Genomic DNA, 60,948 nt, shown 5'->3' on the forward strand with positions numbered 1-60,948 from the left:
CACAAGCCGCATTCACATGTCTGTGTGTGGTGATGGTGGGTGTCTGTGAGTGTGTGTGTGTGTGTGTCTGACACACACAAAAAACCACACGTGCATGCACAAGCGCACACTCCAATCTCATGCACATACGCACATGCTTGTATGTACACACCCAGAAACACAGACACCTATTATGGAGTTAAAAAGCCATTAAAACATTGCCTCTTTTTTAAAGTTCATGACGAGATAATTAGAATTCAGTGTATGGAGCCAGTGGTGAGATTACAGCTTTGCGAAATTGTGCTTCATTTTGAACTTCACTGCATCACGCCTCAACCCAATTATCTGCAGTTAAAATGGCTTAGTGAGGCTCCAAACTGTGACTGACAAAAAATACAGATGAACCAAAAAACTTTTCTTTAGAGATAAAAGTGATTATTTTCCCTAAATTTTCGAAAATGCTGGATATCAATTTGATGTATCATTCAGACTAAATATCATAACATTTGAATGATCCTGAAATACCTTAAAAGTGTATTTATATACTGGAAACTTGAATATTTTAAATATTCACCTATTGAAAAAACTCATAATTCTTAAAAAAGAAAAAAATCATGAATTTATACTTCTATGATAAATTCTATAATAAACGTAACAGAATGCTTTCATTTTTCATCAGGCTGGTGTAATTAGTGCTAACTAAAATAAGAAGTTGGGCAGACAGGGAAAGGGAAGGAGGGGAAGGGGGTGTTGGGTAATGAGGAGAAAATGTTTTTTTCCCGTCTTCCTCTGTCACACTGTTATTGGGTTATCCTTGATTGACGCGGCGTTAACGGTCTGGCCAAATCGAGGCAGATCCAGCAACCTAGGCCGAACGGCAGCATGTGCAGCCACCTCGGTCATGCAAATTGCACCCGGGCAACCCGTTGACTATGATTAATGAGCCTGGGCTGCAGCCTTTGTTTCCGCGTGCAGCCGTTTAGAGTGAAATACAATCCCAAAATATTATCAATCCCCTATTAATCCAGTAAATTTGTTCACATTGCACATGTTGTTTTGAGCAATTTACAGCCAAATGTGTTGCCTGTGTGTTTGCATGTGCACGTGTGTGTACGTTATGGGGGTGAGCACAGTTGCATTTAATTACATGTCGTCTAATTAAATTCATTAAAGGATAATAAAATAAATGGAAGAAACAGCTTTGAAAGCTAGGGTGAAACACATGTGTCTTGTCTCCCATGATGTAAAATATGGATGTGGGATTTTCAGGGGCAGTCATGCTGTTCAGAGGGGAATGCATGAATCCGATACCTTGCTAATACTACAGGCATTTCCTGGTTATGGCTTCCCTCATGTTTAAACTGTGATTTTTAGAGCTGAGATCCCAGACTCCCTAAAGATTGGAGAGCAATTCTGTGGTGCAGAGGAGTGAAGTCACTGACTTCACAAGTGGGAAAAAAAAAGAAACATTATGACAGTAGTTCTGACGATCTAGTGTAACAAAATGCTCTCTATGTATGGTGAGTAATATCACTGGACGTGGTAAGGAGGGACTAATGTGCAAGACATGGGAGGGCTTGCAATTTCCTTAAACTGTGCGATGAGTAAAGGAAATTACACAACCTCTCAAATCTTAGATTCATTGACTGAAGATGCTGTCGATAAAAAACTATTTCTCACGCACGCACACATTTTCTCCCCTCCACAGCCACATGCTTCCCCTCTGCTGCAAGCAAAATGTAAATGTTTTCCAGGCATTAAGGTATATAAGTGCCATTAGTGGCACGGTGCTTAGCACTACAATGGTGTGCCGAGAGCAGTGGAGCAGAGATCAGTGCAGCGTCTCCTGGATATCAGAGGGAGACATCCTTTGTAAATTCATCTCCCACTGTGAGCAGTCTTCACAGCTGGTTAACAGCACGGTGTGTACCACTGCCCTGTTTACACGAAGCCTCCAAAGCACTCGTATTTTCCCCCTGCATCCTTTCCCTGTATCCCCTCCATCGCCTCGCTCTCTCCTTCAGCTCTCATCGCAGCCCACTGTGGCTCGCCTAGCCATCAAAGATGCACACAGACACAAACTGATTCAATGCAAGGGTGTCTGCGCACACTGAGTACATACACACACACACACACACACACACACACACACACACACACACACACACACACACACACACACACACACACACACACACACACACACACACACACACACAAGGAGACACCTACACACAACAAAATCTCTGATCCCCCAGCTTTTGGAGCCATTACAGTACACTGCCTTCCAACCCCTTCTCTGATTTTTATCTTTTTATACCATCACATTACACTGATCCTTTTATACCTATTACACACGCGGCTCCCCACCAAAAACCCCTGATCCTCTGATACCTAGATGAGTAAACTGCTCCTCCTGCCCCTGACCTCAGCCCTTTGTAGCAATCAGGCCAGACTTCCTCAGAGGCCCAGATCTTATCTGGCCATACCAATCCCACTACACAGCTCCCTTTTGTAGCCACCACAGAGTGCTGAGCCCTTTCAGACCCAGGGACTGTGCCGGTGAACACATAGCCCGAGACCTCAGCTCATCTCAGACATCATACTACACTGCCCAACAACAATGAGCTCTATTTTCTGATGCACCACAGGTCAGATAGTCTTTCTGCTCACCGATGCATTGTTCACTTACAATGGAGGAAACCAGCGATGCTGTTGTCAAAAGAATGTTAGACTCGACCATAGAATTACTTGATATCGTCATACGGGCTCACAGACAGCACCAATCTAAGTTGAGATATTTGTGCATTTTAAGAATAATTATTTGTGGGGATGATTTTTTTTTTTTGCAAAATTATGGAACAATTTCTGGTATGCTTTTCATGACAGTAAAAGAAAACAAACAAAAAAAACATTAAAAAAATTATTTTGAAACTCACCATAAAATGAGACCTGAGACTTCACTGCATCTGTATGTAAAGACAGAAGGTTAAAGATGAAATCTATTAGACTGAGGTTTAGCACTGTTCAGAGAGTAATTACAAAACAATGTCATTGTTAAATTATATTGAGCTCAAGGGATGTATTTGACAAATTAGGTCTTAAAGATTTTAGTCTTATCTCAGGGTTATCTAAAATCAACACTCTAGAGAGAATCATGCAGTTCAGAGGGAAAGAAAGAAACAAAATTAATCATTAATCATCTATTGACCATTTTCCCTCAAATATCAGTTTGCATTAGAAACTATTAAACAGATATTTCAATTGATTTTAAAAGCATTTTGGAGTTACAAGCGTAGCAGGCAGAGCAAACATTTATCCTTTTAATTCAAAATTATTCTTCTATGATTTATAAAGCTTCTGAGTCTTTTCTACCACACTACTCTACAGTTTATCATTGTCCTTGGTCTCATTTGCATATTTCTGCTGGGGGCATTTAAAGCTCTACCTTCACTGGTGAGGTGAAAGGTGTTGATCATTTAGGGGCCCACAGCTGAGGATGGCCCACAAAAATTCCTGCAGGTTGTAAGAAATAATTAAGGAAAGCCCAGACCAATATTCTCTCAGGTGGGGGTGGGGGGGGGGGGGGGGGGGGGGGGGGGGGTTCCTATCCACGCCTCTGATTGAGCCACTGCAAAGATGAAAAAAATCCAATATATACACATCAGTGATACTTACTGCAGTGCAACTTGGTAAATTTCTACAGGCTATGTCATGTATGGCTAAATTCACAATCACTGCACTTCATATGGATATAGTAGTTAAAGATGCTGTAATTTGGAGGTGGATTGTAAAGACACTTTGTTTTAACTGGTGCTCTCTGGTAAGATTTTTCAATTTCTTATAGGCTATATTTAAAATGAAAAAAGCAGCAGTATAAACATAAAAGCCAGGCCACTGAAGTTATGTCTCAACCTCCAGTACTGCCTCTAATATAAATCAGATTTTTAATTATTAAATATTCACCCTGTTTTAAATTTCTGTTTAAATCATATGCTTTTTGTTACATCAGACTATAGGATACAGTACCACATCCAGGTACAAACAATTTGGTCAAAGCTAAAGAGCAGTCGTGTAGGGATTCAAGCATCAGAAGCACCAGCTAGACCATAATCTTACAGCATTTGCACTGCTTTGTCTCTGCTGTTTTCCTAAATTAATGCAAAAAAGGCAGTGTGTCGTTAAAACGTGTTAAATCAGTGACACAGCTATCCGTGGAGTGGCAGTACTCATTATACTGTACCACATACACACACGGAAAAGCGCTCCTTCTCTCCGTGCCTCTTTTTCTCCGTCACTCTCTCCTCCACCAAATATTTTCCCCAGACCGCACGGTTCATGTATTTCAGAGAGTTTTTTGTCCTGTTGAACTGGAAAATACTTGTTTGACAGGAGAGCGTGTATCTGTTCATTTCTGGTACCTGTTTTCTGTACGTATCGCTTGCAGCTGATGAGAACGCGATGCGGTGAGCAGCATGTCATAGCTGGACACCGCCCCCTGGATGCTAAATAACCAATCATCCGCTGGTATACTCAGCTTCATGGATCAATCGACCAATCAACGCGCTGCTCACACAAAAGTCACCTCTTCAACTTCCTAGCGGGAAGCAGCTACCGGGGAACTGTCCACAGACAGCAGGAATCACTGGTAAACTATCCTTTTACATATTTTTAATTATTCTGGGGTCATATTTGATGATGTACTGCATTAAATAGCCACACAGCAATCCTTCGAAGATCAGACATCGTGTTTTATGTCAATATATGCTTTTAGATTTTCGCGTTAGCCATAACATAAAGCTAAGTTTACTTAGCAATGCAGGTGCAGCTGTTTATGACAGCTGTCAGCCACCTGACATGTTGTTTACCTCTCAAACTCTCTCCCTTTTCGCACAGGTAGATGCAGCAGCTAATCAAAGGAAGATGAGACTATCCCGAGCTGAATATAAAGAGATAGTGAGGTGGACTGAACAACTGAGACCCACACGACAATGTATGAAGATGCTCAAGGAAAGATTTCCAAAGTAAGTGGTTACACACTGAATTTATTTTGTGAGCTTTCTTTACATGTGAGGATTTATTGTGTGTAGCGTCTGTAGTTGTGTGTTTATGTGTGACTGAGTGAAAAGACGGAACATCTCTGCATGAGAATCTTTAAACCATACTTTGTACATTATCAATCAAAACATTATGTGTTTGGGTTTAAGTAAAATAATTTATACACATGAGAGCAAGTTAAGGTAAATTCAGTGATAAATTTATCATCTGTCTATCGATCAACTCCCCATAGCAACTTCATTTATTGCTGTGTCTCTTTTTATCTTTTGATATTAAATATTTATAATCCCATTTAATTCAATTGTTATGATCACTAATTAATTCCATAAAGGTTCCTGCAGAAGCCTTCACCACAGCATTAGCCAGTGTTTTGCCATGCAGCGCCTGCACACCCAGAAATCGAAGAGAGAGGTTAATGGTTGTGTTTGCCTTTCTCCTTGACACTGAGGGCCCTCACTTTATTGAACGTAACATGTGTAATCCCCCAAGGCCACCAGGACACCATGGCTGATCCCGTAGAGGTCACTTACAAAGTCGCATGTATTTGGAGCTTCCTACTTCCATTGTGCCCTAATCACCAATCTAGAAGAAGGTATAAGGTCCCCAAAGGGGACTCAGCGGAGCTTCAGCTAACCTTTGTTCTCACTGTCAGCATTTTACAGAATATGTCATGCGTATAAAGTGCATCCAATATCCTGTATGTTTAGGCACCAACACTAGGAGGCCATTCTCATGTTTATTTTGATTTTTCCTTCTCCTTTTGGTTTCCTAATCCAAACTGTCTTTAGCAAACAGTCCGAATGCCAATTTTTCAAAAAGTGGTACTGGTGGGCGTAATAATTAAAGGAAAACACCGGACCGCTTTCATTCCAATAATTCTGCACGATCTCTCTCTCCAGGAGGTGCTGGCTCTTTTGTTTAGTCTTGCTGGTTATTGTTATTATTTCGTTCACCATAACCAATCTTGGGGAGGCCCTTGCTCTTTAAAATCCCTGAGTCTCGTCACTGCGCCTGACAGACAGGCATGGCAGCAGTGTTTTCACAGCCTGCAAAATTATTCTGGTTGTCCAATCAGCTGAGCTGGGCTCTGGAGGGTTAGTGATTGGACTGGCAGGAAATCAGGCTCTTAAGACATAACATATCGACTAGGCCATCCATCATCTCTTAGCATGCGCTCAGGCACGGCAGTCAGCCACCCCCGCCCCACACCCCTCCTGTCCCCTCGGACTGTGTGGGAGCCCTGCCACTGCGTAAATATTGGCCAGGCTGGGGCTGGCAGGGGGGGGGGGGGGGGGGGGCTGGAGAGGGGCTAGGGGTTTGTTGTGGACAGCCCTGCACTGGAGGGGTGGGCAAAAGATTGGTTGGGTTATAATAGTGAGAGATATAGAAAAGACAGGTATCTGGATATTAAATAATTTCGCATCGCACTAGGTGATTTCCAAATGATGTGAGCAATGTTAAGTGAACTGTAGATTCATGTGTTGTCTACCAGTGTCATGGTGGAGTGTATGATAGTTTTTTCGGGGGCATGTGCCATATTTTTGTGACAGAGGACAACTATTATTTTCCTAAGTGATGATTTTAATATATACAGTTTTCTTATATTTTTGAAGTTTCCTTTTTAATACTAACATCTGTCCAGTCAATATAAATTCATAATCATCTATAATTGACTGTATGTGAAATAATATCGCAATGATAAGATGGTACCATGTGATCATTTTACAGAATTCTGCAGAATCAATGAACGTTTTTGCAAATTGTAATTAAATAGCAATAATAAAAATCATATGTGCAAAAACATGGTCTGGTTTTAATATATTTAGACATTACATCATTATATAGAACATGAGTTTGATTTTTTTCGCGGGATCATCGATATTGTGATATATATTGATCACATAAAAATATTTTTATTACTGTCCTGACATAGATTTTAACTATATTTCCCAGAATGTATTTATTTATATGGAATTAAACTATTTGAGTTTCAGTGATGTAGATCAGTAGGAATATCCATTACCCTCTAGGCTCTCAATGCTGTATTGAGTACTAAACCATTTCATAATCATTGCTTTTGATTGGGGAGTAAAAGGGAGGAAAATTTTAACTTTGGACAATTTGATTGTTATAGACCATTTCAAGGTAATTTCCACGGAACGTCTGTCAGTCTTTCTGTTGTCCTATGAGCATGGGTGGTGGGAGGAGAGAGGGAGGGTCCTATAGACAGATAGAAAGAGAGAGATTGTGATGTGGAGTCCCTCATCTGTAACGGCTGCATAACACAGATGTTGGGAGTCATCTGTCAGCCTGGCCTCTCTTGCCGGGCCCGAGCTGCTCTGGGGGGAAAAGAATTGGACACGGTGCTGTCACTTTTTACCCCCACTCACAATAGAGGGACATGCAAATATCAACCCCCATTCTTGCCCTTTCTTCCTTGCCCTCCTCTTAGCCAGCCGTGGTGTCCTGTCTAGTATCTGGACCGTGGCTAGGCATGGAAGGGGTGTGGGAGGACTCATCGCAGGCCGGTGTGGGGAAAAATGTGACATCAGTCCCATCAGGTCCTTCTCTTGCCACATATTAGAATTGGAAATGATGGGCTGCTCTCTGAGGCCTTGCCTAGCTTCCCCCTGGGTCTAGAGGGGACCCCAGTCCTTCCACCCTTTGTCCCTAGAGAGAGTCTGTGTGAGGAGGGCGAGAAAAAGTGGGAGGGAATGTGAGAGTCCTCCGTGTCCTTCTGTGCCATATTATGAATGAATTTGGATGTAATGATTACCCCTCCTCCTTAAAATGCCATTCAGCTCACACCTCATATGGCGTTCACAGTCATGAAAGTTGGAGGGTGTGCAGAAAGGGGCAGATGCCTCTGTTTTGGAAAATGCTTTAAAAAATAAAGTGTGAAGCATCCCTCCCCTCCAAACACAACCACTGCTTTTCTCTCTCTCTTTTACTCTCTCACACACACACACACACACACACACACACACACATACAGCTCCCTGGTGAGGAGTCCCTGAACGTTTTTCGAATCGGGCCCTAATGTGCCGTTTTCATCAGCACTGAGGCGGGCTGCAATATGGTGCTGGGGCTCGCTCTGGGAATATGAATGTTGATTAAGCATGCGTTCAGCCTTTTGAAATTCTGAAGAAGTGTCAGAATAATGGATGTTGAGCAAATGTCAAGCATTTGTTAATTTCTCTGTTATTTGGGGTTTATCTAGCATGATCTTTGGAAGGAAAGCGCGGGGCAGGGTTGTTGTGGCATGTGCCATTGATATGGTGATTTCTTGGCTACAGACACTTTGTTTTTGATGGTAATATCTCGGCTCAGGACGAAGCTTGGGGAGTTGCTCATTGATTATTTATTGTGGCTGTAGTGTTTATCTTTCTTTTTTAACACGCTGGTTAAACCTAAGGATGTGGTAACAGGCAGGATGCATTAAACTAGCAGGCTCTGTACATTTAGTTTAAGTTTATATCTCATAACTCAACAAAAGATTATGATTGTATTTTTTGTTCTTTATTTTAAAAATCTTATATTCATTTATGTCAGCCTATCTTTTACAGCGTACAGTGTAGTTTAAGATTTTCGAAATCCATGTATAGTTTTTATTTGTTGAACATGTTTAGGGTTTTACCTTTTTAGGACGTAGCCTATTATAGTTGTTTATGACAAAGGTGTCCTAAGCACTTGTCAGTATAGACAGATTGGGAATCTCGGTATAGTTTTAATTGGAGATCAAATAAAGTTTTTGCAAATCAGAAAATGTATCGGACTCCATCAAGTTGTCTAACCACTGTAATTCCTGAAACCTGAAAATTCACACGTTTAATTTCACTTCAAAAACATTTTTTAAGGCTCGCCTGGATCAAGGTTTCAAAAAGGTAAACACCCGCCTTTTCATAATATGATTTTTGGTTTAACTCTGATTTCAACTGTTGTCACTGCGGAATCAACTGAGTTGCACTGTTGTAGATCTTATGAAGGTAGAATTCCACAGCTATTTTATAGCCTGGAAGTGGCAATGACATTACCCAGACTGATCTAGTGCAGAGCCTGTGGGGGCAGCCCTGACGGCCTCCAGTGCACGGCCTCACACTTCTGGCTGCCCATATTGAACAAAACACAAACTGGCAGTTGGGGGCTTAGGGGTGCAACCCTTGAAGGCTGAGAGACTGGCAAACTAATTCCACAGCTTTATGTGGTTAGATGAGCATTGGAAGGGTGAAGGGATGAATGAAGTGTAAGCAGAGAGGAGAGATGTAGAAAAAGGAGAAGCTGTGCTGAGTTTACAACTTCATGTCAGGCTAAGGAGTTCATGAATAATAGATGCAATCAATTACTTGATTAGGAAGCACAGGAATGACTACTTCCTCCTCATATCGTAGGGACGTTGTCCAAGCACACTCTATAGATTGTAAAGCCTTCTCGCCTCATTGGGCTAAAAACACTGAGGTAAGCAGCCCGTTGCTCAAGTAAGGTGTGGCTTATAGTGATTCTAAGGGCCATTATCTCGAAGGTTAAAAACTGCGGTTATTGGATCGCTTGACAGGATAAGATGTTTGAATTAGTAGAAGGAAATTATTGACACAGGAATATGAGCTATTGTGTGTAACACCAAAGTATTGTTTGCTTTACTTGGTGTAGAATCACTGTTGTCCCTCAACCCCCCAGAGCCATACACATACAAGGGAAGCCTACAGTATAGCACAGTGTAGCTGGGCAGCGATGGTAGTGTCTCTCGCCCCAGGTTCTCTTTGCATACTGGGATCAATTGCAAAAGAAGAATGAAACAAATTGTCCAGAATGGTACAAGTTCCCCAGCCACGCTTGGGGGAGTAGGCAATTGGTCAGCGTAATGTGTTTCTTTGCCAGACCAGTGGACGCTCACCACTTGACGGATAACATGGACCTCATTTTCAATTTTCCATGAGAGTCTGCAGAAACAGGAATGACAATAATTACACCATAACAATGGAAACACACCATAATAGTTATACCAAGTTTCGTCACAGACTGGGTCTTGAAGATCCCAAGCCTTCAGGAGGAATCACAATTAGTGTGGTGATTGTAGGATATTTCTTGCTCTTTTTGCCACCCTTATATAATAGTTCTGACATCTCAGGGCACCTCAGCAGACAGAAATTTTAAAGATTGTAATAAAGTGAAGGGGGCAGCGTAGGGGTGATATTTTTCATCTATTAGGACAATAGTAGGCAGTGAGATGCCCTGTTGTGCTTCTGCTAAAGCCATTTCTGTGCACAGTCCCCCGCAGGCTTTTTAGGTTTTCTATGGCCTTCTGCAGAGAGACGGTTGGGGGGTTGGGGGGTTGGGGGGGGGGGGGGGTCACTATCAGTAAATGTAGTGGAATGCTCTCCGAGTTTGACTTTTGGTGAATCTTCCTTCAGTTATGTTAAAACTAATATAACGAAACCGCCCATTTGTCAGACTTTACATGCACAAAGTAAAAACCATAATAAAAATGAAAATAACAAAACAATTTCTACAACCACATTAAATGCCATACATGATTGCTGCTGCACTGATGGTAGTAGAAGGCTGTTTTTACTGTTGTTTTGCAGGGGGAAAAAAAGTAAAACTAATTTGAACTGTAAACACGTGTGCTCATTGTGCAACTATTTGTTTGAAGCTGCGTGACACACTGAGATTTGTGTTTGTTTCTATCTCTTGTCAAAATACATCACATTTATACATTAACGCATAAAGATATTTTTTCTACGCATTTGTTTTGCTGCTGATGATGGTAGGCATAGCTGAGAAACAGATGTTAGCATTTTGCCTATCAGCATGTGTAATTAGCAGCATTTGCATATCCAGAGTGTTTAACCCACATTCAGCTGTTTTTCACTTTATAAAATATTGATCTATAGGAAAGTAAATGCTTAACATATTATTGTCAGCAGTCTTGCTTGAATGAAGCAAGATGAGACATAAATACAAACTATGCTAGGAAGGCATTAGCTAATAATTATAGCAATAGAGGTATAGATAACAATAGAACGAGGTGTTAAAACTAAGCATTATTTCTATACGGTTTTTAAGTGAATCATTTCATCCGTGTCATTCCCTTCTCTAAATAGCTTCATTGCCATTAGTAAAAATATGTGCTATGCCTCAATTAGCCAGCTCCATGCCCTGAAGAGTCGCACCATGCAACACTCTCTGCATGCAGATCCACCAAATGCTAAGCACTGTCGCAGCATATGATACCAATGCCATTAGCCAGGTGGCTTTCATTACCTAAATTACAGCTATTGTTTATAATTAATTATTTGTAAATAGGAAGATTCTGAATATAATTGATAGCTTGAATTTCTCCCATCTCCTATTAATTAGGTTGATGTGAATTTCTAGGCTTTTCCATGTGTTTTTTTTTTCTTCTTCCTGTATGCTTAAGACACTGATACACTCTGAATGCACAAGAAGATTAGGCAATTCGACACTCAAACTTGAATTTGTCAGATTCATAACCAGTGGATAGCCTAGCTTAATAGAGCCTACAGCACTGACCAGACAGGCATACCAGCTCAGTGACAAAGTGAAAGTCCCTAATTGTTTTTAATTTAATCTGCTGCTTTACTATTTTGGGTGCCAGTGCATATTAATGCTCTGTCTTATGTTGTAAGGAAGGGTAATTAGGTTGAGAGTGAATGATTCCCTAACCACTCTTCTGTCTCCCAGCCTTCTGTTTCCCCATGTTCTAAATTATATCCAAGAGGGAGGGATTTTTATAATTTTTTTTCTTCTCACATAAAGGTCAGTGTAAGGATGAGTTGCCGTGTCACAGATTCTTTTTTTGAAATGAATTTTCAAAGGTGTTCTTTGTTTGCTGTAATCATTTTCAATGGCTGAACACTGGACTGAAACCAAACTGGTACGCATCACTGATTCATAAAATACAACCAAGTAGTTTAAGTAAGTAGGACAGGGATTGATGAACTCAGTTGTTTACCATGACATCTTACCAATGCAATAAAAAAAAAAAATTAATTAGGCTAATTGTTTATGTACAGATATAGTTGAGACTCATTTCCTATCCTCGGTCATAGCTGCAAAATTGTTTTAGGATTTACTTCCAGAAGAAATTTGTGTCGTCTAACAGTTATTTAAAACAAATGACAGTAATATGACCTTCTCTTTTAGGTCCTTATTTGGTCTTTTGGTTCATTTTTCAGTTGTAACTTCATCACAAACAGACAGCTATAGTAATATGATTTTTTTTTTTTTTTTTAAAGGTTGAAAATCTGACCATATTGTCTTTTACTGTCAACTTTTTGTCATATCACATAACATTATAAACTATTTTACACAGAAACTAAACCTGCTGCTGCTCTAATCATGTGCACATGTCCGAATAAAATACTAATCATCAGCTTTGTTGAAGGCTCAAAAAGACCGATAAAGAACCAGGTTTTGGAATAGTGTTTTTGTATCACTTTATTTTTATAACCGCTGAGCTAGGGTTGAATTCCTCAAATGCTGGTATTATGAGTTAAGGAGGTGGATATATTACAGTGAAAATGTAATGCTACTGTTCAGCAGGCAGATCAGATCCCCATTGTAACACTGCACTTGGCTCCATATTTTAGCATGAAGTGAGCATACTGTGCCCAGGAGAGCACAGGTTGGATATACATTAATGTAAAGTCAGCAATAACTTACTATTAATGTCTGTCAAATGGAAAAAGGAGCATTATACAATATGAGCCCAGTGTAAAACTTGACAGACTCTATAAAATGCAGACAACTCTTGGTTTGGATCCAGGTATCTGCTCTTATCTCTTTACATTGCCCTCATTTTTTTATTTTCTTAAAATCTTGTCTCGGTACGTCACTTATTTTCAGCGTATCTCCAAGGTGCAGTTTTTTATGTCGGCAAATACTGATTGAAGTAAGAAAGAAAAACAAAAGTCCCCAAAGTTTTTAGTGTTTTTGAAACAGATATGTTTTCTCAGATATTAAGAGCAGTTTATGTCCCTTTAAAGTTAACAGGGTATAGATTTAGCAATTAGGCAGTAATCATGCTCATTATAGAGAGTAATCCATTTAAAGCCTAACAGATGTCTGTTCCAACGGGGGGATCATGATGGTCCCATGCCAACAATAAGGCTGTAATGTTGTTGAAATGCTCAGGTGCAAGGTTGAAGTGTGGAAGAAATTTTTTTCCTCTCTTAAGTGTCCACATGTTGACAGTTGACCATTTAATGGCCCACTTAATTGCAGTGGCCCCATCGTCCCCAAGCATCATTGTAAATTAATGCTGAGGTGGCAGTGTTTTTTTTCTGAGAGCCCCCCCCCCCCCCCCCCCCTTCCCCTTTATTTCAAACATTTGGTCCTTCTCCGTTGTGACTGTAACTTTGTAGTTGACGAGACTCATCTGTGTGATGGGTTGAGAGCCCTGGAGAGTTTGAATATTTGAGAATTAGCTGTTCTCCAGCCAGAGCAGTAAAACTGTTTTAAATCTGGCGTCTGGATAACCCAAGATGACGTCTTTGGTGGGGTAAGTCATTATAAAGTGCTGAACTATTCCAGTGGTTGAATGCTTTTATTAAGATATGGTCACAGTCTGAGACTCCAGACACAAATCAGTGTTTGAGATTCCTTTGGCTTTGTTTACATGTCACATGGTTATTTCATGGTTTATAGTGATTGATGTTGAAGGCCTATGTGGACTCAATATTTCAATGCAGATTGGAAGCATCGGCTTCTTGTCAGTATTTACATACCATTCTCAGGTGACTTGTAACGAAAAGTCCATTAAATTTAACAATCAAGTGTACTGAGAGCAGTACATGGAGACACAGCACCACTGGAGACCATCACAGAGCAGTTTGTATGTGTGTGCATGCTTCAACTGCATTCATATGTTTTTTTGTTTTTTTTTTCATATCCAAGGTGGAGGTGTGTACCATCTAATTAGAGTAATATCTGTCACCACTTTAAATATCTTCAACTCAAAGGATACTGTGGGGGTTGGGGAGGGACATCGAGGGGGCTGTGAGTCCCCGTCTGGAGCTGCCTGTTTTCCAGGTTTGCCTCTCTGCCAGGTGTTTGACATTGACTGGAGCTGGAGATGAATGTAGCTTATGGCAACCCATGGAATTGACCGACTCCTGGGAGTCCCAGCTTCCTGCAGTGAAAGTTTCCATTTTCAAAGCCCATCAGTTGCAGTGGGAGGGCTCCCGAATGGCCCATATGCCAGCCCAGCACTGGAAGTGAAGCAGGAAAACTTTCTCCTATCTGTGTATTGCTACAACACTCACACAAACAAATCCAGACACTCACAGCGGTCATCTCCCTGCCGATCCAGAGAGTGTAATTGTCAGTGAATGCAGTGTTTCCCTCAGCAAATGGACATGAACCCTATCAGTTATTTACATGAACGTCATTAATTTCTCTCCAATTTTTCCATGTTTAGTTTGGCCATGAGTTCTTTCCTTTTGTATAGTTTCACAACAGCAGAAACAGCACTTCAATTAAGAACAATTTAGCTCCCAGCATTCTTCCAGGCAAAAAAGGGAGAGAGAAGAAATAGTGCGTATGAATGAGTGAAAGAAAAAAAAAAAACACAGGCTATATTTTTCTCATCTCTCATACCACACGCAACCTCCCCCTTTCTCACACCCCCACGCCATCGTGGCAGGAATCCTTTGTCAGAGGTGTTCATCTGGAACAACTTTGCCACACTTGTTTTCATGTTCTTTTAGATTACAGGGCAGCTGGCCCCAGCTTTGAAGCTCCCCCTCTCCCTTTGTCTCTGTGCAATGCACTCTGGTAATTAACTTTGTCCTTCTTTTATTTGTTCCAGTCACTCGCAGTCCACTCTTCTGAGCATCTTCTCCCTGGAGTACCAGGTTAGAAGTTTTCTTCCTTTGTGAGCCCTGACAGGTGCCTAATTGAATGATGAATGTCCCTTTATTTCTTTGTAATTGAACTGCCAGCTCTCTGATTGGTTTGGAGGATGCCCCCCCACCATACCCCCGTTTATTTCACCCCCCCCTCCCCAACTCCTCTCTCCCACCACCACCTCCACCCCCCTCCTCCTCCTCCCCACGTTCACGTTGAGAGCCCTTGCCTGCCTGAGCCTCAGTGGATGTCTGCCAAGCCTTCCCATCCATCTGTCTAATAACATCTAGCCCCTGCTTATTTGGTGGACCTGTAATAAATTATGCTAAACCATTATTATTCTGACAATAATAATTTCCCCGTGTAGTGCGGCTGCGTGTGCTAAATGTTTGCTGACTCGCACTGTCACTGCTGCTTTCCACGGCTGACAGCGGATGATGATAAATGGCCGCTGCCGCCAGTGGCAGAAGGCAGCACAGGCAGAAAATGGAGTCATTTATCATCCCCCTGACAGGTGTCAGTCACACTGCCTGTCTCTGCGGAATTACATTTTTTTTCTGTGTGTAGTAGTTTTTAAATAAGTTGTTTTTTAACCAATGCTCTTCCTCTTTTATCCCCATGTCCTCCTCCCTCTCAGCAAAGATGGCAATTGAATTGCATGGAAATGTCAGGGTGTGGAATGTGGAATAGGGTCATTGTTTGATGGAAAAAAGGGGAAATGAATACAAGGTTTGAGTGAGGGGGGTGGAGGTGGATATGGGGTTGGGGTTCTGAACAAGGTTGCCTCGGCACACTTTGACCCCCAGCAAACTTATTGAAATTAAATTACTGTGACCTAAGATCTCTTACACTTGTTCATATACAATAGGGCATGAAAGAGGAGCCAAGGCTGAACAGGCTGAACATTTTGGGCTGAAAAAATGCTTTTGCCTCCTCACAGTTTTGTATGGAAATCATCCATGTTTGTTATGATTATTATTATTATTGTGATTATCATTATTATTATTATTACATCTGTGATCTCTTTGTGACAGAAACGAACCAAAAGAACGATCTCAAGACACCATGCACCAGATGTTATTGAAAGCCACTACCAAAGGTACTGCATTACTTTGTATTGTATTGCTTTATTGCTCTTCTCTCTTCTGTCTAGTACTCTATGTTTATCTTCCTCTCATCTCTATCACTGTTTTTTTTTATCTGTCTCCCACTCTTGTGTGTTCTCTTTGTCTGACTGTGGAAGGGACTTGCCAAAGTCACATGAGAGTAGGTGGGCCACCATGACAGATATAATCTCCTCCAAACAAATCACCACCCTCAGGATTCATTCCAGACCTCCACTTGCACCTGCTAAACTAAAGCTCTGTTCTCCATGTCAAATTGAAAGAAAAATAAATAAATAACCAGCCATTGGGCATTTGCCTTACACAGGCTTATGATGGGATGATTATCTGTAATTCAATGAATATGGATAAATTAAAAAAAAAAAAGAAAAGAAAGAAAAACAGACTGTAGGGGGGAAAGCCTCTTTGCATATTGCAATTAGCCTTTATCTAGCTTATTAGGCCATTGTTCAGGGGGAAGCAAGGCTGGATAATGCACTTCTAATCCACTTACAACAACAAACCTCAGAGATGATCTGGGTAAGATCTGAGGGGAGCTGCAGTTTTAGCTGGCGAGGGAAAAAAGGCTTTTTGGGCGGCAGGGGTTAACTAACTATCATATGCTTGTCTGGCTTCAAGGAAATTTGAAGCCCTTCAAGCAGTGCTGTTTTAACCGCACCGAGCCTGCCATATGCCACCTAGGGCAAAGTCATCAGGGACATTAGCATGTCTTGGCTAGCCTGGTCTAGTCCCCTCTACCCTTCTGTCTGCCTTTGTGGGCCATGTTTTCTCCTTTTTTTTTCACTGCTGTTGTTCTTTGTTATAATGAAGGTATCTAAGTGAAGTCAAGGCACATCCCACTGCTCCCGTCCTGCTGGAGTTGGCCAATGAGGTAATGGCATAACCTTTACTTATTTTTCCTTTTTTTTTCTTTTTTAACCTTTGAAAAAAAATCCCTTCAACTGATGCTTGCTTTTTTCTATGGATAGATGGAAGTTGGCTGCAGTTTTTGACTTTTTTTTTCTCGCTCCTCGTCTGTTAGTCATTATCAAAATTGGTAAAATAGTCTGCTTCATTATCAATTATTTGATGTAATTAACTCTCACCTCCATTAAGCAGATGTGAAAATACTTTTTGTGTTTTATTATGCAATTTCCCAAATTGCAGAGTTGCTGCAAACTGCGGACAGGTGAGGACAGGGTCATTGGTTAATTCCTCTCTTCATCACTTCATCAGTTTGTTTACTTTAGGAGGTCACTGTTGGATTTGTGCTCCGGTTGATGTAGTAGCAATTGTAAAAATACATATAATTATATGTGAATTTAAATCCAATATATTAAGTAGTACGGAATTCAAATAGTAAATGGTGGGTGTTTGTGTGCTTGTTATAAAATAGCCTGATGCTTCAAGCACTTAAATTATTCACTTGACCAAGTTTCTGCATTTCACATTAGTGAAAAGTAATCTACTCAGAGGCCCCTAGTGTTTCTTACATTCTGTACCTAGTCAGTAAGTTATCGTTTCCATTAGGATAATACCAAAGAATCAATCTAGTTCCTAGTCAGTGAGGTTGAATTAGCGGAATTACTATAGAATTGATGCAGTACATTTTAGATTGTCACTGGATTTTACATGATACTGAAATTCTTGCATTTTTAATTTATGTATGATTTGAATACATTGTTACTCTAGCAGTTTCCTCTTATTTTGATTGTTAGAATGGGCTCTGTAACCTTTTTAAAAACATTTAAATGCACATTTAAATTTTTATTGGTGCTCACACCAGGCAGTGAGATTTGAGGGTTTCTTCTTCTAAAATAAGAGTAGTTCACATGCATCAGTGGCACTTCAAAGCTCACTGCCATTATTCATTCTCCCATTTAATTGACACATGATTTTTTTTCTCCAAAGGATTAAATTCAGCTCAGAGATAACTGTCTATGAACCATTTAACTGTCATTTTAATATGCTACTTAACATTTAAACCAAGCACTCATGGTCTCCCAGATCACTAATTGATGTAGTTTCATCCCTTTATGAGACAATATATCTCCAACAGAGGGAAATGATTAACAATGATGAAAACTATTCAGGGATTTTCTTTTTTGCCCCCCAGAAAAAATCCATGAATGAAGGTTCGAAACTCACCATTTTCTGTTTTTTGCATGGTTTATATGGATCTTTATGTAAAGGTTACTTACACATACAATCTTAAGAGTAGGTGCAGTTATGCTGTGTTGTATGTGACACCCCTTAGCTTTGGGGGCTAATAAAACCAGAATTCTACTGAACAATAATTATTTTCAGCTTGAATTCAAGGCTCTGTGAATCTTAGTCACATGTTAAAACTCATGAAGTGCTGCAGTCTGACTTGAGAATGGAGATGGACTCATGATTAATATGAAAATTAGGGAGACGCAAGTACCTGAACTAATCAGGTGGTCCTTATTCAGCCTGGGCCAGCGTTGGTAATGTTGCCATTTTTCATGTGTCGGCCCTGATGCAGGTTACCAGGAATCTGATGCTCTCTCGTTTTCCAAAGGTGTGAATGGAGAGCAGGCCAGTAAGCACAAAGAGGAAGGAACTGAGAGGGGAGAAGACGGGGAGAGAAAATGAGGAGGGTTAGGGAGAGGAGAGAGAACTAGCTGCAGGCTACAAATGCTAAGTTTGAATTGCTATCAGAGGTCTTAATGAAGATATAAACTCTGTGCTCACCCCTTAATTATTATAGACACGTTTGGCCTTTTTTTTTTTTTTTTTTTTTTTTTTTTACAAGCTGCCTTCTTAGTGCAATATTATGGAGATGTTAACAAATACTACTGCGGGTAAAAAGACATTGTTTAGACAGAAGCCTCTCTGCTTCCAGCGTTACCAGGAAGCATCAGAGAAAAGATGAAACACACCATTCTCACTACAGGCTGAGGGCAAATTCACTTTTGGTCCCCAATTATGCTAACAAGAGAAAAAAATGATCTTTGGCTGCAAGTACGTTGTGTTTCATAACAAGCTGGCTAGGAATGGCAAAGTCTTCAAGCCATGTTTTAATTCCCTCCTTACTGAGGAGGCTGTGAAATTTAGTAGTGAATGACTTAATGTGTCTTCTTATTTGCAGCATATATATTGTTTAAACAAAGGTCAAATGCAATACTTATTACTAATAATTTTGTTCCATACGCCTAGTTTACCTTTTAAAGCTTGTACATGCATCCATACATTTTACGATTACTGTTCATTTGAATAAATGATTGTCACAGGCCTAGTGTAGGCCTTGAAAATTGCCATTATGATATTACCACTTGAATAATATTACTTTTTTTTTTGAGTGGGAAGGCATTGTGATAGGAATGTGGTCAGGTAGACAACTTCAGTCATTAGTACTCCCTTACCTGTCAGGGCTTCTCCCTGCTCTCAAACCAAAAACATTGCACACCTCTCAAGGTGTCTTTGTGTTCAAAGAGTGCTGCAGCCATAGGTTCTATCCTTCCTATTAAGGACTGCATTCCCACAGTCCCTCCGGTATGTCCTGTTGGTTCCTGCAGTTTTGCCTTGGTGATCATTCTATGATTAAAGCTCTCCATTGTCTCTAGTCTGGGCATAGTGTGTGCTGCTTTTTTCATACAAGATGAGAGAGCACAGTTGTCCGTTTGACAGAGGCAAAGGCAATTCAGCTTGGCTGCGTAATAGGCGATCTCTTGTTCCTGTGGGAAAGGTTTTTGCAAAGGAAGGCTTTCAAAGACCAATTTGCACAGGGATTGTCGAAAGTTGGGTCAAGGTTTGAAAACGTAATAATATCATTACAATCATTATTATCTATGTGACATCAGCCAAAGTTAGACTGGCTGAGTAATTTTAGTGCCATATTCTTAGGTTCTTTGAAATATGTCCGCACTTCCAGCTAGGTGCGTGAGATTTAGTCTAATGGTTTGTAAATGGAGCAGTTCTCCAGAGAGGAATAACAATTCCACTATACCTGTGTTTTGAAGCTGCATTAAGTCCCCACTGACGCCATACCCTGTTTTTTATTAAAGCTAATTCTCTTTTTTTTGGTTTTCAATCTATGTAAAGGTGGATCTGTCTCCTGCACTGATGGCTCGTATCATCCTGGACAGGTTTCTTCAGGACCTGGAGGGTGGAATGCGTGAGTAACACTTTCCCATTTCCCCACTCTGTGCTTTCTATCATCCCCCCATCAGTCTTAATTGTAGCACTTTGTCTTTTGAATCTCTTTCTGTTTGAGCCCCAATTCCAGCTCTAGCTGCTGTATTTTCAGCCTGTCCAAGCCTAATGAGAGACAGACCACATTTAGTAGTAGCTGCATCCCAGGGCACATGACTGGCAATTAAGCACTGGGAGGACCACCCACCTCTCAACTGCAGTGTGGATCAATGCTAGCTCACCTCATCAGTGTTATTTATAACGCCCCTGATTTCTCCCCTCACCCTCCTTCATCCCCCAATGCATCCATCTACTTCCTACCTTCTCTTCTTCCCTCATCCCCTTCTCCTTCTCTGTCCCTACTGGGGTCGGCTGATGAAATTGACTTGAGGAAAAGTGTGGCAGAAAAAGCAAACCATTCCTCAGTAGCGCTGATGGACACGATGTGGGAGAACAAAATTCCAGACGCAAATATTTTTTTAAACATGTCAAAGACACTGTCCAGAAATTGTGTCCATTCTGATTAGTATCTTTTTCTGTGATATTGGCATAATTTGAAGTTACACCTTTTTGCATGTAATATTTGTTTATTCCTTTTCTTTTTCTTTGTTCTTTCTATTTTCTCACTCTGGGATTCCCAATATTATATGCACACATGGTTCACTGTCATTTCAAAAGGCATATCCCGAGTATTGGGTGTGAGTGTGTAGTCAGTAGTCAGTGCTTTGAGAGTGAATCGCATGATGTCAAAAAGACGTGCTTCCAATTTAATCAAGAAAGAGATTAAAGTGGATGTGTGTTATTTTCAACTTCGCCACAGCACAGCCATTTGTCAAAGTCAAAGATGTGATTGCTTTGGACCCACCGTTATCCACTGCCTGTCAAAATACTAGTCTGAGCAGCTTGTAGAACAGGGCATCCATCCAGGAGAAGCACTCCGTTTCAGATAATAGCACGCTGTGCTCCAACCCCCCCCCCCCCCATCTCCATACAGTGAAAACATGCTTTATTATTGCTCCGAATAGATTTGTAGCAGATGAAACTTCCTGGATGATTGTTGTTTAATTTCAAAACAGTGTTGTAGCCATGCAGCATCCCAGTGTTTGCAGGCTGGTGAGTAATGTCATGGTCGTGGTTCTTGTCGTAGAAAGTGATTTCACAGAGTCTAGATGGCTTTTACAGGATAATCAGAGATTCATAACAGCCTAACTAAGGACACATGCTGTGACAAAAATGCTTTGATTTAGATCAGATTTAAAATTCACTTAAATTCTTATCTGGTAAAATAGTTTGACTGCTACCTGCTATATGAGTTTGAAATGTTTTCAAATGAAGATGTCATTATGCTGTACCTTTGCACTGTTGCCAGTTGTAAAGTCAAGGACTGTGAGGGTGACTTCTGTTTTGAAAGAGCTTCCCTGCAATCTCCTCATGACCTGCTTGGCCTTTACAAATGAATTGCTGCACACATGGGCTGCACGGTCAGATCGTCCAATCTCCCTGTGTGTATATTAGACTCCATTAATGTGTTTCCATTATGAAACAATGCAAGGATAATTGTCTTTGCTGGCAATTAGCTAACAGGTTGGTTCAGTGCTATTGGCAGGCGTATCTGTCATGCCCCCCCTACCAGCCCCAGAGTGCGCTCCAGTGTGCATGTGTGCGTATTTGTGTATTTTTTGTCAGACTCCAGAGGGAGGGCAGGCAGGCGCACTGCAAAGATCAATAGACTTCTATATAAGGGACATTACCCCCAACTGGGTGAGTGGCTTGCCTTTGCCTAGCACCATCGTTTTTTTATTCCCTTTCTCTCTCCCTTTGCATTTAAGAGACACAGGAATGGGGCCTTTGGGACTGTGGAATATATGTACAATCACTAGTGTTGGATCGATACAGAGTTTTAAATTGTTTTCTGTCCCTTCCTTGTTTTGTTTTGCTCGCTTGTTGTTGTGTGCCCCCCCACCCCCCGCTCTCCTCCCTCCCTCCCTCCCCCCCACTAGCTACACACACCACTACCACACCTCAACATGACGACACCAACAACGAGCTGCCTCCCCCTCTCCTTGCAGCAAAAGTATTGGCGAGAGCATCAGTCAAGCCGAATGAAAGACTATCTGGTGGCGCTTGTAAATAAATCAATACATTCAAAGCAGTTTTATCACGTATTGAATATGATATCAACATCCATAATGCTCCTTGTCTCATGAAAACGGACTGGGCATTAGGGGAGGAAAGGTCACATGTGCATTTTTCACTGTTTATATCCACTATTTTCTGCACTATGTATAATTTTGGGAAATATACTGCAATTTGCACCACTTGAGACAGTGTATAGCTCAGAATTCCTTTCAGGCTTGTTTGATTTTATGGACTAATGCCCATAAAAATAGGGGTTGTGAATGTGACAATTTAATTTACAAGCACATGTAAGGCAAGTTCTCATTATAGATTTATCTTTTTATCTTCTTTTCCTTTATTTTTCAATTTTCTTGGTCAAAAAAGTGTCCATTATAAGTTACTGGTCCGGGGCCATCATTAAACTGACTATTTGTATGTACTCAAATTGCTTTAAAGATTTCTGCACGTTATATATTTGAATTAATAATTAATTTAATTCAATAATTTATGTAATATATGTATATGTATATGTATGTAATATAATTTATCAATTATATTTAATGATGAAGTTAGTTTTTTTTCTTACAGTTGTAAGTAATTTCGATTTAAAATGATACAAAACGAAAATAGTAAAAAACACATTCAAAAAGGCTGGAACAAGCAAGTGTTTTACTTATTATCACAACAAATTACTTGAAAGTGATTGTTGAAAAAGTTGAATTAAGCTGATATCACTGAAATGCAATTAAGTCGGGGATCAAAATAATGACGTAATTGATGTATTAGCTGTACTGAAAAAAAGTATATTTTAAAATTGTCAAAATGTTTACACAAATAATGTTAGATATGAACAGACATCATAGAATGGATTAAACCTACATCATGTGTACACACTGCATGTCTCAGCCTCCTGGTAAGTTCTGTAAATGGTCAAATTACATCGTAAATAGCCATATTGTCATTCCAACTCTACCTCTCAGAAGTCACTAACAGAAACATTGGGGGAGCTCCTGCTCTTTCTTTTCCCCTTCCTGCTATCTCTTCATCTTTCTCTCTATTCCTCCTTTGACAGGAGTTGATGTGCCTCTAGATTTAGACATACTTTTTTTGAGGAGGCAATTTTGCTAGCTATTTGACCTTTTCCATTTTCCCAAGGCCCAGCTCCAGATTAGATTGCTGCTCCATGTTTTGTAACTATGTGATTCGACCGCCTTTAAGATTTATTGTCACATTCCTTTACAGAAGCCTTGTACGCAAGGTTATAAATGTCCTGTGTTTGATGTTAACACTGTGAGAATGTTAGCGTCTCCTATGATCCTGTGGTTCCTTGACAGAATTCATAATGGCTTCAGTGTTTTGCAGATCAGACGTGTTGATAACTGATATTGTATTATGTTCTATCCAGTAAAATCTCAACTTAGTATCCACTATGATTGTTATGGTTCCTCCTCTCTTGTCTTCAAGTGCTCCTCTCCTCTCTCCCTCACCTCTCTACTGTGGTGGAGCCGATGTGTATATGCAGCCTTTTTCTCAAATAATGAGAGCAAGGGCACTTCATTAGCAAGAAGGGAGGGAGTGAGGAGGCGAAGGAAGCATGAGTGTTTCTGTGCGGTTCTGTATGCATGCAAGGGTTGGGTGCAAGGGAGGTAAGCAGCAGCGTGGCACTTCACTTGACAAGTATACTAATTACTCCTTTTCAGCAGAGAAGCTCCAGTCAGCCTCTGCCACAGTCTAATGGCCTGACCTAGGAAGCCTCTCTTCATAGCAGCACCTCCCCAGATCTACTATTACTACTGCTACACACACACACACACACACACACCACACACACACACACACACACACACACACACACACACACACACACACACACACACAGAAATGTAGAGTCTCATCTCACCGCTATCAGGGAGAATCAGGTGGAAGCAGATCAGTTCTGCCCCAGTAACCTCTTCGGGGACTGGGCTCCTCCTGCACAGGAGATACCACCTCATATCATCAACTAGCACGTACACACCACCACAGATATCTTAAAAAGAAAAAAAAAAAAAAAAAAAACCCACACATTTTTTTCCCCCCTTTCTCTCATCTCCCACTCTCTCTCTCTCTCTCTGTTTCCCATCTTCTGTTTTTTTCAATACGGGAGGATAAATTTAAAAGGAGTAAATTGGAAAATCAAATGAGGGCTTTAGGCAGCCGCAGAGATTTGCAGAGCTGTCGGCCAGCGTCGGAGAGCCTCATCCATCATGTCCCACAAGTAGTCAATTCCTCTAGTATCTGTAAATGTTTTCAGATATTAGCCAATTTATATGCTCCGAGATTCATCATGGAAAATCAGCTTTAGCGGCGCACATTATCAGGACCTGTCTCTCCCTTGCTCCATGAAGTTTGATGAACGAGTGCCCCTCCACAGCTCAATGGCTTGTGCATGGGGAGTGTGGGTGGAAGGGGGACATATAGAGGAAATGGGTAGCACCCCCCCCCCCCCACCCGTGGACAAAAGTGGGTTTTTTAATTAATAAACAAACTTGCAGAGGAGCTCATCAGTGTCAGGGGCAATAACAATCGTCATCCGTTACTGTTTATTACGGTCCTCCCTCAACAAATGTTGCTATCTAATGAGGTTTCTCGACATTTTTTTGTGTTTGAGATAATGACTTTTTCACCCTAGTGGAGCAAGGAAGAGTAGTTACAAATGACACAAGTAAGCAATGAAAAATCAAGCCAAGGTGATGTTGCTGTTACCTTGCTTTATATAGTTTATCTTGTTTCAGAATTGCATATGAAAACAGGCTTGTGATTTGTTTACACTGGTTGTTTTCTTTAGCAAATCCCAATGGAGGCGTAGCGTTTCACATCTATTATTCTCCTCTTCTCTGTTCTTTCTTTTCAGATGTTGACGATGTGATACGGTACCTTAGTCAGAATTTATACCAACATGGGACAATTACAGTAAATTTGGCGAATGTTTACAAGGTGCAAAGTCGTGCTGCAGGGCTTTGTTCTCTGTGTCTGGTGTTCTTCAGATTATGCTTTTTATTTTCCTGCATGTGTTTTATGTGTGTGTCTGTGTGTGCCTTTGGAGTGTGTATTTAAAGAGCAGGGAGTGTGTGTGTGTGTGTGTGTGTGGCAGAGAGGAGCTCAGGGTGTCATAGAGGAGTCTTGCCGTGCAAGGCGGGGGCGTCTTTAATAAATGTATGCTGATGTTGGAGGCTGCAACGATGCGAGGGATGCTAGGGCCCTGTTGTTATTTACTGCTGTGTTTGTGCACAGCAGCGAATCCTGGGCCTGCAAATGGCATTACAGCCAGTGATGAATGAGCATTAGGGTAAACTCATTTTAAAAGCATCCTGATTTATTAGCGGACTGGCCCTCCATTTTCATCAGGTCAATGCTTGGCTGAAATTCCACAATGTCAGCGCCAAGGTCACCTTTTTATGGCTATTTTTAACCCCATTGCTCAAAAAGAGCAGGAGAAAGGGATCCTGTCACTTATTATGGCCATCTACCAAAAATATCAAAGGGCTTGAGAGGCATGGAGAGAGAGAGAAGTCTAGTCCTGGAAGTCTGTGTTTGTGTGTGTTATGTGAGAGACCAAAATGTGTTGGTGGTCAACCTCCAATTATGAGCACTAGTAAGACAAGAGCTTTAATGGCTGCCGTTTGCCTTCGGGGAGGTTTATTACACACTACTGTTTTGCAGAAGCAGCGTCAAATCTATAAAACGACCATTAGGAAGAGGGAAAAAATCAATCAAAATGCCATTAAAGTGGAATAAGTTGCCAATATTGCTGATGTGGTTGCGGGTCCTTTGATTTTCCTTCAGATTATTAGGCACAGTCGAGTAGTGACTTTGTTAAGGGAAACCAGTGTTGGTGGGGAGTAATATGTCTCCTGGCTTCATAAAGTTTGCTGCCTCATATTTCCCGCTTTATTGATTATCCATTATCATTTGTCATGAGGTGTCCTAACTCAAGGGGAAAATATAACCCTCTTTCTTCACCGCCGCCTGCACCGCACAGGAGCATGGTATGGATCTGCGTGTGAAGGTACCAATCTCTGAGAAAAATGAGCAAAGAAATAAAGCACAGCCCTGTGCCTTGCAGCTCTAAGAGGGAGTGCTGGGTTATGGGGTGGGCTGGGGGAGTACCGTAGCTGGGAGAGGCTGGAACAGAAAGGAGGTAGCAAAAAAAAAAAAAAAGAGGTGGCAGAGAAAGATGGAGACAAAGAAGAAGAAATAGAAAGAAAGGAGGGAGCGCTGAATGTGCTTTGTTCTTCTTCCACCCTCATCATAAGGTCGATGAGGGATCGCAGCACTATTTGTCCTCTCTGTGATAAGGAGTAATGCCTATGAAAGAGATGCAAAGGGCAAGGCAGAACAGAACAGAACTTCAGGGTTTTTAAATGTTCTTCTAAACGCCACCGTATTAATGAAATTAATTTAATAGACGCCTAATGATCCAGTTAGCGTCTGTAAGTGTACACCCAAGTCTTTTTAAATTGATCCTTTTTCATTTGCGGTTTTTAACTCACATTTTTATAAATCTCCAAATAAAGCTGTCTTGTGTTTAATAGCTATATACTGTGCACAGCTTTCTAGATGAGTTTGGGAATCTCGGTGCAGTGTTGGTACAGGCACCATCCATGCCTGAGGTGTGAATAGAAACATTCCTTGTATTGTCTGTATTGCCTGCAAGTCTGTCAGGACCATGTGTATATATATCACTAAAATGGCGTGCCTCAACCATTTCGTCACACAATGATACAATCCATTTAATCCCGATCTTTTTAAGAAATGATTTAAGGAATTTTTTTGCTGTTGCAGTAGCAGCGAATCAATCCAGCAGGCTTTCCTTTTCTGATTTATAATGTTAGTAGAGCAAGAATGGGGATGAGAGATGCAGAATAGTCAGCGTTCATAACATAGATAAACTACATGGGGCTCCTGTGCTCTGGACTGAAACATTTATCTATAGAAAATCTGTGTAGACACCAAGCAGCCATCTAATGGACTAGTGTGAAAATACTGCACTAACAGTGGCGTGGTGAATTACAGCCTGTCATACCTGTCTTGTGTCTCTATATTTTAATTGTTTGCTTTTGCAGCAATTAGATTTTTGCCTTTTACATTTGTAGGATATTAGACAAACTCTCATGTGTGGTTTTTGCCTAATAGTATTTGTTTCTCTCCTTTTCTTTTCTTTCTTGTCAGCCTCTAAAACAGTCGTCAACAGCATGCTTAAGGAGCCATCGCTGATTCCAGACCAGATTTTGGCCAATAACATCTACCAAGTAAGTGTTTTAAATTTTAAACAGTATAGGAAATCACTTAAATTGTTTGCCGTCATGGAATGACATGTACGTTTTAATTTGAAATTTAGGTAATTTTATAAAGTTTGAAGCCCTACCCTTTTCCATGTAACAAATCTGCTGCTTATGTACAGTGAGTTTTTAAATGTAGCACCTGGCTGACAGACAGCATCAGCCGCTCATGTTTGCTGATGAGGTCACGTGAGAGCCGGCGGTCATGCCTGCCAATCTGCCAGCATCTCCTGTGTTTTCTCCTTTCCCAGCACTGCATGGGCTTCCTTCCCTTCCCCTCGCACCCCCCCCAACCCACCCACCCTTTTCGCACACCATAATATTTCTTCCCCCTCTTTTTCAGTGCACAATAAATGACTGCTGTTATGGACCGCTGGTAGACTGCATCAAACAGTATCCTATCCCATAAAATTTTAAGCCTGAAATTGACGAGGAGCTATTGAAGGGGATGAGATGTGTCTGGCTTCACCTGACATAAAAGTTCTGCTTCACAGAGGAAGTGTTTCATTCTGCCTGCCATCCCACTATCACCGATACAGGGGCTGGAAGGTGATGGAGGAAAGAGGAGGAGGAGAGGATAGACTGATCTAAATGCATCTCCATGTGCATGCAGTGGATCAGACCCAATGTTCTATGATACAAAAAAAATTAGCATTCATAAGCCTCATGGTGGTTGATGTGATCTTCTTTTGTTTGGTGTTTTATTTAGCCCAGATGATTTGAAATTTTATTATCATTACTGTATTTTGTTCTGATAATTCTCCTGCTGTTCAGCACCACGGAGAGTTCATCAGTCCAACTTTAATTATTCATTTTGATTGCACATTGGTTTTATTTTATTTATTCATTATGCAATTGTACTGCTTTAATTCCCGGTGTTTCCTCCTCCCTTTCTTTTCCCAGCTTCAAATACCCTCTCTATAGCCTTGACTATAGGGGCAGAATTGGAGTCCAGGCTATTTAGGGGCAAGCAGCTGTGTAGCAGACCAACTATTTCCTGGGGGAGGAGACTTATTTGAATGAGTCTACACGTGTATGTCTGTATGGTACTGTGTCTGTCCAGAATTTGGTGTGTGGTGGGGCTTGGTTGTTCTCTTCATAGCCAGTGAACCCTGTCCCATCCTGCCCTCCCTCCACCTCCCCCTTTTACCTTTCTTTGACCGTCCTCGTCATTGTCAACTTAGAGTCAGTCACTCCGCTACACAGAGTTCATGGGAACTGCCCCACTACTATCTGCTTTCAAAGAGCTCCATCCACACATAAGAGGGGTAGCTCTTAATGCATGTGTATCAGTCAGGAGATGCATTTATTAGAAGCCATTTTGAGTGATTAGTGTTTGTTGGGAAGTACAATACCCTTAGAACTTTTCTCTTGATCTCTTTGAGTAGGCAAGTTATGCATATATGATACCCACCCTTTCTGTGGCATCAAGCATCATGCATCCTGATGCAAAATGGCATCTATTCTATAAAAGCATTTTTCTTCAAAGATCTTAGAGGAATGAGTGGAGTAGCTAGTCCGGGCACTCTATGCATTTTGCCAAATTGGCATTTGTTTCGTCTTCCTCATTTACGTAATGCACTTTGGAGATTTCTTGTGAAAGCAGATTAAGGTCGACCTGAAAAGTCTGACTGGGCTCTCGCTATACATCGACATGAAGAGAAGTGGCTTTCACTTTGCATAGTAAGCCAATAGAGGAGAAAGGCAGATTCTTAACTTGATCTGATATTGGCATACACAAGCACAGTTGAGCTTGCATCACCTCATATTTGTGCATTTATGTTGTCACCTTATACATTTACCTGAAAGCTATAGGTACTAGTTATTTTGCAGATTGTGATCCACACAAGTCATAACTGCTTCTGAGACCGTAATCATTTGTTCAGAAAAAAAAAAAAAATCCATTATTTTCTTTAAAAAAAATGAAAAACATCTGCCAGTGCAGTGGGAATGTTTCAGCCTATTATGAATGTCTATCAACTTGTTTGAAGAACTTCATAAAATCAACTTTTGGAAACATAAGATAAGACACATAAGAATTATTCTTATGTGTCTTATCTTATGTTTCAGATACAGACGCACTTTATTTTCTTGAACAGTTTTAAACAAATTGTTGTATAACTACTCACCACTAGAAAATACTGCTGTTTCTCTACTGTGCGTGTGGAATCCTTGACTCTATTCTCAGCGCTATTGGCCAAGAGCATGAGGTGCTACTCTGTGACAAACTGAAGGAGAGGAACCTGTCCTTTCTGGGTAAGCCAATTCTTGACCTTCTCATCGCATGTTTCAAGTCACTTTGGCCGTGGCAGTGTTGCCTTTTGTGTAAGCTCAGTAAAGGAAGACCTGGACTTGACTGATGCAATGGATGTTATCTCTTATTGATTTGTCATCAAATATCCTTGGATGTTTATGCACCAGCCTACAATGAATATTTAAAGAATAAAAGCTTCAAAGGTAGCCCTTAATGTTTCATTAGTCAGAATGCTTAGTCATCTCAGGTTACTGCTGAGTAATTTATTTATTTTCAAAAATGGATGAAATAGGCTTGTTTCTGTTAACATAAACATACATAATATGATAATGCCATTAAGGGGATTCCTAATTTGCAATAGGTTTTGCCGATATTACATGTTGAGAAACTCATAACAGGGTTGTGATTTCTAATATTTGAATCAGTTTTATTTTTGTAATCTTTTGTGGTATATTTTCCAAACAACATTGGCTTGTTCCAACAAGACCCCATTTATCCCATCATCACCATCCCATCACCATCCCCTAGGTCAGATGACTGATGAAGGATAAAAGTCATTCCCTCTGTCATTAAGACCATATCATTTATTTGGACCCCGAGTGCTGACCTTTCTTCAGGGCTGTACAGAGGACTGTTCTAAAACTGTCAGAGTTCGGGGGGCACGAGGGCCACTGAGGCAGCTTCCCCCCATCTGATAAATGGATTGGAAATAAGCTACCCAACAGCAGGGATGGCCCATTAATTTTAATCAAAGGTGATGTAAAAAGGCGATCAGAGCCACATGACAATGTCAACAGCCCAGTAGGAGAGAATAGAGGTCCCCGTCCTAACACACACACATGTACACCAACATTACCCCACCCAGGATACCCCTCTGCAGGCCCCTGGCAGCCTCACTGACCTCACTCGGCTCTCTTTCTCCATCCTTGGCTGATGCTACCTCCTCACCATCACTGACACCGCCACCCTCCATCTCTCCTCAATTCCCTTCCATGCCCCATTAGTTGAGCTTGGCTGGAGACAAAGAGGCAGGCCTTTGGAACTGAATGACCTGGTCAGCCTGAGATTTAATGGAGAAATCAGGTGTTGTAGGGATAATGGCCGAAGCACGCCAGGAGTCAAGGACAATGGCTGCAGCGTTTGCAGGCAGAGGTCAGGCTTACAGAGGCTATAATGCCAACCTTGTCCTCTTGCTGTATATTTTATAAAGCGCTGCCAAACTGCAAACCGGGGAGCAGCTCTGTAACTGGGCTTTACGATTTTTTTGTGCAACGAAAGCGAATATGTGGCAGATGTAGTTAATGGTTTTACTGTGCTTGCTGTCCTCTACTGTTATTTCATCTGCTTTGCTACCATTGAAGGGGGATTTTGTTACCAGCACCTTGGTGAATGTGGTTAGGTCAGTAGCCTGTGATTGATGATCATACACCCGGCTGATTGCCGAATAGAACTTGTTCAGCGAAGAGTAAAACTTATTTCAAACAGTCAAATGTTAAAAATTCTGCCCTTTATCTCCTGTAGATGAAAACCAACTGAGAGCAATGGGCTATGACAAAACACCTGATATCATCCTGGAGGTTCCAATTGGTTAGTATTTGTATCATAAATGTCATTATTTTATCTGAAATAACTGCTTCCTAAACCTAGGTGCCTTTTTCTCATAAAGCATCTTGCAATTGTGAAAACATTGTCATTTTAATTCCAGATCTTTAATTTTTTGTTATTGACAGGAGAGAGAAAAAAAAAAAAAAAAAGCAAAAATGTCATTGGCTCCTCTGGATCGTGCTTGTGTGGCTTTTGTGTCACCAGTTTTCTCAGTGTCGCTGTGTGTTTCTGTTTATGAAAAGCTGTGGAGGGACACATTGTACACTGGATTGAGAGCAAAGCCTCATTCGGAGACGACCACAGTCATCGCACCTATCTCAATGAGCAGTTCTGGAGCTACTGGAACAGGTGAGTCTACTTTTTTTTTTTTTTTCGTCCTTTCACCTCTTTTGTATTGTTTGCATTCGGTTTCATTTGCTTTATCTGAATTGATGATCTAATGTTGCAACTACGATTTTCCCAGCCCGCGTATTGTTTATAACTTCTCCCTTTTGACCACAAACCACAATCAGCTTTTCTCAGTAATATGAATGCAACTCATATCTGTCTTACAACGCTAACCACTTCCTCCCTGGCATAGGCAACACTAACCCCAGACTTCCATATGGTACATGTGCACATCAGACTACTTCCACATCCACCCCTGTCACTGGAGCCCTTTAGAGCCTGAATGGCCTGCCTGTGAGCTTGATTGTTTTCCAGAGTACACATATTGTTTTCGAAGGAAAGCTGGGAAATGGGTGATTAATCCATTGCATCTGTTGTCATGAGAACCTCTGGACAGGAACAGGCCCTCGTGGTCTGACCCTGGGGGAACAGAATTGTGTGTATGCGCCTGCATATGGATGTGTGCGTCTCAGTGCTAGAAATGAATCAGATGCACAACATACATACTTATTTCATGATCTCTTGAGAGAACACAGAGAACCGACTTATTTTGTTTCTCATCCCACTGCCAAAACATAAGGCTTACATGCGGGTTATAAGTTTGTCCCCCATTTTATTTAGTAATTAATGTGCTAGTATATAGTTTAAAAGCTAAAAATGTCATATAGTGTCCCAGCCAATCAATATATTGGATAGGACAGACTTTCACTATTTAATGTCAGCAAAAACTGTGATACGAAGTGTCACCAGCCATTATCCAAGCTCAGTACTCAGTGTTATAAAGGCTTCATTTCACACTGAATCAGGTAGAGCAACTTTTGTGTTGGGGCACAAACTGAGAAGAGTAAGGGTCGGTCACACATGGTCTTCACGTTCACTGCCTCCCACGACGCAAGGTTCCAGTCACCAAGTCGAAAAGTCGCCCCCCACCGCCTCCGTTTGCCTCGCTGTGGCCCCGGCCCCCCGTCAGCCATGACGGCCAGCTGACATGTTGTGACACGGTGCTGGAGGTTCCAGACCTCAGGCACAGCCGGACACTCTCTTTCTCTGTCTCTCTTGTTTTTGTTTTGCTGGAGCATTTACAGCACCAGATCAGGATCAGATTTCTGGATCTAGTGAGACCATGACACAGAAAGAGAAGCTGTTTACTAAGAAATCATTTTCATGTGTGGTTTTGCATGCGTAGTTCCCCAACCTAAAATAATCCTTCTATTGTCTGCCTATCACTGATAAGATAGCAAATGATTTATTTACACCAGATTTTTCCCGATATAGATCACCTGTTTCCATTTAAAATAGGTTGTTCTATTTATTCTCTTGTAATTATAGCCTGCAGTCGTCACAAACTGGCCCAGAGTAAGAAACATAAATAAAGTAGTTAACTAAAATAAAATAAAAATGTTAATCAGGTGTGGATGGGTGTAGTGTGATATACGCCAAAAAAAATGAAACGAAAAAACATAACACACCTACACCTATAATGGTTCAGTGTTCAGGAGATGTTATCGTTGCCTATAGAGGACTGACCTACTGATTTCACCCAGAAGCTGCAGGCAGAACAATTGTTTGATTTTTCAGGGAGAATGATTCATCCAATATCAGAGAGTAGTTAAAATGCTTGTGATGAGGTCAAGGTCATAATCAATGGTGTGTTTTATTTTCTCAGAGTAACGTAGCTTTATTTGGAAATGGTCTGCTTCCAGAAGGAAAATCACTGTCTTTTTTTTTTTTTTTTTTTTTTAGCCATTAATGACGTCAGGAACTAAAAGTCGCTGAGGTGTGAATTTAAAAAGGGCCAGTCTGATGGTTACCATTTTTTAGGCCTCATTAAATTCCTCTAAGAAAGTTGGTGAATGAAAAAAAAGGCTTTGTTTAAGCTCCAGAATACTCCTAGACCATGGCTAATGAAATAGTACTTAAAGATCAGATGTCTCCTTGAATATTTCACTGTATAAGTCAATGTGCTTTTTTGATTTAGACTGAAGAAAATGGCATGAATCTGTCTTTGGTCCTCTTTGTTACTCCTGGCATTAGTTTACAGTAGGTCAAAATACCAGAATACTAACGGCTTGATTGGACGGTTAGGGTTACTCCGAGCCTTACATATCTGCTCTTGGGTGTCTTTCATTGATATTCACCGGGCGGCCTTGTCTGAGTGTATTAAGGAGCTGACAAAGTAGATCCCATCATGTCAGCCAGCAGCCCGGTCAGATAAACATTGTCATGTCAAAAAAGAAAAAATGTCAGTCCCTTCAGACCCTACCTTTTCCAGCACCCTTGTAATTTTTAATTGACATTTACTGCTGACATTTCCAAATGTGCTTCGTCTTTCTCTTATTGTTAGACCTAATGCGTTATCGTCTGATGTACAAAGGGTGTGCGCACATGTGCATATTTGTGTGTGTTTGCAAAGTGAAGGCGGTGAATTCGGGGTCAGCACTTTGTGGTCACAAAAACATAAACTCATAGAGAAATGGGGGACAGGAGAGTGATGGGGTGACATCATCCTGCTTTCACTTCTCATTAGTTGGTTTCAGTTTATGAGACAGGCCCTGAAGGGCTGATGTTTAGGGTGTTTGTCCATTCCTCAAACTCAGATTACAGTGCTTCACTCTAAACCTTTCAGTTTTCTTTTTGACTGCCCTTGGAATTGCGCGGCTGTGTTTGTAATTACTTCATTGCCCCTGATTGACATTTCCAGTGATTTGCTTATTTTTCATGAATTCCCTCTTTGCTTTAACTGAACTGCTTCACCCATTGCTTGTGTTAATTGTTCTTGCTTTGCCCTCAAGCATTGCAGAGTGAGCTATGGGGACATGTTTTTGTAGAATGGAGGAAAAAAAAAAAACATAACTAATTTTCTCTCCAAAGCTCTCACCAACAGCATTCATCATCCAAACAATAGTCTTGCCAACACACTAACCCCATAATGAACCCCTCTTCAGTGGAGTGAGGGGTAATGACGCTTCACCTTCAATGCTCCCAAGAAAAAAGAGAAAAGGGACAAAAAAAAAAAAGGAGAGAAAAACGGTCTTCTGCAGAATCAAACGCAGTGTTCAGGCCCAGTGCCTGGATGAGATGGCGAAGCAGCAGCTATTGGTGTCTTCCAGCCATCAATCTTAGCTGGTGGCGTTCCAGAGCCAGCGAGCCCTCTGCTCTGACGGATGTTCAGATAATTGAGTTATCCATCTCGCCCAACTATCAGAGTTGCATAAAAATTATTCACCTGCTGGTGAATATTAAACACATAATGAGCCTCTTGTGTGTTTTAGGAGAAGTGGGTAAGGTTAAACACAGCATGTAATGAAATATGGACCTTGGTGTGGTACCACCTTAACTGCCCCTTTCTTGATTATGGTGTACTTAAATCAATTATGGTTGGCAAAGTTCCTCCCATAACTCTCCAGCAGCTGCAGCAGCTAAAGTTCTGCCTTTTATTTGTCTGATTAGTTTAGCTTATCACACACATGCAGGAATCTGTCCAGATAATGACAAATAGATGCTGACTCCCTCAATATTTGTGCACTTGAGTTATTGTGATGGATTCGCAGAAATTCTGTAGAAATTGAGATTTGGGTTTTTGTCAATGTTTATTGCACAGCTGGGCCATGTTACTGTAGTGAACCCTGTCAGGTTTAGTTACTGCATGTGTTGCTGTGGAGTCCCTTGTAAAGGCTGCGTGTCTGAAATGGAGGGCAAAGGACACCAAAGAAGTTTTAATACTTGATGGATGGATAAATAGATGGATCTGTGGATCAAATATTGGTCCTGTGTGTGACTGTGTGTGGTAGCTCGCAGACAGAATCCTGTAAAAAATCAGTCAAAACATTAACACTACAGGCTTTCACAGCAAAGCACAGTCACAAAGCAAAACTTAGACGAAAATAGATAAAAGGTTTCCTGCTGAAGATGCTTGTCTTTTGCATCCTCCTCTCTAAGAAAGTCCACTCATTATTATTTTGTCAGGTTATGAGGGATCTGTGTGGCCCTTAATGGCCCTTCATGCAGCAGTTGTGTATCATAAAAGAATCAATAGAGTGAATCAGAATATGCTGTTTACCACAAAATAGCTTTTAAGCCTCAAAGCTACTCAGCGCTGTATAGCAAATTAAAAGGGTAAATGTATAGTCAAATACGTGGATTCGGAGTCCGTTCTCTTCACTGTTCCCCATTTTCCCTCCCCCATTCCACCCCCAACCCCAACACAATGGACAGCCTCTGTGGAAGTGAGCATGAATGCCAGCGTGCCCCCCACCCAAAGTAAATCAGCTGTGAGATTCGTAAACTGTACATGTCAGAGTTGAAAATGTTAGCACTCTTAATGGAGGCTTGAAAAGGTTAGATCTGATAAAAAGCTGTCAGCCGTCCGCAAAAAATGATTTATAGCAATATAATGGGACAGTATGCCTCATTTCTCCCTCATTTGAAATGGGGGTTAAGACTTTTGGGTTTGCCATTATACATCATCTGGCTTGACCACTTGGAAATTTGTTGAGACTTGAATGCACGCACAGGCATTGTGTTTCATCTGGCTCTTTTGTTTTAGTGATTTTGTAAAATGTGGTTCATTTATGTCCTCCCATAATTACCAGCAGAAGATTCTCATGCTCCAAGGGAACATATTGATCTCCATTCAGCTCTGTTTTGCGCGAATGAGATCAGTGCTTGTCCTTTCTTGTAACACTTTTTTGCTGCACATATTCGAAGCAAAACTACAATTAATGAGGAAGTCGTAATTCTCAAGACTCGCCAGACTGTTCCTACAACATCACTAATCTGCTCGCTGACACATTGGCTAATGAATAGACAGAAATCTGATTTATGTGGTGTTTTATGTTAGTTGACACAGCTGCAATTAGACATCTTGAGTTCTTTGTGAACTTTTTCCAATTACATGTGGGACCGGATGCTGTAGATTTTGCAGCTGAAATTGCATGGTAATTCTGTTATAGCCTCAGAACCGTCAATCCACTTGAGACATCAAATTAATTTTTTGATTCAAGATATTGTACGTGGTCATCCTTTTTTAATGGACATGTCCATCATTTTTGTAGAACTTTCCGAAGAAGTGGCAACAGGAATGCTTAATTAGTAAAGTGTAATGACACGATGTGTAGACAACCCTTATTGAATTCATCTGAAAAAAGTTTTTTTTCCTCTCTAGATCCTTACATAGGCAGATTAGGCATTTGCTCATATGTAGAAATACTTGCATGTGCATATAGAGTGTACCTATATGTGTTTAACGCAGTTGTACCATAAGAGTAATATACAGTAAGCCCCAGCAGCAGCAGCAGGGCCATCATAGAGGCAGAGGAGATAGGGGATGTCACCTGAGAGAGGGCGCCCAGAGGCCGTGGCAGCTGCTGATCCAATGAGGCCGGACATTACAGGGCCGTCCCCGAGGACAGGTACTGGCGCTTCTGGGGTGACGATGTGACACCTCCGAGACCTGTGCCCTGCCATACTTTACCTCAGCTCCCTCTCAGAGATGTGCACAACAAAGAAAATTCCATCACCATAGTGGCCTTTAAAAAATAACTGTTTGTACTATAGTCATAATAATGCAATGTATGATGCGACAAATATGTGAATGGCTGCTCCTCTGCAGATAGCAGTTCCAGTTCCTTACTGCATATAGGCTTTTCTATTATGGTGTTGATGAGGTGGCTTTTCAGGGTAACGAGGTTTAAAGGTCGTGGAGTTTTTATGTACTTAAAATGAATGGAAAATTCTAGTTTTTTGAATGCACAAATATCAGTTTTCCTTGTAAAGCCTAAGCACCTCTGACATTGCCTTCCTCCTATTTATAGTTATGGATACCCCATGCAGTGCAGGAACGTGGCCTCTTTTATTGTTTCCTTTGTTATGACATCCTCTCTTAGAATATTCCTTAGCTAGAAAAATAGCTATCCACAATGGTGGTTCCTTTAGGGCTTTGCAAGTGTTTGTTTTAGGGCACATCAGCACACACAAGTGCAATTCTGGCCCCCAAAGCACAAGCAACTTGGAATATTAATGGCAAATGACAAGCCGGCTCTGATGCTTCAAGGATTTCATGCTTTTAAGGATGCACATTTGGGTGCATTGTTTAAGGCGTCTGGGGAGTAATCCGCACTCTCAGGTCTCCAGCAGCCTCAGGATTTAGCTCTGGTTAAGCCTCCATGTCTCCTATTTATTTTAGTCGGGTTGTATGTGTGCATTATCCAAATTTGTCATTTACCATTGAGTGTGAGAACAGCTTTGACACGGCCGCTGTGTGTATAAACGAGGAGCGGGACAGAAAGCGGCACCCCTGCGATACATATCCCTCCTCCTGTCTTTCTGCTTGCCTGTGACATTGTGAGATGGAGAAGAAAGCCTCAAGTAAAATGGGCTGCAAGCATGTCTACTCTATGAATTCCTCTTTTGCTATGGAACTTTTTTCAAGATGAACGTACATTTTTTTGTCAGCTTTCACGATGTATGTCATCAGACTTACAGAGACACCCTTTTTTTTTTTTCCTCACTCATTTTCTCAGTCTCGCTGCCCCCCCCCCTTTTCTTTTTTCCCCTCCACAGTGACCTTGTGGGTTTCATTCCAGGAGGAAGTCAAGAGCATTTGTCAAACACACAGAGAGTAGTGGGCAAGGATTAGAAAGGCTTTTTGTAAAACTCAATCTAACAGGAGAATTTCGATAGCTGCCTGACCCCCAAAAGACATTCAGGTCTACATTACACTCAGTGTGTAAACTTGGAGCATTATTTTTTTGACACGGAGAAAGCCTATACAAATAGATTGTGCTCACAGTACATGATGCTCGCTATGTCTCAAAGTCCTGTGTGTGCCTGCACATCTGTAGAAAGTTACTGAGCAATACCGAGGAAACAGGAAGAGGATTTTAGGGATGTTTGTTGTCATACAAAGTTTGTGCTCTTGTATTTCTCTGAATATTTTTGCTAAATCTATCATAAAGGCTAAAGGTAATTTAAGAGGATTTTTACATACAACATATTCTCCCCACGTACACGAGCACGTTTAGGATCGGCAGACATAAAGCTACAAAACAAATATTTATTGCTTTTTAGGACCTTTGGTTCATGAAGCCTTTTAAGTGTTTAATTTCATGCACCTCCACAGCTGCTTCCAAACCATCTTAATGCTGCCCAAACTAAAGGGCTTAAATGCGTCTTAACCTTTCTGTAGAAGGGGATGAAGGAGGCCAGGAGTCATCAGACGCATCCTCTAGTGTCCTCCCAAGGCCTAAGGAGAGCACTGGACCATGAGTCCTGTGGCCTGTCACAGGAAATGAATGAGACCAAAAAAAGCTTTGAAGAAAATGACTCATTCTTAACTTAAAAAAAAAAAGAATAATTTGCTCTTTTGTTTTTCTATAATTCAATATGGTCTGACATTGTGTTTTAAGGAATGACATTAGGTGTAGAGAAAGAGGGCTTTTATTTCTCCATGTGCCACATGGATAGAAGAGGAATGCATATTTTAGTTCTGGATGTGCAACTTCATGACATGGCAAGTGTTTAACAGCTTTTAATGGAGGATTAAGATTTCTTTGATGTTTTTCCCTCTTTTTTTTCTATTGATTTTGTTAGGTTGACCTGTCTCAGTGCAAGAATTGCTCCATGTATAGTATAGACTACTGGTGCTCATTTTTAATTGTATAGTAAAGGATTTAATTGAACCTTTTAAGTGCTACTTTGTTTTAAATAATTGGTCTTTTACATGCTACAAATTAATGGTTTACCGTAGCCAATTTATCTTAGCTTTAATTTATATGTTGGTCTGCAATGCCTTGTGTATTTCTGGGCACAAGAATGGTAAACACTTTTTTTTTTCTCTCAGACCAAAAATAAATAGAATATTTTTACCAAATGACAGCCAAGAAAACAATGCTTCATATTTCTGCCTTTGTGTTTAAAGAGCAGCTCTGTGTGTACCAGATAATGTGCTGGTACTCATGGTCTGTGGAGGCCCATCAGTCACTGTGTGGAGCTGGTCGCTTGTGATAAGTGGTTCCTTATAGATAACCTAGACAGTAGGCTTCTTTTTATAGGCTCACTGTCCCTCACATAACCTTGTTTTTTTGTTTTTTTGTTTTTTTTTTTTCTTTGTAATACCACCCATGCTTATTTTCCTCCTTTACAATGGTTCCAACCCTCTTTCAACTTTCAGACTTCTTTCTGTTCATGTACATCTTTTCTCAGTCTTCTCAGTCAAGTAATCTGGAAAAACACAACCTATCGGAAATGCAATCTCAAACCAAAGATAGACACACACATGTGCATACACTTGAGTTTGTGGTACTTGTAGTTTTCAGCGTGGAGTGCTATCCTTGCTCTGTTTGACCTCTGTGTGTATTGACTGCAGAAAAGATCCTGATAAAAAGCTTCTGGTGATTTATACCTGCAACAAAGCTTTAGAAATGTGGGAAATAGTTTCCCCTTTTTTTCTTGTGACTTCCTCAGCTTCTTCTCGACAGCGCATTAAATAAAAGATGCGATTTTACAGAATATAATACGCTTCACCAAAACACCAATCAGTCTCTGCGTCTGTTCCTCAATAAATGACGTCGGTACGCTGTGTTGAATTTGTGCCTATCAATTTTAGTTACAACGTTATTTTTACATTTATCATTCGCCATGTGACCTCATCCACCTCCCAAAATAATGTTGATATATGGTTTGAAGTGTTTGTTTCGGTATGTAAGACCTATATCTGATTGTACCTCATGGCAGTCATTTTGATTGATGTCCCATAAGTAACTGAATTTAAAGACCAGATGAAAAGGTATTTGTTTTTGTGAACTTTGCTTTATATTTCAGTATTAATTCACTTCAGTGCATTGTTGCCAGAAACACTGAAAGAGATACAAGCACATCTGAGTCTTTCCTCACCGGCCTGGCATTTGTTAAAGAGCTTCATCAGGACCCTCTTCCCCCCATCTTTGTTCCCAGGCAGCCCTCTCCCTCTCCCGTCTCTGGTTTGAGTTTCACGTCTCTCGGCGGTCTGATTGCCTGATAGCTTAAACATCTCTGCCTGCCTATCCCTTGGTGGGAGTGTGTAATCAAAGACACATGAGGAGCCTGTGTCCAAGTACTGACCTTCTGATTTTGCTCATCAATTCTAGGAGTTAATGTACAAGATCTATCAGGTCAACAGATTTGTCTCCACAAGCTCTGTCAGGTCTATAAATGATCAGAAAGAAATGCTTTTGGCCACTGCACCCTATTAAAACTTCTTAGAATAAATGTGCGCTCAATATGACTGCTAATATATTCTTTCCCCTCTCATGTGTTAATATTGCTAATATGTTTTTTTTTTTTACTCTGTTATGTGGTTTAAATGAGCACCATAAACCAAACCTTTGTGACAAGGGCTAAAGGAGTTAACAGGGTAATGATACGATCCAAATTCCAACTCTGTCTGCTGTCAATGTAACATTTCATCATAGGCGGGAAGTTGAAACGGACGATACCCAATCCTTTTCCTTTGGACTGATGCAAGATAACAGAGGCATACATTTCTGAACAAGTGAAATATAAACTCTGCGCAGAGTTTTTGGGCTTTGAGCCGTCCCTCTTTGAACGGCCGCCACGGAGATGTCGCAGAAATGTATTCCTCATTTTGAGTGATATCTCCATCAGCTGGCACGTTCGCACCATGAATCTCCCCCCATGTTAAAACCCGGAATCTGTCTCTTCAATGACGGCCGTGTGTTTTAAATGACCACTCTTATTTTTTGCGATGGGTGTCTTTGTGTCATGGGGGTTACAAGTGAAAGGGCAGAATAGAGCTGTCTGGCGAAAGGCCTCTGATAGAAAGTGCCACTTCAATTTGAGCACAGCTGCAGCTAAGCCTGGGCCGGCTCACTGTCCGGCCCGACACTTCACATTCTCTTCTCCTGCGACTGGAATGGATGTGAAAACTATTAACTTTGCACAGAGTTTTGGCCCGACCATTTCTGATCCCTTCCCCTTACTCATTGCTTATCTTCAGCTTGTTTTGTCAGGACTCTGCACACTGACAAAGACTGTCTCAGACACCATTTACATTTTGTTTATTTAAGTTTGCTGATTCTTTGTAGCCCTTTCTATAAAACTTAGACTCAATAATGGTTACAAAACAATGTTGTGACTGCAATATATTGCAATATATTGAAAAAATATTTTTATATACTGTATATCTATACTGTCATGCACCGTTAAATTGCATCTTATTTACTTTTTAGATTGTTTTTCCTTTGGACAGACCATTGCATTACAGACTACACCTCGCCTAATTTGGTGATGAGGGGGTTTAACAGTTTGAGGAATTCTATCCCCAGAGCTGCTGACAGTCCTCAGCCCCTCTGAGTCCCCGCTAAGGATGGAGTTTGCGGTTAGAGAAAAGACTACTGGCTCTGTTTTAAGTATTCATTGTGGTTTGAATTAGAAAGGGGATAAATTCTCTGAATAATGATCGCAAAACATTTAGCTTCGGCTGCCCGGGTGAAACAAAACACTCGCGAGTGAAACTTTGAACTGCTCCTCCTTTTTTTTTTTTCTCCCCCGGCCGTTTTGTTTTCAAATTGTAGCGCTGAGTTCATGGGAAACTCTCTCCGAGGTTACCTGCGCCCCAGCAAAGTGATGGAAAAAAAAAAAGGATTACGGCCACAAGAATGTTTTTGCAGTTAGTTGAAATATTACTAACCTTGTCAAGTGTCATTTTGAATGAGAAAGCAAACATATTTTAATCAGGGTTTTAAAGGCAGGGCTTTTCAAACTGTGACTCTAGGAGAAAGGGGTCAGCTAATTGCAACGTTTGATGTCATGTTTGGTCTCCCTCTTCATTTTGATGCGACTGCCTGGAAGCATGCTCGCTCTCTCGCCGTGCTCTCTGTGTCTCTCTCTATGTCACACACACACACTTTGTCACGTGCACAGTCAAATGAAAAACTACTGAGAGGTCTCGGAGTTCTCAATGCTGTAATGATCATAAAGCCTGTGCTTCTACTTCCTGTCAGCCCCCCTCTCAACTTCGACCTCCGACCTCTCCCTGTGTGCATCACTGAAGGTTTGGCCGCTCCACACAGACCTGACAGTGCTGAAATTTAAGAATCGTATTCATAATTTATTTTGAATGGATGTGTGTGCTTTACAGTCTATCAAGAGTACGGTATGTCAGTCCTCAGTCTTTCAGTCTCCTTGTTAAATATGAACTTGGACTAAAGATATGTGCAACGCGTTCCCACCAATCCACAGCAGGTTAATCTTCCAAACACACAATCAAAAATCTCCCTGGTTCTCATAATTACTATTTTAACAGCAACATGGGGGGAGGGTAGCGGGATATACATTGTAAATTATGTTTGACAAGGTGGGGTTAGTGGTTTTGTCGTGGCTTGTCTTTGGTTATTACTCATGCTTCCTCCTGCCATAGATAAGGTCTGCTGGTGAACATACCAAGGTGAGCGCTGGCGCAGGGCCCTTATCGCCAGCATTGATTTAGGGCAAGAACCCAGTGACAGAGGTCATTGTTAAGTAAAGCTATCCATCATTCAGGTTTGATTTCTGCTCAGACCTGTCTCCAAGTTGTCTACACACAGGTAGGCGGCTCACATGGAGTAGAGGCCACCGGAGGGTTGGACTGGTGGGAGGTGTGATGTGGACGGCGTATTGAGGCGCTCTGGGTAATGCTAACCGTGTGTTAAGAGATGACAAGAATGTGATTACAGGTGTTAGAGGTTGACTAGTATTTGAGAATGATGTTTAGATGTTATTTCAAATTAAGGTAACGCTGTAAACTTCAATTGATCCTAATTATGGTATGGAATCCACAATTTAACTTTTTAATTACATTAAAAAGTTTGACGTGCTTATAAATAAAATGTAGCCTTGAATTTTTTTTTTCCACCAGTAGCTGATTGCCTCCCTTTTTCCACAGTTTATTTTGCCACTTACTTAATTCTCCATGTGTCCTAGACGTTTTCTGAGTATGTGTTTGAGACGCTTTCCCCGATTTAAAATTCAAGGTAGTGCTGAGCCTGTGGTAAATAAATTTACAATCATAAACACTTTTTCCCCCTTTGCAGGGGTATTTTTTCAGATGTCTGAAGATGGGTATTTATTGCTGTTAATGTTGTTCATGGCCTTCGTGGCTAGACTTGTAAGTTTTGGCTTAAATGTTCTATTTATCCTGGCATCAAATTGGGGAGCTCATACTTTCAAATATGCTATGAGTCATATTATTGATTTGTCATGAAGATTATTTATTGCACTTTTTTTTTCCACCAACTTCTGCAAAAGTTGGAAGCTGTCAGATATTCTCCTGGAGTAGTTGCATGTAAACTGTCCGTGCTGAATCCTGAGGGATATGGTACTCCTGCAGAATCCAAGGGTCTCTTTAGTTATGCTGAAATAGGTAGCAAGGCTTGTGATGCTGCTCACTAAAACCTTCCAGGGGATAACTTAAGTAGCTAATTACACTTCAGTCTGTAATCAAACCCATGTCAGGTTGTCTGAGAACCTGGATTTGTGTGGTGGATTTCAGTTAAATACAGGGGCAGCTTAAACATTTTATGGTTCTCTCCTCAAATTAAAGTTTTTTCCCGCAATCCCCTCTAAAATGTGTCATATCCCATTACACAAATTTGGATATGGTAAATTAACAGGGAGAGTCCTCGCATTATGAATATGTTGCCTTTTTTTTGTGCTATGTGCAGAGGGTTAGCTTGCTGGGGGTTGGGGGTGTCTTTAACTCCAAAAAGTTGTCTTGAATTTTCTCCCCTCGGAAGATGATGTGTTTTTGCAATTCAAATATTTGCTCATTCTCTTCTCCATTGCAAAGCTCCCTTTGAAGCGGAAGAGTTCTATCAGGACCAATGACAGTGTGAGTGTGCAGCGTGACAGCGCAAGAGGCAGTGCTGGACTATTTCTAACTGCATATTTAAATAGCAAGGAAATCCAAAATCAAAAATATATGCAAATGACGCATGTTTTGCATGCTGATATTTTTATGATTTGGGGCTTGCATATTCAGGTGGTGTTCAGTACGTGCCTAGCTTTAGCAGCATTAATCAGAATTACTTTATGGCTTCACCACATCCTTGATCTCCTTCTAAACAAACATTTTCTGGGGGTGGAAGGCCTGCAATTTGGCAAATTTACTTTTAATTAAAGCTTTGGTTAATGTTTTATTGACTGTTTTTAAGTGGAAAGACATGCTTAAGGCCTTAGGCTTCATAGGAAAGTATGTAACTCAGAAACTCTCAATACTCACATCTGAAGATGATTTTTCACATTATGGAAGACCTTACTGCCTGATCTTTACATTCATCACAGCTATATATACTCTTCTTCTATTCCTCTTTGCGTTAAGGGCGAAAGCTGCTTTTTACGTAAATGAAGATTTTAGATGTATTCATTATATTTAGCATACGTACTATGACATTGTGTGTGGGTGCTTTGGGAAATGTACGTGTAGATGTTTATGCAATGAGCAAGCTATCAAGACAAAGCCCTGGAAATGGGCCTGAGTCCTGTCTTCACTCCTTAAGGTATAGAAAATACAGTATAAAATAATTAATTGAATTGTCATCTGTATGAACAGCCCTTGCTCTCTGCACCCTATAATTCCAACCTCTTTCTACCCCTTCCCCTCGCCACATTTTTTCCCTTCTTTTTTTTTCTAAACAGCAATTAATCTCATTTTTAGTCCAATTTCCATCCCTCTGCTGGAGTCAGAGCGAGTCCCCTGTTTTGTTCCTATTTGGCTTGGTTCCTCTGCATAGTCATTAAGGGCCCAATTAATGTCACCCTTTAGCTGAAGAGTGCTCATTTTTATTGGGGAGCTGACAGTCACCGCCATGAGTGCCGCAGTGTAATATGCATTAATTGCCCCGTAACACTGGTAATTACCAGTTCTTCAAGCCTCTCAGTAAACTGTCATGCCCAGACACGACTGCTTTGAAATAGATTACTCATTAGGGGGACCTGCCCTGTTTTCCAATGGGGGCTCGCTGGGTTGGCATAAAGACGAAAAAAATCTGGTGCTTGAACAAATAGTTGCCAAGAGCAATTTCCTATTACAACTTCCCAGTGACGGCTTTTCTCTTTCTTTCTTTCCTTCTTTTTTTTTTTTTTTTTTTTTTTTTTTTTCCTCAGATGGCATTCCAGCCGTCACTTGAGGTAAAGATCAGAAGTAGAGTTAGAGGTCCATCACAGATCTTGCTGATAGCAGTTGGTTTGTCTTCTCGTCCCAGTTTGACTCCTTGAATGAGAAAGTGCCTTGGGATTTCACCATTCAGCATATTGCCTCGGTTTTAACCGAATTCCTCTGTGTTGATGTATTTTGTTCTTTTTTTTTTGCCTTTGTACAACATTGCCCAGAATGCCCAGAGACTTAGTGTATAAGCACTGCATTGAAAGTGTCAGCATTGTTGCTTGATGTGGGGCATTTCAGGGACTCTGCACATAAGATCAAGGCAGTGTTGATGTGAAGTTCTTGTTCAAATATTGATGCTAACTTTGCTCGGCTCTTGTGTTTGCAAACTGTGGAATCTCTGTTTTAAACATTACCTTGTGCTTCACAGTTCCTGAAACGTGTCCTGTGTCCCTGGAGAGAAAGAAATTGATAGTGAATGCAAATAGATGAATTTAAAGAAACGGCTAGAGGACAAAAGCTGGTGATGTAGTGTGGGTGTCACCATTGCTCTGCGATAAGATATTATAAAGGAGAGACCAAATCAAACAATGTTAGCTATCGCACATCCTCAGCACAGAAAGGTGTTGGCCTATTTAGTCACGCTAGAAACAATATTTAGATTTCACCACAGCTTTGTAAACGCTCCGAGTGTGCGCTGGGCCGACTCCTCTCTGGTCCCTGTTCTTTATTTCTTTTTTTTCAGAAGCACTTTTGTGTCATTACCCATTTACCATAGCAAGGAAAAGAACAGAATGTGAAGACCAGGAAAAACCCTTCACACATACACACACACACGCAGATAGAAAACACACACACACAAACACACACACACACACACACACACACACACACACACACACAGAGCTTCACAAAGGTGCTGCTTTTGTTTTATCTCCCTTATAGCACCTGCTTCAGGCAATCTGCTCCCACTCGTCTCAAATGAATTTTGTCACGGCCTTTCAGATTCTCAGGCAGCGATGCACTAATGAAAGGAGATGGTACAATTTGAACTGACCAGGTAGCAGCCAGCAGTGCACAGCTGAGAGCAAGGGATGGGGGACACACCCCTCCTTGAAACAAAAGACAAGTCAACCGTCCGCTGATATACCCATTACACTTCTCATTAATACCCCGCAGACCTTGTTGTGCGAGTGTGTGTGCCGGTGTGCGCTTGTGCGTGCGTTTATCTGTTTGTGTTGGTCGAGCACTTTTCGAATTGTTTATGACAGGCCTAATTGGGCTAATTGAAGACATTAAGATTACCTGTCAGCTGTGTGTATCCAGACTCCCTATCTGTCTGACAACTCCTGACAAGTGAGGGACCCCGTAGCATCCGTCATGATGGAGCGTTCCCAGGCCGTAATAGGGACAATAGGGGCCACTCTAATTTGATGTGGACAGCCTTGGCTGCGCGTATCAGCCTCCCTCTGAGTGTGTGTGTGTGTGTGTGTGTTTGATTGTGTGTGTGTGTGTGTGTGTGTGTGTGTGCGTGTGTGCGTGTGTGCGTGTGTGCGTGTGTGCGTGTGTGCGTGTGCGTGTGTGTGTGTGTGTGTGTGTGTGTGTGTGAGTTGGGGGCTCTGTGCATGGCCAGGCTAATGGAGTCCCCTTTGGCAATGTGACAAAGCGATGAGGCAGTCTGAGGGGAAAAGTGAGAGGGGTCTTCAAGTGTTTAAGGACATGAGAAGGAAGGTGCTCGGGGTGACGGCCCTCAAAGTTTGAGTGACAAGAGAGGAGCGCTGACATCTGTGTGTCTGTGTCTCTGTGTGGTTGTGGGCAGTGATCCATACTGCTTTATCAGACACACACAAACTTTTCGAGTTGGAGATGGACCAAAACGTAACTGACCCTCTTTTGTATATATGTGCATTCTGTCATCTACTACAGTTACAGAATATCATCAATAAGAGAAATATCATGCACAGACTGTATGAATGTATCAATATTTAGCCTGTATATACATTCTTAAATCTAACAGCTTCAATGGAAATGTATTCTAATCATTGAATTTTTTTTAAGGTGCAGATATTCATAGATCAGGGTTGCCGGATCTTCAGCACAGTCCTGTTTTCTTAGTGTTAGGGAATGTGCCTCTGCATATCTGTATCAACCCGCCCTCCCTTTCCTCCCCACTCTCCTCTCCTGTGTGGGCATTGTGTGGGGCTTTGCAGTGTCATCGCTATGACAGATCAACGCTGTCAGCCCAGGAGATCCCTCTGTTTGTTTGTTTTCCTCCAAAAGGGGTTAAACTGTCAAGTTGACAACTCATGAGACCCTTAGACTCTCCCCTACTGCCTCTCCCCATCTCTCTCTCTCCCTCTCTCTCTCTCTCTCTCTCTCTCTCTCTCTCTCTCTCTCTCTCTCTCTCTCCCCCTCCATGACTCCCTCCCCCCGTCGACCTTCATCCCCAAACGAGTGAAAATCAATACCAGATTGCCTGAGGACCACTGTTTGGTGTGGGCCTGACCCCTAGATGTCCCCCACTCTGCTTCTTTCATTACATGTAGCCCAGTATTTAACTTCCATCCTGATCCCTCGCCTAATTAGTTTCGATAAGCTCTGAGTCTCTCTCTCCCTCCCTCTATCTCTGTCTCTCTCTCTCTCTTTCTCTCTCCTTCTCTCTTACACGTGCACTCACACCGCAAATACTCATGGACATCTTGCTTTCTTGCCCTTTGAAGGGACACTCTGGGCTGGGAGTAATAAAAAGGCAAATCCCAACACGCACAGAAGCCCTCAGCGGTTCTTGAGCTGGGATTATTGTTTTGTTTGCATAGCAAATTTTTAAAAACTACAATGAAATTAGATTTGCACCACAGATCATCAGTGAAAACACCGGCTATATCCTGTGTTGTCCAAAGCTAATGGTGCTCAGTGGTGGGCCTGTTAGCAGCACTACACCCTCTCAGCCTGCTGCTGTCTCTGTATAGTTGTTCAGTCCAGTCACAAAGTAGCCATTGATATCATGCAGAAGATGCAAGCTGCTTCTTTAAAAATTTCCAAATACTAAACCTAATGAATAATTGAGTGGCACAAACACAGAGAACAGTTCCAGTGGTTCTTTTTGCTGGAGGTCTGTGTGAGTGTGTGTGAGTGTGTGTGTGTGTATGTATGTGTGTGTTTTTATGTACCACCCACATGTCCAGGTGCCGCCACTGCGCCGGCTGGCCCGTCGACCACTGACAAGCCCCAACGACATGTCGGCCCCCCTGCTCTGCTCCCCCCTAGGGGCTAAAATTACCCTCAGGAATGTAAACAGACTGCAGAGTAAGCACACGGCTTTCTGTGGCCCTTCGCCCGCGTCCGTCTCCAAATTCGCCCCCCAAACTGGGACAGTTCCATTTTGGACTCAGAGGCCAAGGTTGATGGCGAGGATACCTTAACCTGGCATTGGCTGGTTTGTCACAGCAGTTCTTTGTTCAAGTTACAGCACTAATACAGTGTTTCTGTGTCTGGTGATGATAATCATATTGGTGGACTTCAAATGTTCCATGCAACAGCTGAAAAAGAAATCTTCTTTTTCCTTTTTCTCTTCATATCTCATTTCCCCTTTTCATTTTAGCAGACAGATGGGCATTCACACCAATTCATTAGGTGTGTGAGGTAGCTGTAAGCGGCGGAGTCTGGGTGAAGAAGTTCACTGGGCCGGGTGCTGACATGTTGATTTAGTGGTGGTAACACGACTGCACTTCCAAAGGTGCTGACTTGGACGAAAGCCAGGCCTCTTTTTCTCCCAGGGAGACATTAGAGGCCACACTCTAATTTTGGGGCAGGGTTCTGCTCATGGATGCAGAGGCAAGGAGGCCCTACACAACAAACATTCACACCTGCCTTTCCATGCCTAACTTTTGATTCAGCACTCACCGAAGTGGCAGCAGAAGTTATTAGATTGATTTCTGAGATGGAGCCAGTGGAGCGTTTGGCTTTTTCAGAATGTAAATGCAAGTTCCTTTGCAAAATAAAGGATAGTTGGGTGTGACATAAAAAATATGCAAAGTGCATTCATCACTTTGTAAAAATGTCACTTAGAATTAACTATAGCAACTTTATCAGGTATTTGTTGAAAACGAGTAACAGGAATATTTTCTTACTTTTTCTCTCTTCAGTAATGTTTTTTAAAGGCACTGGCCTTCATTGTCTTTATATCCGTTTATCATTAAATGTTTCTGTTTAGTTTGTAAAGTTACCTTTCAATTCAACACACATTATCTCAAGGCACTTTACAGGCTAAGGTCAAGACCTTAAATTATTTTAGAGAGAAACCAAACAGTTCCCACCATGAGCAAGCACATGGTGACAGTGGGGAGGGAAAACTCCCTTTTAACAAGAAGAAACCTCCAACAGAACCAGACTCAGGGTGGATTGTTTGGATTGAGAGGAGAGAAATAGGGGAGAGAGGAGAAAGGGGGAGAGAAGAGAGAGAGAGACCAGGAACAGCTGTATATACTGTTGTATTCAAGCGCTATCAGACTGGTTTTTATAATGGTAATAATAATAGTCAGACAGGTGTCATAATAATAATAATGATAAGTGGAGCCAGGGATACCTGCAGAATGAGGACAAAGAGGAAAAGCACAAACTACAGGAGAGAGAAGACACAAAGCAGTGTGATATAAATGTATTGGGAGAAAAAGAAGAGGAGGGAAGAAGCGCTCAGTGCTTCATGGGAGTTTGCCCAGTTTCCTTGGCCTAAAGCAGCATAACTAAGGGATGGTTCAGGGCTCACTTGAGGCAGACCAAGCTATAAGTTTATCAAAAAGTAAAGTGTTCAGCCTAATCTTAAATGTAGAGAGGATGTCAGCCACCCAAAACACAAACTGTGAGCTGCTTCCACAGGAGAGGAGCCTGATAGCTGAAAACTCTGCCTCCCACTCTACTCTTGGAAACTCTAGGAACCACAAGTAAGCCTGCATTTTGACAACAAACTGTTCCATTGGGATAATAGGGGTGCTGTGAGGTCTTTAAGATGGGATAGAGCTTGGTCATTAAGGGCTTTATACATAAGGAGAAGGATTTTGACTTCTATTCTGGATTTTACAGGGAGCCAATGCAAGAGAAGCTAACACAGGAGAAATATGATGTTTCTAGTCCTTGACAGTACTGCAGTTTTTTGGATCGACTGGAGGCTTTTAACAGTTATTTGGGGCATCCTGATAATAGGGATTTTTAGGGAGTCCAGTGTAGAGGTAACAAATGCATGGATTAGTTTTTTGGCATCCTTTTGAGACAGGACTGTTGTACAGACTTTTATTTATTTAATGTGTGTGGCAAAGGACTTGTCATTGTTATAAATTACCCCTAGGCTACTTAAAGTGGCCAAGATAATGCCATCCAAAGTAACTGTATGATTAGATCGTGTAAAGTAGTGTGAAGTAAAACATTAACCCGGGCCTTTATGCCTTTAAGACATGCCTGAAGTTTGACTACCTGATTACTTTCATCTGGTGTTGTAGATAAATACAGCTGGGTGTCATCTGTGTAGCAATGGAAATTTATGTGGAGCTTCCAGATAATATTGCCTACAGGAAGCACACATAGGGTAAAAAGTATCGGTCCTAGCACAAAACCTGGTAGAACTCCAACACTATTGTATGTATGGAGGAGTCATTGTTAACATGAACAAACTGGAATCTATCTGATAAATATGACTTAAATCAGTTTAGTGTATTTCCTAATCCCAATGACATGTACCAGTCTCTATAATAAAAATCTTGTGATCGATGGTGTTGAATGTAGCACTAAGATCTAGCAGGACTGGTATAGATATGGGTCCATGCAGCATCATGTGCGGTTTGCTTGTGTGAGAGTGTTGCGTTAGGCGTGTGGGTGTTTTGCATATGTGAAAGACAAACAGCCACATATCAGGAACACATCATGTGACCTCACATATAAACATGATATCATCCATACATATACACACACAACACTGTTCCTCTGTTGGACACATCAGGTTCGCAGGCGCCCAGTCAGGCCGACGCTGCCCTAGTGAGGGCAGATAGGGTTACAGTACAAACTGTTGTTGATTAGGGCCGTGGTTGTAGTGGGGGATCATCCTAAATTGAAAACACATTAGCCGCCAGGGTTAAGGGCAGGATTAGGACCAGGGCTACGCAGTGCAAGGAGCAGCAGCAGACACAAAATGGCCGTCCCTCTGCCTGCGTTTGACTGCGTTTCCCCAGAGACAGGTGGCAATTATCGGCCAGGGCTGCTGGGAGTTCACAATAACAGGTTAAAGGAGCATGTATCCCCCTGACGCTGTGGTCCTCTCTTGTCTGCACAGCCTCCCAGCCCCCAGCCTGCTCGCCTGCCACCACGGGGAGCTTCCTGTCTCCAAGCAAAACTTACAGACATGGAGACTCATCAAAGGCCAGAGGGACTCTCTGGACAGATCTGCAAATTAGCACTGTGGCCAGTGTTTGGCTTTGGAGACTAATAAGCCTCATCTGAAAACAGTGAAAGCCTCAGAGACATTTTTCTTCTGTTATTTTTATTTCCCATATTAGATATAATGAAGGTCATCTTAATTCTGAGCAGTGTGTGCATTTAAAATGTATTTACAGTCATCCGGACTCATAATTGCCTACTCATGATTTCAGTACAGTGCTTGCAGAGCAGACACCATTTGCAGCCGCTCCCATAATAGAATTTAATAATATCAGCATCAAGTGTTAATGAATACCCACTCAGTGTGTCATAACTGAAGAGATCAAGCCATTTTCATGATATAGAGGGTCATTACAGAGGACGGGGAGTCGATATCTGAGAAAAGATCAGGTGAGCTCTGACCATTTAAATGTTAACCCCTTACACAGCCAGAGAATAACACAGAGACGGAGCATTTTTATCGTTACATTCATATTATCAAGTCTGAATTTTGTAATTGAATTTGTAAGAGAGGACTGATGCTCAGAAAGGTTTTGTCTGAGGTACAAGTTGTTCCATAACTTTAACATAGATTGTTGTGGTGTCATCACAGAGCTGTCGTCGGAATGTTGTTGGATTGTATGCAATGTCTTCGGTGTTGTTTGGACCGACTTCTGAACACTAAACAGACAAAACCGAAACCAGACCACACTTTGTTTGTTTTCAGTCCACATCCAAAGCAGACCAGAGCGTGTCAAAGTGCGTTGGACCATGACGCTGTAGATCTGAGAGGGGACCAGCACACATTACACACACAGCGCACACTTGTCCCTCAGATATGTGTTGCTAATGTGGTAGGTGACATGCTCAGTTAAGGTCCCTAACGAGTTCCAAACACTGATTGAGACTTTTCCCTTTGGCCGGAGGGCGTTTGGGAAGCAAGATATTGTACAAACGGATCCTAACCGGGACCGAACGGTGCTGTGAAGCAGGACTGTCTTACTATTGTGCCAACAAAAAATAAAAATAAAGTTAAAGCTTGTTTGCTCATTGACATAATCATGCGTTAGACATGTTATCAATCAGCATTGATATAGGGTCTGTCAGATTGTGAGTGTGTGTAAGGTGATAAGATTTAGGTTAATGTGAGTAGGTGGTTGAGGTGAGAGGTCAGAAAGTGATAATTCGTTAGTGGGAGATAAAGACTGCAGAATCTGTGGGGGGAAGGTGTTAGGATAAGAAAAAAATAATGAAAATAAATAACTAATTGGTAGATTCTGTTATTAAGGCAAAAGTCAAATAACGTTATGTGCAAAGCTTGGTGTTACTGGTATTTTTAAATTGTCCTTACACTTTGTTTTAACCAACTTACAGTAGATCATCAGTAGATTTTGCTATGAGTACCATGAAGTTAACATTCATCACAGTTGTGTATGGTAACTACGTTTTGTTCATCCCTCTTCAGTGTGCATAGTGTGTGCCCATAGTGTGCTACAGTTGTTTTAATGCAGTAAGCTGACATATCTTAAACACACCTGTAATGAAAATGATGTCTATAGAGCTGGGCAGCATATTGGTATAACACTGCACTGTATCATGTTTGGAGGCTAGACATCAGTATTGACTATAAATTACTAAAGGTCTTTTTTGTCTCAGGGCTGCATTATAATAAAGAGCAATTTATTTGGCAATTGTACGTAAGTGATGTTGACAAAATACTAATTTTGTTACCAAATCCACACAGGATATTTTTATTTCTCAAACTAGTGTTTTCCGAAAGCTGTAATAGTCCCCTCCCAAATATTACATGTTACATTAAAGATTCAATTATATATTTTATATATATTTTAAAAAAGTCATTATATTTGATTTTGTCAATATGGCAAGGTCCTATTTGACGGGTTTTGTTAAGGAAGCTTTGTTACAGCCAGCACAGCTTGCGCTTGCTCATGCAAATATTGGAGGTGGTATATCTCACGATAAAATATATCTGAGTATTCCTAAAGGTGGATCAAGTTGACTAATTTTGTGGTGGGTCAGAGAGCTGAGGGCATGTCCACAGAGCTTAGAGCAGCTGTGAATAAAGCACTGGAATCCCCTGGTCTCTGTTGTGGTGTTGGCATCCTGCATCAGTGAGCGTAAATTAGCTCTTGCTATCATACGACTCACAACACCCTGACTGGACCTGACCTCCCACAGCCTTCAAACTCACACATTACACCTCCACACCTCTCTGTTGAACCTAACACTGCACAATACCTAACATACAATACATACACATAAAACACTCTCTCTGCCTCCAACAGTGACAGAGACGTACCACATCCGTGTCATGTTCCATTTCCATACCCCATCGGTAGAAAACATAAAAATGTCAGTAAGAATTACACCTGGCGGAAGATGTTATATTTTTTATTGCCCTCTATTCTACCTTAATTATGATGCTTGTGTAGGTTTGGGAGACGTACAGCTGGGTGCTACGGTTGCCTTGTGTTTGTGTTTTACATACCTGAGCAGAGTTGAACTTTTCTTTGGCCATAAAGACAAACGGAGAGGTGGAGAGAAAAAACAAAAGGTGTTCTATTCTTAGCTCTGCTCATGTTAATAACTCGTCTGAGGGAGGTTAACTCGTCCATTCTTCTCCCGTTATTTATGGACAGTAGGATGTATAACTTGTAGCGCGAGGGATTATTTACCTCCCTGTTCGAGGAAAGCCCTCCGGGCAGAGTCAGCCTTTAAATACCCTATTTGTGTGCACGGAAGCTTGTGTTATCAGGACCGTCTTCATCATCAGGTCGGCTGACTTGCGACGAACAGCTACTGCATGGCCATTAAAATACACAAGCTGGATGTCCAATGATCAGCTCAAGGGCCATATCACCTGGCATGCAGGCCCTGGGTCACTGCCCCCTTCTAAAACTCCACACATACAAACACATCACACAACCATTATCTGACCCTGTAAATAAACTCCTATAGGCAGCTGCCTGTAGCAGAGACTGACCTCGAAAGAACAGGCCATTTGTCACTAATACACACATTGTCTTTCTTTTGCTGTGTACACAGTTCCTCTGTCTCAAACACGGGGACTTTTATTCCTCTATACATCTCACCCCGAACACTCTGACTGTTTTTTGTCTTAAAAGAAGTTGAGCTGGTTCCATAACTGCATGTCAGGGAGCAGAGAAACGACTGACTAAAGCTAATGTTTGGCAGTGCTTTAGTGGCCCTACCTTGTGACCTGATGTATGGATGCTGAAAACAAAGAGGTCTTTGTGGGGAGACCTCAGAGACATAGAGTTCACCCTCAGGTAGAGGCTTACGCTGTCTAAATCATTGCTGGGGCATTTGTTTAAAATGGGCCTGTGTGGTATGTAAAATGAAGTGAGGGTGTTTTAAAGTCGAGCGTAAATTCATCTTGATTTTATTGATAATTCATCATGTCGTGAAATGTGTTTTGGCAGAAGTGCTGGGCCCCCAGTTTTAGTAAAGCTTTTTCTCACCAAACGTGGCAGATCAAATTAACCTTGATCTGTGTATTCGGTAGAAATGTTCTTTTAGTTTTTTGTTTTTTTTTTGGGAGTGAGGGGCTGTCTGACCTCCAGCAACCTTAGACTTCTCAAAAAATGAAAAAGGGGAGAAATAAAGTCAAGAAAGCAGATTTCCACATTCTCTTCAGGTTACAACGTGTGCTTCAGCTTTAGCAGTTAATTTTTTTTTTTCTTTTACTAGCGCTCTCATCTCATTTAAGATGCAGAGATTTCATTCTGCTCTTAGCTCTGTGTGAGTCTCGCCTCGCTGTGTTTGTGCAGGCAGACACTAATAACACTCCCTCTTCTCCATTCAAGGGTTTTTGTTCCTGAGTGCCTTGCTCTCATTAAGCTGCGGTAGTAAGCTGCTTGGCACCTGCTTTAAATGCGACCACCACCCGCTCATTAACACTAACGAAAGCATGGCTGGCAGCCGCAATCCACGCCCAGGCTCGTCAAGCGGCCCCCTTTGCTAAAATTAGCTACATTTCACAAACAATTTCACCAACTCGTTACATAGTTAGGTGTTTATTGGAAGATGGCTGACTCTGACTTAGAGGTGGTGTGTGTAATAAGCACACTCCAGGTTAAGATGAGCCAGCCCACATAATAAACCACCAATTTGCCTACAAATTCAAACCAAACTTCCATTCACTTCCTCAGGCGTTACACATAAACTTCAGAGAGACTGAATAGTAGTACATAAGGTTTTATACTGTGCACTTTATATTTTTAATAGCTTTTTACAGTGTCTGGATGCCGCCTGGAACTTTTTCTTAAGAATCTCATCCCGTAGCCATCAGGCCCAGTCTTGGCCCCTGACCGTTCCCTTCCCCCTCTGTGTTATTGTTTCTATTCCCAGTCTCAGATTTTTACCTCAAGGTCCCTGTAGTATTGACTTGTATTAATTCTGAGTAGGATTCAAAGTCCATTTATTTTCTTTAGGATATGGAAAGGCCTTGGTGACATGGCTCCCCTGTGTTTATAATTTTGCGTGTTTCAATTTGTGCTCGGCCTCCCCTGACAGACCCAGAACATGATGTATCGTACACCACTGCCTTATCTATTGAAGGCTGCCTCTTTTCTCTTTTCTCCCCTTCTCTGCCTCACCTCCCCATCCAGAGCACAGGAAACACATACAGCACGGCAGCTGAATAAAAAGAAGAGCATAACCCCTTTTCTAAAGTCATCTAATGTAAATGTTTAGGTTTTGTTTCCATAACATTTCCATATTAAGAGTTGGCGGCCATGTGCAGCAGTGGACCATGGAAACGATGAGAGTTTGGGGGCTTGAGCTTTGTGCAGTGCTGAGAGGCTGAGCTATGAGTGTGACATTGTGGTGAACTTGCAGTGTGCATCTGTGGGCTTTCTCCAGGGCTGTTAGCTTTGGCCTGTTTGTTCATAGATACAGCACCGTAAATCACACACTGTAAAACGCAGAATGCGGGGATGGGGTTGCAGGAGCATGTACTGCTGCAAGGGCCTCTTGGAGGGAGGGGTGTGTGCATGTAGAGTCACATATTTTTTCGTGCATGTGTCTGTCTCCACACAAGTACTATATGTAGAACATGCACCGCCTCAAGGCCCGGTCAACACGGTACAGTACATACATACATACATATGGCTGGCGATGTCATGACAGTTGATTCTTGCACTCGTATTTATAATTTATGTGGTTAAAATACCTTGTCCAGGATGTAAGGTCAACCATCTAGGTATTTATAATAATCTCATAAATTATACCCACACAAAAGACTAAAGAGTCCCATAATTATTATTAAAACAACACCATAGGGTGTTTGAGTCAGTATTTTAATATGAAATGATTGATCACAGGTTCAAGGTTTTATGCACTTTACCTTGGAGCTGAACTGCTGCTGCTCTCTGTGGCCCTTTGGCTAGCTTCCTGTCTAGGTCTCCAGAGACCCAGCAACATTGTTAACTGTCTGAGGATAGAGTGTCTGGGACCGAAAGCACTGTCAGCCCCCTGAATCTGGTCTTGCTTGTCTCTCCATTCAGAGTTCAACTGTGACATGTCTTTATGCATGGCAGCTAATGTTCAAAGAATAGGTATGATCTATATGAGGCAGAGAGGGGCCACCGGTGGCTCTTTGGGGCATAATAAATAGCTTGAAAGATGATTCATTGCCTTTGTGAGGAGGAGTAGTGAAGTAACGTTGCACATTCCCAGTAAAGAACTCCTCCATTTTAATTGTTTCTGCACCTTTCAGCAGACCCTCAGGTGTACAGTAGCTACGGTGTTTATAAGACACGATAGCAGCAAAATGATGAGAGGGAGAGACCAAAAGATAGAAGAAAGGAAAAAAAAATAAAAACACCTTACATTTATATAGTTTGAACTTGACTTCTCAGTTGCTTGGCAAGTCATTATTTATAGCTCTTAGGAACAGCGATGCTTGCCAACTGAGGCAAAGTTGCTTTGGCTTTCAAAGTGAATGTGAATGAAACAGCTGGACACTGTTGGACTGGCTAACATTAACCACCAGATGCGGTGTGTTTAAGTCTCAGACTTTGTGTTGAACTCTGTGTGCTCTGCTCTGTGCCAAGGGCTTCCGACGACAGGATCCGGAGGCCTTGGTGCAGAGCTTTGTTATTTCACAGATTATTGTTATTTCACTGCCATTGTAATGTGATCGAGTGTGTATCACCCTGTCAGAAAGATCTTAATCTCCCTGGCGGCTTTTTTTTTGTCTGATTCAGTACAAGTTTCCTGGATGGTGATCAAAGGAAAATACCTAAGTGACCCTGTCATTCTTAGATCAATCTCACTGGTGTTCCATCTTTCTATCTCTTCACTAACCTGTTCCTGTTTTTTTTGTTATGCCTTCCAAATCCAAAGTCAACAGCCGTAAGCATTTTGCAGATCTGAATTTGAAAGCACCTGCATAACTCATTGATAGCTACCTCAGAACTCTCTGATATGACAGCGCTGATGCACTAAGAAAATACCGGCTTTGTTTCTTTTGTTCTGAACCGCAGGTTCGGTCCAGGCCTTGTGATCTACTGGTACGGTTTCATAGGAGAGCTGGACTGCCAGAGAGACAGAGGTATCCTGCTCAAAGACTGCTTCCCTGCAGACATTGTCACCCTGTGCCATGCCGCCCAGCAGGACCAACTGCCACAAGAGCCACAATAAGGACAAAGAGTGAGAAGAGATGAGAAGTGGAGCAAGAAAACAAATAAGTAAAGATAGGAGGATGAATGGAAGGAAAGAAAGAGGAAGGCAAGGAGGCGGAAAGGATAGGAACACTGAACTATACAGGGGTGGATACCAAGATCCGGAAGCAATTTGGTTTTCCTGCAGTGTGAGACTACTGGCAAAAAATCTGCCCTGAACTCCACCTGACCCACTGTCTCTGTCTGTCTCTCCCTTTCTTCCTCTCTTTCAATGCCCCAAAGCCACCACATGTAAATACACACCAGCACTCTGTATATCTGACAGCACAGGGTCAGATTCATACCTGCGTATGAAAACACACTCTTGGAGGCTTTCCTGGTTGTGGTCAGCTCGTGGCCCCTGGATGGCCTCTTGCAATGGACAGCCAGGGTGAGAGCCGGCGACCAAAGCAGGACATAAGGCCCTTCCTTATCACACCCAAAGCCCTGGCCTTTGTCACTCTTTCCTCCTCAGTTACACAGGCAGATAAGCGAGGTGCGGTCCGGGTAGACGCCTGTCTCTCACCTGCGTCACTCAGTGCCCTCTCACTGCCTCTCCAGGGGGGTGAACAGGATCATTCCTGATTAAAGCTGGCCTCACTCTGACCCTTTTCACTTCACATTAGAAAAAATTTATCGAGGATCGAAGCAAGGGTTCACACCACAACTAAATTTCATCACACGTTTATTATCAACACATTGCATCCACTTATTTTATGTGAATTAGCCTACATAACTATAATTAAGTAGCTGTAAATTAAATCTTCGCATTTGTAACACAGCTCCCGCAAAACTCATGTGCCAACAGTTCTCCTTGGCGTGTTTGCATGGTGTTGAATGTGGGAAACATTTCAGATATTTTAGATCATACTTTACAGTCTGTGCTGCAGTTAAGGATTTGCTTATTCATCACCCAGCTAAACATTACAAAAAATGTTCAAAGAAAAGAAGTAAATCGTCACATATGAGAAGCTTCACAAATCAAAATACTTGGCGATTAATTTTGTGTCTATCAATGGATCGCTTAAGTGACTAATTGTAATCATAGTTCATGTAGTTATTTATAAGCCCAGTCTTTGATGAATAGCTGTGTTACCTAATGTTTGCTAACCTCAACTAGCAAGCCAAGTAACCTGAAGTTACAGTGTTCTCCACACAAGGGATTAAGGCATCTGTTGAGCCAAAGAGTTAATGTTACAGTCAAATAAATTTCAAATCAATTGTCTCTGTATCACCTTCTTGCACTGTAGGATCGCTGGTTGTGTTCTATCCCACATTTTACATGGTGAACATTTAAAAGAAAATTTCTGTTGTACAGTGCAATTTTGTATATTTGTTTATTATGAATAAATAAGTTTTGATATAATGTATTGAATATATTCTTGTTATTAATTTGAACAACACAAACTTTATATCCTCAATATATGTTTCTTTAACTTAAGCTATGTATGTAAACTCCTTTATTTACAGCTTAAGCTATGTGAGTGCCTGCAGGTACATAGAAACACCTGATTTCCATGTTAAGGTGAGTGACCATCCAGCAGTTGTCTGTTGCACATCTTTACAACCCCAGTACCTTTTATGAGCAGATACTAATGGAAGAAACACAGCCGGGCTAGGGGAACCAGAAGTGAACATAAAGTTGAGTGATGCTTTTAGAGGCAGATATGCACTGCCTATAGGGGGTCCCTGTCCTGTCCTCTTCTTTATTGCACACAAAACGATAAGAGGAAAGAAAGTGAAAGGGTGAAGAACCTGCCACCGCCTCAGATAATGCATTTTATAATAATCATTTTACACACACTGTGCCTTCTAACTGTTCCAGTATTTAAAGTGAGTAAAGGAGAGAATTTGT

At 41.5% G+C, this 60,948-nt stretch overlaps 1 protein-coding gene across 5 annotated transcripts; it reads left to right on the plus strand.

The window, feature by feature from the left end:
- The first annotated feature begins 4,463 nt into the window (after positions 1-4,463).
- cdin1 (CDAN1 interacting nuclease 1) lies at positions 4,464-60,463 on the plus strand. Of its 5 annotated transcripts, none has more exons than XM_056394218.1 (12): positions 4,464-4,627; positions 4,876-5,003; positions 14,867-14,912; positions 15,939-16,003; positions 16,839-16,899; positions 20,073-20,145; positions 27,492-27,571; positions 27,945-27,994; positions 29,790-29,857; positions 31,377-31,442; positions 31,703-31,808; positions 52,304-54,181. In XM_056394218.1, the coding sequence occupies exons 2-12, from the start codon at positions 4,903-4,905 to the stop codon at positions 52,422-52,424; spliced, it is 837 nt and encodes a 278-aa protein (XP_056250193.1). In that variant the 5' UTR covers positions 4,464-4,627; positions 4,876-4,902; the 3' UTR covers positions 52,425-54,181. The 5 variants fall into 5 exon arrangements, with proteins under 5 accessions (XP_056250193.1, XP_056250192.1, XP_056250194.1 ...); XM_056394217.1 differs by lacking the exon at positions 52,304-54,181 and adding an exon at positions 58,917-60,463 and having other exon boundaries at positions 4,528-4,627; XM_056394222.1 differs by lacking the exon at positions 52,304-54,181 and adding an exon at positions 58,917-60,463 and having other exon boundaries at positions 4,537-4,627; positions 4,880-5,003.
- The last annotated feature ends 485 nt before the right edge of the window (positions 60,464-60,948 follow it).

Source organism: Seriola aureovittata, chromosome 13 (genome assembly GCF_021018895.1).
Source record: "Seriola aureovittata isolate HTS-2021-v1 ecotype China chromosome 13, ASM2101889v1, whole genome shotgun sequence".
Classification (NCBI taxonomy): domain Eukaryota; kingdom Metazoa; phylum Chordata; class Actinopteri; order Carangiformes; family Carangidae; genus Seriola; species Seriola aureovittata.

Coding starts and splice junctions, on each gene's coding strand:
- cdin1 (XM_056394217.1), top strand. CDS start 4,903: ATGAGACTATCCCGAGCTGAATATAAAGAGATAGTGAGGTGGACTGAA. Junction 16,900..20,072: donor TGCTGGAGTTGGCCAATGAG/GTAATGGCATAA, acceptor ATCTATGTAAAG/GTGGATCTGTCTCCTGCACT. Junction 27,572..27,944: donor TGGCCAATAACATCTACCAA/GTAAGTGTTTTA, acceptor CCTCTTTTTCAG/TGCACAATAAATGACTGCTG.